At 41.1% G+C, this 72,089-nt stretch overlaps 2 protein-coding genes and 1 long non-coding RNA gene across 3 annotated transcripts in view; 1 reads left to right on the forward strand and 2 right to left on the reverse strand.

Moving 5' to 3' along the window:
- Window positions 1-14,885: 14,885 nt before the first annotated feature.
- On the reverse strand, window positions 14,886-39,858 carry LOC135771329 (TRPM8 channel-associated factor homolog). Its single transcript, XM_065281529.1, has 7 exons — window positions 39,241-39,858; window positions 38,169-39,145; window positions 20,050-20,144; window positions 19,724-19,928; window positions 18,102-18,350; window positions 17,132-17,469; window positions 14,886-15,227 (listed from the first exon to the last, which is right to left on the reverse strand). The coding sequence occupies exons 1-7, from the start codon at window positions 39,852-39,854 to the stop codon at window positions 14,988-14,990; spliced, it is 2,718 nt and encodes a 905-aa protein (XP_065137601.1). The 5' UTR covers window positions 39,855-39,858; the 3' UTR covers window positions 14,886-14,987.
- LOC135771330 (uncharacterized) lies at window positions 20,629-29,393 on the forward strand. Its single transcript, XR_010542887.2, has 3 exons — window positions 20,629-20,832; window positions 27,897-28,012; window positions 29,359-29,393. It is a non-coding gene; the product is annotated as an uncharacterized lncRNA (long non-coding RNA).
- Window positions 39,859-71,631: 31,773 nt separating the features above from the next.
- Window positions 71,632-72,089, reverse strand: part of LOC135770483 (TRPM8 channel-associated factor homolog) — a 6,178-nt gene continuing 5,720 nt past the window's right edge. The window contains exon 7 of the mRNA XM_065280168.2: window positions 71,632-72,089. This exon is cut by the window's right edge and continues 317 nt beyond it. The gene's annotated coding sequence lies outside the window, so the exon portion shown is untranslated.

Consider the following 72,089-nt stretch of genomic DNA (forward strand, 5'->3'; position numbering starts at 1 on the left):
CTTCGAAGATCAAATCTCTTGATGTATAAACTCTAGATAAAGTTGCGCAATGTTGTCTGATAGTGTGGCTAATTAAAATACACTTGGTGATAAAATACAGCGTCTTTTTCTGTTTATTTGGATTTTACATCCCCTTCGCGAAGTGCCCTTCAAGGGCGCACACACGGCATTTGGAATTTACCCACACACACGCAACAGCTAAACAGAGATTCGCGGCAGCAGAAGAGATGGCGAGTCAGGAGGAGCAATGCGATGAAAAGTTGGCATTTTCAAGGTGGAGATATAAGCACTACTTCAAATTCATTGTGGTCAAAGCAAGAACGTGCATGTAATGTGTACATTATGTCCGGGAGCGAAGACTTTGTCGACATCCGTTGTAAGCAACTCTAATTTAATGAATCATATTGTTAAACTGTTTACTTTTTTAATGAAGAAAACGAAATACAGCAGCCTATGTCTTCCAGACTATTTATCTCAGTTTGATTTATTTAATTTGCTACAGTTATTGCAAACACACTTTATATTATTTAACTGTTTACTTTTGAAGAAAATACCTGAAGTACAGAATGTCTACCAGACCAGTTGTCTGACATTGGGAGTTTGATTTATTTTAATTAAGAATACGACTACAGAGCAAACACACTTTTTGTTGTTTAAAAGTTAACTTTTTGTGAACAAAACACTTGGAAGTACAGGTTGTTTACTTGACCAGTTGTCTCAGGTTGAGAGAGTTTTATTTAATTTAGTTTGCTGAAGTTAAATGCACTTTATATGGTGTAACTTGTTTACTTTTCTTACAAAGATAATACTTGAAGTGTAGGATAAAACTCTTGCTGTCTGTTGACGTGCAATAAATATGGAAAGTTATGTATGAACACCTGTCTGTTCTACTCATTTCAACTGACATGTGAAAACTGCTAAAAAAATACAAATTCTTTGACATATGTGACCAGTCACGGAAAGTAGGGACACAAGTCGGATCTGGGCATTTTGAGTTATTCACAGATTCTGAAAGTGCAGTTTCTAAGCTTTCCAACGATGTGTAACACATGGAAATCTGATAAGATTTGGAGAAGTTGTGGCCATTTGAATATAGGAACTCAGAAATACTCAAACCGAGAAAATCGAGACGAAAGGGACTCTTCTTTTCAGCTGGGGGAGACAATAGGGCTCATTTACATCTCATTTAGCTAAGCCATGCCCCCTGTAAAACCCTTTTTGAGATGTTCTAGCATCATATGTAGTATTTTATGACCAAATGACAACCCGCAAAAAAAAACATGACTCTTTTACCTTTGTGGGGATCACAAGTCGAATCCAGTCTGTTTCAGATTATCCAATGACCATTATTTGTCCACAAATGCGTATAATCCGTGAAATATAGATTGTTTACATCAGATTTCGCATGAATGTCTGGTAATACAATATAATATATAATCTGAAGACTATTTAAATCGTAACATGTAAGGGTATATGAGCTTACACCCCGTTAAACACATGAACCCGCCTTCAAAGTTTGTATTTAAAATAGGGAAGTAGTATAATAGATCATCCAAACAGCGCCGTCGAAAACGTGACATCCTTTAGAGAGGTTACCAATGGCTCGCTCGTTCCTCCATCAGCCAATGACTTCATGGAAAATATTGATAGACAAAACATGTAGCCAATTATATGAAGAATACAACGATATCTGTGTAACTTCTGTGTGTTTGGACTCATGCTGCGCTGCAAGAACTGACATACAAATGACGTCAAAGTACCGCGAGAGCGAGTCGAAATTAAACTACTCCGTAAGATTTCTTGAAGAGCTCTCGCGGTACTTTGACGTCATCCGACTGCGGCGCCGCATAAAGTCAGTGACGCGGCTGACGTACGATGCGGCTGACTGTTATTTGTTCCGCCCCAGCTTCTTTTATTTTTCTTTTGTTTTGTGCGCCCGAGCTTTACAGTCTAAGGAGACGCAGGCTATAAGTTTGAAAAAAAAAAAAAACTTAGCAAACATGTCTGATGAACAGGGCAGCGCGTCACTACAGTCACGTGACTTCACGCTCGAGCCGGAAGAGAAGACAATGCTGAATAAAGTCGTAATTCTGCTATTTTTGGACCAAACTGTATTTTCGATGCATCAACACAATCTTACTGACCCACTGTTGTCACATGGACTACTTTGATGATGTTTTTTCTGGACATGGAAACCATACATAGATTTTCAATGAAGGGGAAAGCTCTCGGACTAAATCTAACGATAAAACATCTTAAACTGTGTTCCGAAGATGAACGGAGGTCTTCCGAGTTTAGAACGACATAAGGGTGAGTCATTAATTACATTATTTTCATTTTTGGGCGAACTATCCTTATTAAGTAGTCACGCTGTTCCCTTTGAGGGCGGAGGCGAAAACACAAGCTTATACAGTATGTAAATATACACACAGACAATGACGCCCCCCGCTGCACGCTAGAATCTCCGGAAAAACAAGCCTATTTTAACCGCAAAATGTACGCTTTTAAATATACAAAAACTGCTATCTCAAACATGGAGAGGCTTCTTCGTGATCTTAACTAACAGATTCTGCAATAAAACGAAAATCACAAATTTCGAAAAAAAAACTTTGTTTCTCATTTTCTCGAAACTTGTGCTGCCGACTTGAGTCCCTGGTTTCCGTGACGGGTCACATATAGCAACTTTTTTTTAACCGTAACGCAAATAGTTACTTTCCCTGGTAACGAGTTACTTTTATTATAGAGTAATTCAGTTACTAACTCAGTTACTTTTTGGAACAAATAGTGAGTAACTATAACTAATTACTTTTTTTAAGTAACGTTCCCAACACTGAAGACGACAATAAACATCCAACTGTAAACGTAATCCAACAGAACACGGAACAACCAAACAACACAGTGTCGAACACAAAGTGAGAATCTGGCAGGGAACAGAAAGTCAGGTGAGTATTTATGGTGGTGATGTAATGATGAACAGCTGGAGCGAGACAATCAACACACAGGTGAAGGGAATCGCTCTAACGAGCACATGGCTGGGGTGAGTGAACAAACAAACACACACACACATGACACGGTGGAAACAGTGGATTTTCTACCGTGACATGCTTGAGTCGTGAGATGGTGCTTTTGTTAAAGTATTGCGAGATTGTTGCTCTTCTGATGCATGATGCGATTGCTGTCGCACATCTGACCAACCAGCAAGCACCTTAGACAGTAACTGTTACTTGACGACGAATAGTGCTGTTGGTTTAATTTTGTCGGTACTTTTGCAGTAGCTTAGTTTCAGCTCTGAAACTTTTGTAGTCGAACGCGGATCTGGAGCTGTCTCCGGCATTGTTTAAAATCGACAGACACAACTTTGCCAAGAGACCCGCCATCCAGGGCCAGATTAACACTTTGTTATACCCTGGGCAACAATATTCAAGGGCCCCATCATCATGACTCCAGGATCACCATAATATGGTCATATACAGAATATATTACTGTATTATACAGTACATATACTCAATACTTCAAATTCTAACTGTCATCGGGTGTATTTTGATTTACAAATATTTAAATGCTCATACAAATGCACTACTATGTCCCCTATCAAAGACATTCACTTACATTTACATTTAGTCATTTAGCAGACGCTTTTGTCCAAAGCGACTTACAAGTGAGGTAAACAATAGAAGCAATTATGGCAACATAAGAACAGCAATACATAAGTGCACTGGAAATAGTCTCATCAAGTCCAACACAATATACATAGCCAAGGGTATGTAAGTAATTTTTATTTTATTTTTTTTTAGATAAAGAGGAAGAAAGATAGAGAAAGAGATAAAGAGAAGGGTAACTAAATAAAGATAGTAAATCTGTAATTAGAAAGTTAGGTAATGGTGGAAGAGATGGGTTTTTAGCCGAGTCTTAAAGACAGCTACAGTGTCAGCTGATCGTGTCACGACCGGCAGATCATTCCACAGTTGTCGGACAGTTCCTGAGAAGGTACGCGTTAGTGTTTTCTTCCCTTTTTGAGATGGTACCACAAGTCGTCGCTCGGTGGCAGAGCGCAGTGATCGAGAGGGTACATAAGGCTCTATAAGCAAGCGAAGGTAAGGGGGTGCTGACCCAGTGGTGGTTTTAAAGGCCAGGAGCAGAGCCTTACATATGATGCTATGAAAACAAAACACATCAGCATCTGTATAATCTCCGAAGTGTACTCATAAACACATAAACTGAATGTGTTATCAACATGTCAGTTTATTATAAGAAAAAAAAGACTTTAACAGCCAACAGGTTTACAGCTGGGGAAACTGCTGGACTGATTTTTAGACTGGTTTAGTGTTAATCAACATCTAACTCAAGGCCAAAAGTTACTCAATTGTTAATTAAAATTAAATAAACTGTTTACAAGTATTATTACAAGACCATCATGTAGCCTAACATTAGACACCCAAACCAAAGTGACGGAAATGATAATTTGCCAGACTGAACTGAACATCAGCACAGAGGCAAGGCAAGGCAAGGCAAGTTTATTTGTATAGCACATTTCATACACAGAGGTCATTCAAAGTGCTTTACATACAAATGAGAAAACAAAAATCAAAGATACATGAATTTAAAATATCAATTAAAAGAAAATAAATGTGATTTTAATAAAAACTGTTTAAATGAGTGAAAAAGAATAAAACAGGAATAAAAGTATAAAACAGTTAAAAATAAGAATAAAAACAATAAAAATAAAAATAATTAAAATAGCGCATATATAATATAGTGCAATCAGTTCGGACGCAGCATAGTGCTCATTCAGTAAATGCATAGCTAAACAGATGTGTTTTGAGTCTGGATTTGAATGTGATTACTGTTGGAGCACATCTGATCTCCTCTGGAAGCTGGTTCCAGCTGCGACTGGCATAATAGCTAAAAGCTGACTCTCCTTGCTTTGAGTGAACCCTTGGTATTTCTAGCTGATGTGATCCTAATGATCTGAGTGATCTGTTGGGTTTATGTTCAATGAGCATAACAGCAATGTATTGAGGTCCTAGTCCACTGAGTGATTTATATACCATTAATAATACTTTAAAATCAATCCTAAATGTAACTGGTAGCCAGTGTAGAGACCTGAGGACTGGTGTGATATGTTCATATTTTCTGGTTCTGCTCAGAATCCTGGCAGCAGCGTTCTGAATGAGCTGGAGCTGTCTAATGTTCTTTTTGGGAAGGCCAGTGAGGAGGCCATTACAATAATCCACTCTGCTGGTGATGAAAGCATGCACAAGTTTCTCTAAGTCTTGTCTGGAAACAAAGCATCTAATTCTTGCTTTATTTTTGAGATGATAGTATGCTGATTTAGTTATTACTTTGACATGACTACTGAAACTAAGGTCAGACTCCAGAATCACACCAAGATTCCCGACTTGATTTTTAGTTGTTTGACCCCCTAGCGTCAAGGTATGCATTCACTTTGAGAACTTCATCTTTGTTTCCAAACGCAATGACTTCAGTTTTCTCTTTGTTTAACTGAAGAAAGTTTTGACACATCCAACTGTTAACTTCATCAATGCATTTGCACAGGGAGTCAATGGGGCTGTAGTTGTTAGGGGATAGAGCTAAGTAGATCTGAGTGTCGTCTGCATAACTGTGGTAGGCAATTTTGTTCTCTCTCATTATTTGGCTTAGTGGGAGCATATACAGGTTGAACAGGAGTGGGGCAAGAATTGAGCCTTGCGGGACTCCGCATGTCATGGATGTCCACTCAGATTTATGGCCACCTATACTTACATAATAACCTTTCCCTTCTAAGTATGACTTGAACCATTTCAGGACCACCCCAGAAAGCCTGACCCAGTTTTCCAGCCGGTCAAGAAGTATGTTGTGATTGACAGTGTCAAAAGCAGCACTGAGGTCGAGTAGCACCAGCACTGATAGTTTGCCTGTGTCTGTATTGAGGCAAATATCATTTATTATATTTTTATGAGTGCTGTCTCTGTACTGTGGTGTGGTCTGAAACCAGATTGAAAAATGTCAAAGTAACCATTAGAAATTAAGAATTTGTTCAGCTGATTGAAAACAACTTTTTCAATGATCTTGCCTATGAAAGGAAGATTTGAGATTGGTCTGTAGTTGCTCAATACAGTGTTATCTAGGTTGCTCTTTTTCAGGAGGGGCTTAACAACTGCAGTTTTAAGGGACTTTGGAAAAGTCCCGGAGATAAGTGATGAATTTACCACTTTTAGGAGATCTGCTTCTAAACAGTTAAAGACAATTTTGAAAAAAGATGTTGGGAGTGTGTCAAGGGCACAGGTTGATGTCTTAAGATGCTCTACTGTTTTTTCCAAAATTTTACCATCAACTGCTTCAAAATCAGACATAGTAACTACTTTCTGATGTTGTGGTCTGATTTGTCTGACCCCTGCGCAGCTCAAGGATGTGCTGATCACCTTTCTGATATTATTGATTTTCTCAGAGAAGAAGTAAGCAAACTCACTGCATTTGCTGTCTGAGAGCATTTCACTTGGAATGTGGCTTGGGGGGTTGTTAGTCTCTCTATAGTAGCAAAAAGAGTGCGTGTGTTATTTATGTTGTCGTTTATAATATTTGAAAAGAAAGTCTGTCTAGCTTTGCCTAGTTCTACACTGAAAGCACGAAGGCTGTCTTTATAGATATTATAATGGACTACAAGATTTGTCTTCCGCCACATGCGCTCAGCTTTTCTGCATTGTTTCTTCATATTCTGGACCGCTGTTGAGTTTCTCCAAGGTGATTTTTGCCTGCCATTCTTCTTCCTAACTTTTACAGGAGCAATATCATCGATTGCACTCTTAACTTTCGAATTAAAGGAATCAAGGACAGTGTTAATTTCGTTGACAAAGACGATGACGAAAAATATTCGTCAACGAACCTTTTTTCACGGACGAAGACTAAATAAAAACTAAATAAAAGTCAGATATGATGACGAAGACTGTAACGAAATATAACTGACACTTAAGTCAACGAATAAAAATAAGACGAAAATGTTAGGGAGGGACGAATGGAGAAGAGATCCAATCAGAGCTACTCATTTTGTGGGGAAAGTTTTGTGGGATCCAATCAGAGCGAATCTTTGAGGGTAGGTTGATCTACGCAGGCAGCAGGCAGTAGAGGCATTTTAAAAACCCGCGGCAAAGTTCGTTTTCACAACAGGTTGTTTACATTATATTTAGTTGTACAGTCTTCGTTACCCAGCTTTGGCTGATTTCAGTTGACTTCGCTCGTTAGCAACACGCTAACGCGTTGCGGTGCACCCGGACTGAAGACATGTCTCATTAACAACAACAATGTCAGAGCTAGTGTCTAATCTGGTCACACTTCAAATATGACAAGACGACAGCCTGTAAAGACGACTCATCCAGAAATACATGCGAAGGTAAACATGCACGCTAAGGTTATTTTATAAGATAAACCACCGTGTTTTCGCTAATCTTGGAATAACATAGAAACAAATGGAATACACATCTGAACTGTATTGATTGTATTGGATTGTCTGAATTAATACTGAGTATAAATATTCAGTGTCCTCAAATTGAATGAAATGTGTAACGTTACTATTATAGTATATGTTGTGGTTTTACATGACTGGACAAAGTGTGTGTGTAAGTGCTTGTGTGTGTCTCTGTCTGTGTGTCTGTGCGCATGTGTATCTGTGTGTGCATGTCATTTAGGGAGAAGGCATATCTTTTTCAGGGACCATGTATATTTTTTAGGTAGAGCGGGCCTTATGCTTATTTTATGTGATATTATCTTTTGTGAAAAAGCCACGGTCAGTTTTTTTGACATTAAGAATAAAATAAAATACGTTTTTTTCTTTAACAACCATTAAATCTGTCTCTGTATTGCATATTCAAACCTTAATACCATTCCATAACAGACTAAAAAACTTAAGACTAGACTAAGACTAAAACTCTTATGATATTTCATCGACTAAAACTAGACTAAGACTAAAATATTTCAGATGACTAAAATAAGACTAAAACTAAATGGTGTGTTATTCAAAAGACTAAGACTAAGACTACATCAGAATTTGCTGCCAAAATTAACACTGATCAAGGAGAAAATCAACAGAGTCTGCAGATATGCTTGTTGTTGAAGATATAGCCTTCATAAACAGCACACTGGTGTTCTCATTTAAGGATCTCTTTTTGACAGAAACAGATCTAGTTTCAATAGTAGGAGTGATTAATATATCAAAGAAAATACATAAATGATCAGACAGTGCTACATCCTTAATAACAATTGATGAAATGTTTACACCCTTACTGATAATTAAATCTAGCGTGTGTCCACAATTGTGTGTGGGTCCATGTACATGTTGAGTCAGATCAAAAGTATTTAAAACAGCTGTGACATCTTTTCCCATACTGCTTTCTGGCTTATTTATGTGAATGTTAAAATCTCCAGCAATAGCAAAACAGTCAAACTCTGAGGAAATCGTTGATAACAGTTCTGTAAAGTCCTCAACAAATGCTGGAGAGTATAAATAATGATCAGTAGAATGCGTGGGGTACCTTTCAACACAATACCTAGATATTCAAAAGACGGGTAATTCCCAAATGACACTTGCTTACATTGATAGACATCTTTAAAAAGAGCAGCTAGACCTCCACCTCTCCTAGCAGTTCTACAGACATCCATAAAAGTAAAGTTAGGAGGGGCTGTTTCATTAAGTACTGTTGCACTGTAGCTTTCTTCTAGCCATGTTTCATTTAGAAACATAAAATCCAGGTTGTTTGTGGTTATTAAGTTGCTGACTAGAAGTGATTTGTTTTTAAGTGAACAGATATTTAATAGTGCTAACTTAACACTACAATTTTTTTCCCTAACAGAGATCTTTGTTTGATAAGTCACAGGCAGCAGATTAGATTGATTTGCCACACGATATGATCTAGCCTTACGCTTTCTATCATGTACTAAAACAGAAATAGAGAAAGATATAGCCACACTGAGTTCCTGCTTTTGTAAACATTTGATAAAAGTATTAGTATTTTCATAGCAGGAACCCGACACACATCACTGAGAGCCGTTATCAGTTGTTTTTGGTTAACCTACAGTAGATGGAGGAGGGTGTGTGCCTTGGCGTTGTGTTTGAGACCGAAGAGCTCTCACAGGACGAGGAGGGGGAACTGGGCCCACTGGCTTTGGTGGTTTTGGGGCTTGCCGTTTTCTGGTTGAAATCTGGGGGCTTGCAGCAATAGAGTGGGATAGTTTAGTTCCAGCATAAACCAGTTCCTCCATTTTTCCAGAGAAGGACAAAAGCGGGGATGCTGGAGAGAGGAATGAGATATCTAATGAGGAGTCCTGTTTTTCTGATGTGACCGGAGGCTGTGATATGTTGTCCTGGTTTCCCTGGCTGTTTTCCAGAAAGTCGTCCTTGGGTGCTGAATCTTGGAGCCGTTCTAATCTGACACAGTCTGAATGTGGTGAGCTCTGTGGGCATGACTCAGCTGAGATTGTGTCCATGAGCAGTGGTTGTTGTGGCTGCGTTGTGTTATCTCTGTCCTTGTGGGATATGTCAACGTCATGTCCATTCAGGTGCTGAAAAGAAGTCCTGTGGTCATTCATACTCTGTCCAGTTGTGTGTGTCTAATTCACAATTTTAAGTTATAATAAATGTAATAAGTAATTACGAAATATTATAACAATTCGTTCCCCTTACGAGAAAAAGATTAACTATAATATTATATAAATATATTATTTGAAAAAAACTAAAATAAATTGAAGAACAATTTCTTAACAAGAAGGTTTTTAAGTGCGAATTTACATTGCATCGGTAAAAACAGAACACAGTGTCTTAAAGAAATTAAAATTAGACAGTATTTATGAACCTGTAAATGTACAAAACGAATGCAATACAGAATATTATTTATGGCATTTTCAATAGTATATTAGTAGATAAATTAACATGTATCTATGAAAACGAATAAATCATTATTTTGGCTAAATTAATCTGGATAGATCATTTTAGTCAGACTAAACATTTCATCATTTCAGTACAAGAACAAGCTTAAATACTATCTATAACAACTTACATTTTATCCCAAATGTTACATGGTTGAAAATATGTAGAAATATAGCCTATACGAGAACAAATTACAGAACAAAAATGTTTAGGTCACGCGGACCGAACGAAAAGCCGTTAATTAAGCGGACTCTCTGTAAAATAGAGGACGTGCTGAATCAGTCGAGTCGGCAGATTATCATCAATGTTTATAATGTTCCACGCAGATACTGTTGATGAAAAAATGTAATATCTAAATGTCCAGGTAAGTCAAGTGTTCAGTCAGTTAATACTAAAGGCACCGGCGTTTTTGGCTACAGCTTCCTCATCCACGGAGTGGCTGCTGTACATACACAAAGAACTATAAATGTTTTTATTTTAAGTGGTTTTAATGCTGGTAAGCAATCAGTTATATTATGTACAAATATATTTGTATTTGTGTTGATCAGTTAGATTAAAGTTATTTTAATCTTTAAAACTGCATCTAGATGCAGACGACGCTACAATTATTCTGTCATCTTAGTTTCATTTCTTTCATTTATATATAAGGCTGACAACTTCATTAAAACAATATTTGAACTCCATAACTTATTGCTAGCCATTTTTACAGATTCTCGAACTAGCAAATTACCAAAGGGCATTCTGGGATGAGCGAGCGGTGCTGAGCGTATTGAGCGAGTGGAGCGCAATTTTCGGAAATGCGCTCTGCGCTCTGATGGAAATATTACCGCACCGCTCAACGCTCCGCTCCGCACCGCTCACATGCTCTGGTTTCTGATAACTGAGTCACCCAATATCAGAGTTCTGGGCTCAGATGCGCTCTGCGCTGAGTGCCGCTGTCTGCTCGATCTTGAGCGGCAGTTAGCATCAGTGTTAGCTGCTGGCTGATTTGATCGGTGTTCAGTCACATTTATCACATTTGGGGATTCCTCACTCATATTCATTAATACTTCAAATCTGTTCTCAAGATTTATAGGTGGTGGTAGAAAGTCAATGTTTGCAATCCTTGTCCTAGCTGTATCTGGGGTAGAGGAAGCTATTGCGGCAAAATGTGATGCTCGTGACAGCCTGGTTTCTCGATTGATTTTGGGTCTTGCTCCCTGTTTGTACCATTGATAAGTATGTTGATCATTAGATTCATGGGACTCACCGGCTGTATGCTGAGGGCGTCCATGATGACGAAGCTCTGTTGTGTGTTCCGTCTGGTTTGGTAGTCCTGTAAGTAACTTTGTTTCAAGAACAGCAATCCTTTGTAAAAGTCTGTCGCAGTTTGTGCAGCAAGTAGATTGTTGATGAGGCATTTCTTTTTCTTATCCTTTTGAATAAAGGCAGCTGTGTTTTTTCCTTCTGGAATGTAAGCTGATGGCGGTGGGAGGCTAGACGGATGAAAAATTCCACTTTTTTGTAATCCTCCAGTCCCGAAAGTTTGTATATTAACGTTGATGCCAAGCTTTGTTGTTTGAGCACTATGCTGATTTGCCGAAGTTAAAATTATAAGATAAAATATAAAAAAGCGATAGAGCAAAGCGCAGAGCAGTAAGCAAAAGCGTCCGAACAGTAGCAGAGCAAGAAGTACGTACCTTCATGCAAAAAAGACATGAATATCCTCACTGAAGATTATCATACATCTTGAACGTAGATATATAAATGAACACAGAGAAGGGAAGTTTAACACTATAGCACAAGCAAACATGTTGAAGAGGAACTGAAGGCAGCTAAAAACCATCAGGGCATAAACACTGGCTTATTTTATTGCATTTTGGATCCTTACCTCCAGATAAAGTATTAAACTGGACTGATGATTTAAATGTTGTTTACTCACATGTGCGTTGTTAACTCTCCGGTTACAGCACTCATCCACTCGTTCAATTCTCCACATGACTTCATTTGGGGCTAAGCAGACCTCTTGGTGATGTCAAAGTACCGCGAGAGCGATTCAAAGCAGATTTCTCCTTGTGATAACTGGAATCGCTCTCAGGGTACTTTGCTGTCACTCGCCAGTGGGTTCTTGTGGCGCTAAAGTAATTTGATTTGATACGCCGTAATTTGATTTGATAGGATCGCGCAGATACCTGCGTATAACGTAGACTACACCACTGTTTATACTTTACATTTTCTGCGTTTCTGATGTCCTTTTCCTGTTTTTATTTCGGCTTCGCGCTCCCACTTAGCTTCTCCATGTCTAATTTTTTTTCTGTTGTAGCACCGCCTTGCGTCACGTAACGCTCTGCAAACCTTTGACCCACTCTCTTCATTGGTCAGTCCACATGAGACTGACAATCAACCGCTCTCAACTCACGTTCAAAGTAGGCAGCGGAGCGTTTCTCTGTGCAGCGCAAAAGCCCGTGTTGACAGTTTTAATATGATGCAGCCAGCGGGAGATTACCAGATAGAGTATTTTGCTCGTGCCCTTGCTGCCGTGGACCCTCTAGAGGTCTTGGGCCTCTGGGCAATTGCCCAGTTGCCCGTATAGTTAATCCGGCCCTGCCGCCATCCCTTTGACTCTGATTGGCCCTGACCTGATCCTGACTGTGTAGCTTCGCTAATTGTAGCAAAGCTACTGCCCAACACTAGAGGTCAGGCCACAGGGAGAGCATCCAGGGTTACGTCACACAATTCCCAATGTGGTAAATCACCTAGGTTCATGTATTTACATGTACCTGTATGCATTTGATGCTTTTATCCAAAGTGAGTGTGAGTATATGTGTAAAGTTCCTCATTTATTTTATGTTTTCTTAGTAGATTATGTTGATTTTTTTATTTATTTTGTACTGGGGAATAAGAAAATAGCATTTCAGTATATTACATTGTGCGTATGTCATTTGTACATATCAAATATAGCATCTAGGCTGTGTTAGCCCTTTATTGTTGCAGTGTTGACTTTGTTGTAACAAACAAGACAAAAATCTCAAACAAAAAGATTACTTTCTGTCAAGCTTTTATTTTTACATGCTCTTCAGATTGCATGGTTAAACACATTTCTGTTTGCTTCTTATACATCTGGATAAAAACAATACATACAGTATATGATGTTGCTAATTTCATCAACGTTTAAACAATGTAAATATAAATGAAACTATAAATGTTGCCACATAACAAATCTGTACCACAGTGGAAATAAAGTAAAGGAATTGTGATTTATTTTGACATCAGTTATATCAGTGCAGTAATTTAAATGTGACCCGGCATGTAAAACACAGCTTATTATTTTCTGCATAAAATTATCAATTAGACATCAAAGGAAATCTTGTTAAGAAAGATTTTAGATATGTCAAAGATTAAAATCAATGTGAAATCAATAAGTGAAATCAAACTTTGTTGCTCATAATCTCATAATTAGATTATGAGACTTTATCCTGAATTTCACAGGCATGGTCACATATTTTAAAACTTTTATATATGAATGTATATGCATGAGGATATAATTTAATAGAGAGTTAAGAAGGAATCATGTGGCTGCATTTTGTTTTAAAGAATATAAAGTCTTATTTTTTGCTATTAGGGCTAAACTGTAAACCTTCTTACTTTCTTTGACTTCTGTTATTTAGGTAAGAAAACATCCACACAACCCATAAGATGATGCTCATCACACAAAACGAGGGTGTAGTGATGATAAGAAAGAGAGCAAGATCACACTAAACTCACCATCAAACTAAACCTATAAGAAATGTAAAAGGTGTCAATAGGTCTTTGTTGTCTCTCATGTGATTTTTTTTTACTGTTTTTCTTTGTCTAGGATTCTTTTCTTAGCGATACAACCAATACTGTCTAAATTAATAAACTAACCTTAAATTTAATGACCAAGAAAACAACCAATCTCACCATAAAAAAATACAGTATTTACAAAATCAACATAAAGGGATAGTTTCCTGAATAATGACAATTACCCCATGATATACTCACCTTCAAGCCATCTGAGATACATTATGACCAGTGGCGGCGCTTGACTTCTTTTTAACTCTTTCGCCGCCAGCGTTTTAAAAAAAGTTGCCAGCCAGCCCCAGCGTTTTTCATGATTTTCACAAAAGTTTAATGTTTTCCAGAAATTTTTCTTCTTTAAATATATAAACATACAATATGCCAAATGAAAGAACATATACCCTCTGCTTTCAAACAAAACACCTTTCATCCTACCTTCAGTAGTTCTTTTGTAATCAGCTTTTATAGGTTTCTGCAAAAACACCACATTTTGAGCAAAAAGCAGAGATAATTCCATTTTTGTGATGGACTTTTCATAGAGAAACCATTCAGAGTGATCTTTAAAACAGACACAGACATGCAGCCACTTCCGGGTTTAAAACGTTGCGGAAGGGCACCACCTGGTGGATAATAGCGGTATTGCGTAAAGCCGGAAATACTCGTCATTGGCAGGGAATGGAAGTAAACAAGGCATGAGATTTTGGGGCTCAAAAAGTGGCATCCATCGTTAAAAGAAGTAATCCACACGGCTCCAATGGTTTAATCACCACCTACTTTGTTGACGTGGCTCCTATACTCTTTGAAAAGAGTACCACTCCAACAGTGGATGGTGATGCTTGCCACCATTAAACAAAGAAAAATATTATTGAAGTTCTGTAAGTGCACCTTGGCTGTAGCAGAAGCTAGGTATTATAGTTTTTAAAGTTTTAAACCTTGATTTTTTTCTTACAAAATCATTACCTCTGTAAAAGAAGCAATTGTATCCTGAATTTCTTGAGGGTGAATAAATTATGTGGTAATTTTTTATATTCTGTGAACTATTCCTATAAAGAGAGCTGCAGGGATAACATATTTTTATAGGAGATTAGCTTTACATGGGTTCTCTCCACATAGGCTTTGGATTGCAACAAAAACGAATGCATGTGATTAACGAAGGGTTATGATATTAAAATGTTTTGTCTATCAAGATAATCTTACTAAATGAACAAACTTTTGACTTTTGAAGTTCATCAGATTTCACTCTGTAATTATAAAAGCTCTCTCATGTGTCTTATTAATACTGCTTCATAGGATGATCGCTCCACTCGGGGAGATGAGAGATCTTCTGTTCAGTGTTGGGCTCAATCGGCCAACCCCAGGCTTTGAAGAAGGATGAAAGATTCATTTTCACAATCTTAGAGAAGGTCTCAGCATACAGATTCATCTTGCCTGGGTTGTTATTGGGCACCCCAGTCATGTCATGATAGGCAGCAAAAACCTTCTTGAAAGCATCCCAGCCAAATTTACCTTGAAGCTTAAAGAATATATACAATTATGAATTAAGTGATGATAAAATTCATTTATCATTTGTTTTATTTTCTTATTTTCATTTATTTTCTAAATAATAAAAGTTTATTAATGCGGCAATACATACATTTCATTGTTAAAAATAAAAATCTGTTATTGAACAATTACACAAAAAGTGTTCAAAACTTCTTGTATATAACCCCCGTTACCTAAAGTAAAGAACAGAGATGTCATGTCAATGGCCAACAAATTAGAAACTAATATGAGAGACCAATCTGCTTCAACTAGAAAGAGCCAATGAATATTGGCATGCAGTTTTTGCATCTGCTGGCCATGCCCTGCCGGGGAGTATAAATAGGCAGTAGGTGCATTGCATATTCAGGTTTTTGCTGAGGAGTCGAGCCAAAGAAGACCTGCCACCCAGCAGTACAATAATTGTGGCAAGGGGTTTTGACGTCTCCGTTCCCTGCCTTCAGGGAACGATGGTTACATCAGTAAGCAAAACGATCTCTTTCAGTAGGTCACGTCCATGTCATGTTGATGACAGACAAATTGGGAATTTCTTATAGCTCCCTGTGTAAGCCACCTGGCCTCTTGCTTTTAGAGTAGCCAAGACAGGGCCTAATGCAGAGAAGGTCGTTTACTAAGATAACACTGGTAAGCGCATCCATTCTGGAAGTAAATGTAATGCTGCAGAAGTCATTTAAGGAGGTTTTTCAGTGGGATGATTCATATGAAAATGTCTGAGTTTTACTGCATATCAAAGTCTTTGGGGTGGCTTCAATGAGGCTGCACCACAGAGGGATGGCAAGGGGAGGCTCAGGCTCAGGGCTGTGCAGTGGAAAAATACACATATGGGTATCCCAATATGTAACTTCTGACATTGATCTAGCTCAGACTCAAGCCAGGGCTCTCTGTGCTTCTACCTGTTTAAGATGAGAACAGGGGAGGATACCGGCTCAACACGGAGGCTACAGAACCTAGCAAAACTAGTGTTAGGTGTCGCCCAGTCTGCTGCTCTACAAATGTCTCTTAGCAAGGCGTCGCGCCCAGTGCTCGGGAGGAAGCAACACTTCTGGTAGAGTGTGCACGCAAACTGAGCAGACATGGTATGCCCTGTGCTTGTTAAACCAGGGCAATAGGTCCCTATCCAGTGAGACATCCGCTGACATACTGTATGACTTTTGAAGTCTAAATACATCTACCAAAAATAAAAAGCTAGCCTTAGGCTATAAACAAACTACACCATGTTCACTAGACTCAATGTCATCACCACCAAACTTCACACAATCTTTTAAAACATGTTCCTTGATAAGGAAATACTCTGTGGATAAATTTATTTGGGGAATTGTGCTTTTTTGTGATGCCATTTAAACACTCTGGCAACGTCTAGTCTAACTCAGCTAAATTCTAACTCAGCTCCGGGTTTTGGCTTATAAAAAATGTCATACATGCAGCTCTCTATTAACCCGTATCAATCTACTACTACACCTCAATTTCATCAGATTTTACACTGTAATTTCTAAAGCTCTCTCAGGTGTCTTATTCATACTGCTTCATAGGATGATCGCTCTAGCGTAGACAGTGCTCGCACTAAAGTGACATTGTGCACTTCCTGCCTGGGTAGGCCACTTAGAACCTTTGTGTCCCGTCCCGTCCAGGGACTACAGGGAGTGACCATGGGAGTTGTAGTTTCATATTGGTGTATTACGAATTGTTTAATATTTCACATGACTTTAAGGAAACTACAATAAAAAAATTATACTCAACCCATCAAAGAGGCTAGTGGGACTGGCTGTTTCCCCCGCCACAGCTGAGATCTACCCGCATTTGGTGGGTGTTAATGTCCAGCCCTGATTACCAGAATGCAAAAAAAAAAACATGTTTTACCATTATGCAGTCTGTTCCTACCTGCAAATATGTCTCCAATGATGTCCAAATGGTCAATATTTCAAATCCCTGCCACCTTTGGCATAATCTCTGGTGCGATCCTGGCGTTTTTTTTAGGATCATGGCTGTGTGAGCAGTAGCCCTATTGACACCAAGCACCTCCTCATTCACATACACTGACCACAGGTTGCAGGTGCCCTCAGTTGTGTGTGGAGGAAACTCCCAAACTTCACGCTGCTGGTTATGACCAAGCTCATGTATAACTCCCCACAAACCACTTTTATGGGCTTCCTTTGGATTCATCAGTTCTGGGGCAGAGACAGAGTGCATCATGATGGGATATCCAGAATGCATAAAGCCTGAGCGAGAAAAGGGTGGATGTTGTAATGTGTTTAATAAAATACTATGAATGGAATTTACCCAAAACTTCCCACAATGTCTTTGTTAGAACACAGAAGAAGATTACATGTTTTATGGTTAGACAGATTCAATACAATGACAGTAAATTAATGAGTCAGAAAAGAATGTAAGCAAAAAGTGGGTGTGGCTTGCTTTTCATTTTCCAAATACCATGATAGTATTCGATAAAAACCTTAATATTGCTGCATGTTTACAATTTAATTATGGTGGTTGTAATGATACTTTATTATTTCATCTTGCATTGACATCTTATGTCAATTATACAAGCAGAAGTTTGTAAATAGTCATGCGCTTCTGGATGTAGCCCAAGTAAGCAAGAAAGGTGTCCTGATTTCATGTGTAAATTAATTGAGTTTAAGGTTCTTTTCCTGAATACGCACACAGGACAAGTTCTGAATTATATTTTTTTGCTACCAATATTAAGCTTTAAATGGAGTCATGGAGCCACCTCACTGGATATTCAATAAATTGTTTTCTGTAGAAAGAAGTCAAATTGGAATCATGTCATGTGAGAGTACCTAAATGATGTCAGCATGCTCTTTTTGGGTGAGTATTTAATAGCATCTCATACCGCAAGAGATCTGAACATCTGCAACGAATCGCTCCTTGCGGCGGAACTTATGAGGTATTGCTGCCAGGTCAGCTATGCCTCTCATTATTGAATCCCAAAGTTTCGCCACCTCATCAGGACGATCCAGATTCCGTATCACACTTGACTCTAATGTGATGACGATGTTCTCAAACTCAAGCTCCGCCCAGGGGGCCGGGGCCTGACGGATCCCACGGACCCAGTCGGCTACACTGGTCTTTCCTGAAGGGACAAAGCCAGTTAGTTTTCCAAACTTTACTACACTATTTTACTTGGTTTTGAAACATATTTTACTGATATACATCATATGAATATAAAACATAAGTTTCAAAATCTCACTGTGATGTTCATTTTGATTATTGATTTAATATTCTTACCAGACTTGAAGGGCCCTATTTTAACGATCTGAAACGCAAGTGCGAAGCGCAACACGCAAGTGAGTTTGTGGGCGGATCTTGGGCGCTGTTGCTATTTTCCCGGCGTGAGAAATAACTCTTGCGTCGGGCGCAAATCAATAAGAGGTTGGTCTGAAGTAGGTTCATTATTTATAGGTGTGGTTTGGGCGTAACGTCAAATAAACCAATCAGAACACTATCCAACATTCCCTTTAAGTGCAAGGGCGCAAGTTCCATGGCGGGTTGCTATTATTATGACGGATTTACCAGGCGCACGCCAGGAGCGGTTTACAGCCGAGGAGACCGACATTCTTGTAAGAGCAGTCAAAGACATTGAAGTTGTTTTGTATGGGGATAGGAGAAACCCGCCCAAATCAGCGTATGTTAAACAGGCGTGAGAGGAAATAGCCACAGTCTCATCAGCTGGCATTCCCATCGTTGCGCAAAGCGCTACAATGATGTCAGGAGACGGGGAATCCCAAGCTTGCCAGCATAAATCGGGCACGCCGTGTAACGGGACGTGGATCTGCCTCCACCCTCAGCGCTGAAAGGGTTTGGGGGCTTTGAAATCGGACTCAAGAAACGCAGGCAAGGTCCAACCCCAAAGTACTCTTACAAATCAAGTTCATATACATTAAGGTTTCTTATGAAAACATTTTAATTATTATTTACATAAAATAAACGTAATACAGCCACACAACAAACTTATGAAAATATTTTAATCGTTATTTGCATGAGAATTTTTTAACGCAGCCACACAAACTATCACCACAATGCTCACCACTATGATTCCCCTTATCTCGTGTATTAATATTTTTAAGTGTAACAATTTATGATTTGCAAAAATAACTGTTGCATCTGTGTAGATTAGATGCAAAGTGTATGCGCGTTGTGCACGCTATACATTATGGTCAAGCATGCGCCCTTAAAATAGCATAATGAACAACGCGCAACGCGCCACTGACTTTAAACTTTTTTTTCTGGTCAGTGGCGCAATTGTTTTTTGAAACTGCAAAATAGCATCAGGGATGGTTTGCGCCGGAACACGCCTCTTTTTTGCGCTGAACCGCCCAGGGAGCGCAAGTTCATTCCCTAGTTTGCTGACGTGCGTCTGTGACGGGAAAAACCCGCTGTGCGCCGGTGCAAAATACAAAATGATACATGCGTCACTGACAAAGTCAATTGCGCTGGGTGCAAGATAGAGCCCGAAATATGGAGCCTGAACTGCAGTCTGCACCACAATTTCCACCCCATCTACTTTGGTTTTGGGAGGTGCAACTAGGTAGATGAGCCCTCCCCATAGATTACAGATCTGGACCGTTTTTTTGTTCAAGGGGAATCGCTCATGGACCACAGGAGCACGTTTCAAAACATCTGCAGCCGAAATGTTATCTGTCTGGCAACCGATCTGGACCTACAGACAGGAAACATGCATTCATCATCCTATTAATGTGTGATTAAGTGTCTAATACAAGTTAGTAAAATTGGCAATATATGGCGTAGGACTGGACACTTGAGGGTATAAATTTTATCACCTTCCAGTTTTTCCCAGTGAGCTCTGGGGGTATTACAACCTGTGTCCTCATACCAGGAGAAAGATACAAGCCTGTGCTTATCCATTCTTCAGAGCCTAAAACAACAAGTGATGTGTTGTTTAATATACTCTTGTGTGTAACAGGTTAATTCCTACGGAAGCGTATTGCATTCACTTGAGTAAAAAAAATCGACTCTGTTTTTCTGAATTAACCTGTTAATTATCTCAGAATTACGAGATAATTTTTCATGAAAAAAAAGTTTTTGCTCTGTTTTTCTGAATTAACGTGTTAATTATCTCAGAATTACGAGATAATTTTTCATGAAAAAAAAAGTTTTTGCTCTGTTTTTCTGAATTAACGTGTTAATTATCTCAGAATTCCGAGATAATTTTTCATGAAAAAAAAGTTTTTGTTCTGTTTTTCTGAATTAACGTGTTAATTATCTCAGAATTACGAGATAATTTTTCATGAAAAAAAAAAGTTTTTGCTCTGTTTTTCTGAATTAACGTGTTAATTATCTCAGAATTACGAGATAATTTTTCATGAAAAAAAAGTTTTTGCTCTGTTTTTCTGAATTAACGTGTTAATTATCTCAGAATTCCGAGATAATTTTTCATGAAAAAAAAGTTTTTGCTCTGTTTTTCTGAATTAACGAGATCCCTCAAAATCCTGCCAGAAGCTCTCACCTGTAACGTCAGGCCACAGTTGCTGATGCTGCCTGACTACGACCACCACCACCAACAACAACAACAACAGTGCCAGGCATACATGGTTGCAGTGCAGGTAAGATAGCTAAGTTATTAGTTACATGTTTATGCCAAATTATGTCTGCTAACTGTTCGCTTGCCTACTTGTAAAACGAGGTTAGAATAGCTGTTTATAAACATGTAGCGCTAATGTTACGGGCATATTTTTACTATGTTATTTTAAGTTACACCAACCGCAGTTGGTAAACAAACTTATGTAATGTTATGCTAATATCTGTACCGTTAGTCAGCAAAAGGATCCTTAACTTTTAAGGTCGAAGGGATAATTACGTGTGATTTTTTTTGGAGGAATACTGTATTACGTTAACCACCTTCCTTTCAGTTTGTCGGCTAGGATAAGTAAACCACGCTATTTGCCGTAACTGTAGTGCTTAATTTGTAAATAAAGAGGTCCTCGAACACAGAGAGGCTTCTGTCAGTGGTAGGAAAAAAGTCACGTAGAAATCACCAGTGCATGCATGCAGCACATTGGACATCGCGATATTACATAACAGTAAACGAAACTTTCTGACCTTTGCCAGTTTAAGAGCCCAGCAGGGATACTATTTCGATTACGTTTTGCACGGATGTTTAGGTTGAATATATTCTTACATTGCTTCGGTTTCTTTAGTTCTGCCCACTCTTTTGTTTTGTGACTATGCATATGTGTCCTGTAATTGTTTTATTTGTTGAAATTTTTCTAAACTGTGTACTTGATGCATTTAATAATTTGAAAACAAAGCTAGCTTTTTGAAGCTTTCCAAAGCAAGTTATATATTTTTCAGAAACTAGATTCCGGTTGTGCAGTGAATCACAGATACATGAGTACATATACACTGTCAGAAAAAAGGTACAAAACTGTACATTTTTTGTCACTGGGGTGGTACCCCAAGGTACCGTTTTGTACCTTTACAGGTACATAAACATAATACAATGTTGTACCTATTGGGGTACATTACTGTTTCTTAAGGATCCATTGTGTACCTTTAAATGTACAGTTAACTGTTTTGTACCCCTAAAATTTAACTGGTACAAAATTGTTCCTTAAGGTACAGAATAGGTCCTTGGAGTATATTATTGTATCCCATAAAGGTACAAAAAGTTACCTTTTAGGGTACCACCCCAGCAGAGGCGTCATGCCCATTCAAACTGAGGGGGCAGCTGCCCCCTTGGTTTTTTTGAGCCAATGGATTTTGCATCCAACCTCAAAATCAAATAAGCGTCCATTAATCTGTTATTTGACTTTTAATCTGTTTAATATGCACAATATTATACATTCTGTGCTGCATCCTTGTCACTTTTCGGAGATTTTCGCCGTTTTGATAGTGTTTTCATCATGTTACATTACTTTTATTCTGGCGGCAGCTGGCGCTGCAGTCAGAGCGCAGTCGCAGACGTCATCAGCGTCTGGCCGCGCTCACGAGCTCTCTGCTGTTGCTGGCTTGCTGCTGCATTTGGCTATCTGAGGAATTAAAACGTGTTAGAAACGCTCACAACATTTCCAAACCCCAGTACGGTAATGTGCAGTTAACCTTCTCTGTGTAGAACATGTCTGGTTTTAAATGACCTTCTCAACGTTATTTTAGTAGAGATTCATCTTCTTGGCACAACGCCAAAGTTCACCAGAGTTCACGCGGGCGCGGAATCTCACATGCTTACATGAGGTAAAATTTAATGCAAAAATTTAATCCGTTCCTCTAATAATTTTATCTAAACATATTTTTTAAAATCATTATTGAACATTAAACTCAATCACGTGGCTATAGCTTATGTCATTTTCGTTGTTTATATACTTCATGGATTTAAAATTGCATTAATTTTATATGATAATGTAGTTGTTGTGCAAAATGCATTAATGACACAATTAAACAAGCCATTAAGACTTAAATAAAAGAAACATGCCGTTTCAGATGTAAATATGATGCAAATGTGTCATTATTCCGATTGAATATTTGATATTAAAGTTAGTCATCAATCTTATTTTGGACGTTTTTACATGAAAGCGGGGGTTTTCAGATTGTTAGAAATGTAAGTGCCATGGAAAAGACTGAAAGCTCTATAATATTTCGTTTGATGTCTGTGTATGCACAAATTTCTGTGAGCTGTTGACACTGTGCCCCCTTAAAAAAAATTGGTGCATGACGCCCCTGCACCCCAGCGACAGAAAAAGGAACAACATTGTACCTTTTTTCTGACAGTGTAGCCTGTGTTCAACACTATGAACAATACTGTTCTTGAGTCTAGCCTTCTCTACGATTTGAGTAATGTTACTGTGAAATGTGAGCACTTTCAAATGCTTAAGACAATTTAACTTCCAAGTGACAAGAAAGGTCTATAGTTGCCTACCTATACAGTTGATACATGAAACATCCATTTTTAGCAACGTTATCACACTCTGGCCTTTATCAATGTTCTCGTAAAAAATGCTGAAATACATTTTTGAGATATTTAAAGCAATTACACTTTTGAGGGTACAGTCCTAAATCTGTTTTTATTTGTGGTGCAACACATATTTGTCATGATAAGTGAGTATTTCATGATATGTGTATATACCTAGTCTAACCACTAGATGTCAGTAGTAACGCACTTACCGGTATATGTTAATACTGCATGAGGGAGACGAGTTGTCGTGTTGTTGTGGTCTAGAGTTGCACCATGTGCGCATCGTTCTGAAATAAAGATATGTTTGTCATACAACGTTTATTTGATTAAAGAACAAACATTACATGGTACCAGGAGTGGTAAGAAGTTCAGTTAGTCGTCATCTATAAAAATGGAAAGTGTAAAACCGCCTGACGCTGTGAACTGGACTGGAAATATCGATTGTGAATGGCGTACGTTTAAGCAACGATTTACACTGTATTTGCAAGCAGTGGGTCTGGATGATAAGTCGGATGCAAGAAAGATTGCTTTATTGCTTACCGTCGCGGGACCGCAATCGATCGAGGTATTCAACACGCTCGTGTTTGATCGAGCAGAAGATAAAGGAAACTTCGAGAAAGTGATTGAGAAGTTTGATTCACACTGCTCACCGAAAAAGAACGAGACATTTGAGAGGTATGTTTTTCGTTCACGTCTGCAACTTCAAGGAGAGACTTTTGACAACTTCTTAATCGATCTCAAATTGAAAGCAAAGACATGTAACTTTGGATTGCTGCATGATTCAATGGTCCGGGACCAAATAGTGTTCGGCATAAATGATCAGAAAATGAGGGAGAGACTGTTGAGAGAAACTGAGCTTACATTAACTGACGCAGTGCGGATATGCCATGCCAGTGAAGTGGCGCAGCATCATGCTAAAACGTTTAGTGAGAATGCTAAGACAAGCGGACATGAAAGTTCGTCAGTAGCTGCGGTGACAGAGAAAGTTAAAAAACAAAGCTCATCAAAATGGAGACAGCAAAATGAAAAAGAAATGTATAATTGCAAGAGATGTGGCAAAAGACACAGACCAAAGCAGTGCCCTGCTTATGGCAAAGCCTGTGCTAAATGTGGAGGACAGAATCACTTTGCGAAGCAGTGCATTACAAAAAGTAGGCAAAGTCGAAGTGAACGAGTCCATACAGTGGAAGAAACTGCTCTTAGTGATACATTCTTTGTGGGCATGGTAGAACAGGCTGAAGTTAACAGTCTTGAGAAGGATAAGTGGACTGTGGCTGTGGAAATAAATGGAGCAACAGTAACACTGAAACTAGACACAGGAGCCAAAGCCAATTTGATCTCTGAAAGGGATATAAGAAAAATGAAAAGCAAGCCACATATTAAACCAAACGCTGTGCAACTCAAAGCTTACAATGGACAGAGCATTGAAACAAGAGGAACATGCAAATTCAAGGTAAAAGTGAAAGATAAAGAACAACACCTCGTGTTCGTAGTCGTTCCAGATGGACATGACTCAGTGCTGGGAGACAAGGCATGTGAAGACTTAGGCCTAGTTAAAAGAGTATACAACATAAAACATGCCAACACACAGAACAGTGTAGAAAGTATAGTAAAACAGTTTCCTGACATCTTTGAGGGGTTCGGAGCGCTTCCATTCACCTATAAGATACAACTTAAAGAGGATGCAAAGCCAGTGGTCCATGCTCCGAGACGGGTACCAGCCCCGCTACGTGATAAGTTGAAACAGGAACTGGAAAGGATGACAGCCATGGGAGTTATAAAGAAAGTGGAACAGCCGACGGAATGGGTGAACTCCATGGTTTGTGTGAGAAAAGCAAACGGAGAACTACGAGTGTGTATGGACCCAAAAGACCTGAACGCCAACATACAGAGAGAACACTATCAGATCCCGACTCGGGAAGAAATTATCAGTGAGATGGGAGGTGCAAAGTTTTTTACAAAGCTGGATGCATCTCAGGGCTTTTGGCAGGTAAAATTACATGAAGATAGCACACACTACTGCACATTCAACACGCCCTTTGGCAGATACTCCTTCTTGAGGATGCCCTTTGGGATTTCTTCAGCACCTGAAGTGTTTCACAAAGCCATGGAGCACATAATTGAAGGCATACAAGGAGTTCGTGTTTATGTGGATGATGTCATATTGTGGGGATCCACAATTGAACAGCACAATGAGAGGCTCACAGAAGTTTTGCAGCGAGTACAGAAATATGGTCTGAGACTGAATAAACAAAAATGTCAGTTTGGAGTAAATGAAGTCACATTTCTAGGAGACAAGCTGTCAGCAGGTGGTGTACAACCTGACAAAAGTAAAATAGAAGCAATACTCAATATGCCCAGACCTACAGACAAAAAGGCAGTGTTAAGAGTGATGGGAATGATTAACTTTATCGGGAAGTTTATACCAAACCTGTCTTCGAAAACGGTGTACATGAGAGAACTGCTACATGACAAGTGTGAGTTCAAGTGGACGAACAACCATGAACAAGAGTGGGGACGTCTGAAGACACTCTTGACGACAAAGCCGGTGCTTACATTCTTTGAGCCATCTAAGAGGACAAAGATTTCAACAGACGCATCTAAGGATGGCCTGGGAGCCGTGCTGCTCCAGGAAGAAGGAAAACACTGGAGACCAGTTGCATATGCATCGAGAACTATGACTCAAGCTGAGTGTCGTTACGCTCAGATCGAAAAGGAGTGCCTTGGACTGGTGTATGGCGTGGAGAAATTTCACAGTTATGTTTACGGACTTCCAAAGTTTGTGGCGGAGACAGATCACAAGCCACTAATAGCCATCATCAAGAAGAATTTGAGTGAAATGTCACCGAGAATCCAACGGCTAATGATGAAGCTCCAGCGATATGATTTTGAGTTAATATACACGCCTGGAAAGTACATAGTGCTGGCGGATGCCCTCTCCAGAGCTACCTCAGACAATGAGACACATCGCAAGAGCTCTACAGAAGCTGAAGTGACTCTTCATGTGAATATGATTTACAGTGCTCTTCCAGTGACCGATGCAAAGTCACAACAGATTGCAGCTGAAACAGCAAAAGACAGAGAGCTGCAGATGGTCATCAAACTACTGAATGAAGGATGGAAAAAGGAAGCATGTTCGCTGTACTACAATATAAGGACAGAGTTGAGTATGGTAAAAGGTCTCCTGCTGAGAAAGAATAGAATAGTGATACCTCATTCACTGAGAACAGAAATGCTGAAAAGATTGCATGAGGGACATCTGGGAGCAGAAAAATGCAAAAGGAGAGCCAGGACAGCCTTATATTGGCCAGGAATAAATGCTGACATTGACAGAATGGTTTCAAACTGTGATACCTGCTTAAGTCATCGAGCAAAACAGCAAAAAGAACCAATGATCATCACTGACATGCCAAGTGAGCCGTGGCAGAAAATTGGAACAGATTTGTTTTTCCTAGATGGAAAGAACTATCTACTAGTTGTGGACTACCTGTCTAACTATCCGGAGATGGCTCTGCTTCCAAACACATCTACTGCCAGTGTAATCACACACATGAAATCGATCTTTGCAAGGCACGGGATCCCTCAGGTTGTCTGTAGTGACAATGGTCCGTGTTATAGTAGCAAAGCATTCCAGGAATTTGCAGTGGAGTATGATTTCGAACATGTGACATCGAGCCCGCTATATCCACAATCTAACGGGAAAGCGGAGAAGGGAGTGCATATAGTTAAAATGCTACTGAAAAAAGCAGCGAGCAGCAAGTCTGACCTGTATCTAGCATTGTTAAATTACCGTGCTTCACCACTGGAACATGGTTTATCTCCAGCTGAGATGCTAATGGGAAGGAAATTACGTACTACCCTGCCTTACCTGACACAGCCACAGAGAAACAAAGGTTTGCAAAAGAAACAAATGCAACTGAAAAAGAGACAGAAAATAAACTATGACAGGACCTCCAGGAGTCTTGAACCTCTTGCTAACAATGACACTGTAAGACTTGAGGATTGCAATACCTGGCATAGAAAAGCCACAGTCCTTGAGGAGATTTATCCAAGATCTTACACTGTAAAAACAGAGGATGGTCAAATCCTGAGGAGAAATAGGAGAAGTTTGCTGAAAACACAAGAAACAGTGCCAAGGGATACATCACCTGTAGAATCTGAAACAGAATCAGTTATAGACAATACAGAACAGAAAAAGGAAACACACATACCTGAATTGAGAAGATCCAAACGCACAGTTAAACCACCTGAGAGACTTGATCTGTAAAAGATGCATTAGTAAAGTGATCAGACATTTAAGTATTTACAATGCCAAAGAGAGTATTAACAATTGAATGTTAATTGTGAGATGTTTTACATAAAGTATATAATGTTTATGTTGTCACATAATATGTTCTGTTCAGTAAGTGTGTAAGAATTGAAATGCAGTAATGTTGAAACCTTAAATCTAAAAAAAAAAAAGGAGATGTCATGATAAGTGAGTATTTCATGATATGTGTATATACCTAGTCTAACCACTAGATGTCAGTAGTAACGCACTTACCGGTATATGTTAATACTGCATGAGGGAGACGAGTTGTCGTGTTGTTGTGGTCTAGAGTTGCACCATGTGCGCATCGTTCTGAAATAAAGATATGTTTGTCATACAACGTTTATTTGATTAAAGAACAAACATTACAATATTTACATAAATGCTGCCTTTTTTCAACATTTGTTCAGGGCCAGCTATGGCTACGTCTTCAAATAACCCCCTCCCACAAGATGATGGTCTGTGGATGTTTCTTCAGAGCCGAGGGATTTCTGAGGAAAATATTCAGAAATTGCAGCAAGACCATGTAGGTGACAGCACATTCATTCCTGCAATATATTATTTTTAAAGGGATAGTTCACTTTAAAATGAAAATTCTGTCATCATTTACTCATCCTCATGTTGTTAAAGCTGTATGAATTTCTTTTTTCTGATGAACACAAAAGAAGATATTTTAAGGAATGGTGGTAAACACACAGCAGATTGACTTCCAATGACTTCCATAGTAGGAAAAATATTTTGGAAGTATTGTGATAAATGATGAAGAAAAGGTTTTGATAAATGATGGTAAGGACACATATGATGGTCCCCATTAAATTTCATCATATTTTTTATTCCTACAATGGAAGTCAATGGTCACTATCTGCTGTGTGTTTACCATCATTTCTTAAAATATCTTCTTTTGTGTTCATCAGAAAAAAGAAATTCATACAGGTTAAGAACAACATAAGGATGAGTAAATGATGACTATTTATTTTAAAGTGAACTATCCCTTTAATTGTTTTACATTTTACTGAATCTCAGCAGATTATACAAGTAATCATCATAAATTGTAATCCCTATCACAGTTAGTGCCAATGCTTCTGATTTCTTTTTTATGCCAAGCGCACCTGCCTCTCCCAACAATGCATTCATGTCTTCCCTATTCTAGCCCTGTAAAATAAGGTTTATAGGTATCTTTAGGAGTCAATTCACCTCTATATTTTGGTCTCTACCCTGCATAAACAAGTAACAGTATAGTTGTGCAGTAGCATCACCATTATACATCCTGGCAATGTGCTGACTTTTATGTTTATATAAATTAAATAAATAAATACACAAAATAAAATATTATGCCCTTACAATTACTGCTTTCCATTTTGTTGTGATTTGATATTGTTTTAAACGTATGGAGTAATGTTTAGATGCCAGCACAGGCCTTGATTGGGAGCTGAAGTAGGGAATCAATATGGAATAGCAATATTATGGAGTACATAATAGCAGTAATATATGGGAGAAGTGTTTTTCTTGTAATTGATGTAAATGGTTATATGAGTAAAGAGGAATACATGAAAGTAATCAGTCCCTGTCTAAGTTTGATGTCAAGGATTTTCACTGTTAATACACTGTATTTTCGGCATCATGTCACTCAAACTTTATTGTTATGGTTACAACCATTTTTAGACAGCAGTTTTTGTTTTAAATTACTTCACATTTTAGCTCCTTTTTATTCCCATGCAGAAAAAAAAACAAGCAAGTGAAGAAAAATAGAAATAACTTGCTGATTTGTAGCTACTGCTAAGAAATTAATTACCACTCATATGGAAATATAGCTATCTCCTAGATTTAAGATAACCAATACGTCTTACTGTATTGCTTTGTTTTTTATTACAGATTGACAGCTCGGTAGTTGGAGAAATGGATGATGCCACTTTGAGTGTGTCACAAGCCAGGGGCTGGCTGCTAGTGTTTAAGCCACGCCCCTTCTAAACTTCCACCTCGACGAGGTCCCCAAAACCAACCCAATGACCAGACAACAACGAGTACAGGTAAGTATAAAAATATTCTTTATTTAGTTAAATAGTTAAAATATACGGGGACTTGGGGAAAGGGGAATTAAAACTAAAATCAGGATCTGCCCTCCAGGGGGCCACGGCCAAATGAATGACAGAGGGTAGGGGGGGGGTTTGCGTCGGAGAACTGGCTCCCGCCTCTGGTTCCCTCTGCCCGTGGCGCGCTCCTCTACCTTCCTGGAGGCAGAATAAATCACAATGAGTGTTGGTATGGACTTTTCCTGTCAGTGTACCTTCATACAGCGCACGGCGGTTCGCCGCCTATTTCCCACAGCTCCTTGCTCGTTGACTCACTCTCCTTCCCTTTTCTCTCTCTCTCCACAGACTCCAGCTGGGACACGAGGACACAGTGAATCGATTTCGAGGGTTTCTCTCACCTCCGCGCTGGTTACAGCTCCCGGGTAGGTATGGCTCTCTTCACAGCTCAGTATCTCGGCACTCACGCTGACTCTCTTTCTCTCCACGGACGACTGCTGGGATACAGGGACACAGTGAATCGATTTCCAGGTTTTCTCTCACCTCTGCGCTGCTTACAGCTTCTGGGTAGGTATGGCTCTCTTCACAGCTCAATATTTCGGCACTCACGCTGGCTCTCTTTTTCTCCACAGACGACTGCTGGGATACAGGGACACAGTGAATCGATTTCAAGGTTTTCTCTCACCTCTGCGCTGCTTACAGCTTCTGGGTAGGTATGGCTCTCGTCACAGCTCAATATTTCGGCACTCACGCTGGCTCTCTTTTTCTCCACAGACGACTGCTGGGATACAGGGACACAGTGAATCGATTTCAAGGTTTTCTCTCACCTCTGCGCTGCTTACAGCTTCTGGGTAGGTATGGCTCTCTTCACAGCTCAATATTTCGGCACTCACGCTGGCTCTCTTTCTCTCCACAGACGACTGCTGGGATACAGGGACACAGTGAATCGATTTCAAGGTTTTCTCTCACCTCTGCGCTGCTTACAGCTTCTGAGTAGGTATGGCTCTCTTCACAGCTCAGTATCTCAACGTTCACGCTGGCTCTCTTTCTCTCCACAGACGACTGCTGGGATACAGGGACACAGTGACACAGTGAATCGGCTTCAAGGTTTTCTCTCACCTCTAAACTGGTTGCAGCTTCTGGGTAGTAGGGCTCGCTGCCCAGCTCTCACGACTCACTCACTTTCCTGTCAAATCAGCAGACATAACAGGTTATATGGTAACTTACAGGGTGGCGGGCTTACGCTGGCTGGCTATGCAATGCGTCGATTGGACAGTGGTTTGCAATGGGACGCCGGGGACCAAGACCCTCTCGGCGAACTCGTTTGTTGACAGAGGGGCGAGAACGTCACGCCGGCACACCGGGTCGAGCGCTGCCCTTTCCTCGAGACCCGTTGGTCGATCGAAACTGGACCGGGGCGCCCTTTCGTCGAGACCTCGGGCCGGCGGATCTCGTTCGCCTCTACTCTGTGGTGATGAAAAAGACACAGGTAAGGTAACAACAGTAGATGTAATACTCACGCACACCGCCAATCGCACAGTTCTTCACCGCCACTCTGTGATACTGTTGGACTGAAACACACTACAGCATTATCGTACAGATGTTCTCTAGCGCCGTTTTTCCTCTTCGTCGTCCCGGGACGAGTGACTGGAGGCGGGGTTACGTCAGACAAGACACAGCACTCTCACTGCAATACACAGCATTACACAACACCACTTCAAGTGAAAATTTCTACATCCGAAAACTCACCCATCACGCTCAGTGCACACAATAGACACCCGCCTTCTTCCACTTCGCTCTGGGCGAGAATAGGGAGATAGTAGACGGCCTAGTATTTATTTGTTGTCGTCACTGTAGCTGCTTCCACACAAGAACCCTTCGGCTCACCCACCACGCTGGTACAGGGGTAGGGCCACTCACTCTCTCTTGAGAACACTCAAAACGATGTATAGGTCAAATACATACAAAACACCTACTTCAAGGGATTTGATTACTCACAATTACTGTCTTCCTTCGTCCTAGGTTGACTTCACGCTGTAATAACTCCCAATGCATAAACAGGGCATTTTCCAGCCACCAACACCACTTTTCCACAGGTGTATACTCACAACAGTAAGTTTTCTGCTCCCTTCGTTTCTCTCATCCAACGTCAGTATCCGTCTAGTATTCCACCTATAAGGTCGTCGATATCCTCATTAGTGTAGATCTATGATCCAAACGAGAGAGAGAGAGAGCAATACAGCGATCCAAATAGCGTATCCGGCGAGCCCAACTCGGCGCTACGATACACATCAACACACAGCGGATAACATTCTCCTCAAACTGTGGTTTAAATTGTTCTTAAATACTCTCCTGGTGTTGCTCTCGTCCAATCACCCGGCGCTCCTCCTAATAACTCCCAGCTGTGTGTAATTTGGTTGATTTCAGCGTTCGCGACGCTACCGGATGTCAGGTGTTTTCTCTTACCGGTCCGGGCGGAAACATCCGGGCGGAACCAAACTTTCCCAACTTTTGGTTCCGCCTAAAAGATCGTCACTCCTGTGACATCTGCTTACATTCCAGCATATGGTGATAGGATTGCTACAAGGCGTTTCTGTATGGAAAAACAGAGAAAAGGTGGTAATGATCTAAAAAGACAGTCCTTATTTGAAAAACTTAGAAGAAAGATGGGCACATTGACAAGCAATAAAGACACAGATCAAGATTCTGAGGAGGAGCATTCTATGCAGCCAAAAAAGATACATCTGAGAAATAACAAAAGGGCCGTGAAGATGACAAGGAAAATAGAACTAGGATGGATACATGACAAGAAACAAGTGAGAAAACGCAATGGTGGAGGAACCAGAGTTCTTGATATTTCCAAGACAGCCACAAAAACAGAAATTCTATCACAAGCTAAAAAGCTATTTTTCCCCAATGAGAAATCGAGAAAGGGAAAGTGGGAAGAGTTCAGTCACAACATTGCTGACTTTCAGGAAGCATACCTTGATGAGGGTGTTAGTGTGGGAGAGCTCTATGAGACACATAAATTAGGGATTTTAAGATTTTACTTATTCACAAAGCACCTGACAAATGGAGATGAAGTGTTCACAGAGATGAAAGCAGGAACTGATGATGAACAGACAGATGCAGCGAGGCTAAATGAGCGACAGAAAAACACAACAGAAGATAATGAGCAGCCGACACAAAAAACACATGACAGTGAACAGCAGACACACACTGTGGAAGTTCTTGTCTCTACTGATGAGATTGTTGATCTTTCATCTTTGTGTGATACATCAGAGGTCATTTTTGGCCCTTTGCAAGGTGGACCATTTTTAGAAGATCTTGATGACACAATCTTACATGAGCCTATAGAAGAGGCACAGATAAACATCAACGCCTACAGCTCAACTCCTGTCCATTCTGACACAGTGCCTGCTGGCCCATTAAGTCCTACTAATGAACTTTTGCATGTGACAGTGGAACTCCACAGAGTCAATCTATTGGAGGAACTGATTGCCCAATTCAAGGATGAGGCGATGATGTCCTCCTCTGTGAAATACAGCTTCATTCATGAAATGGGTGCAGATGCTGATGGTGTGTCCAGGGATGTATATGCTGCCTTCTGGACAGAGTTTTTAGACTGTGCAGCAGAGGGTGCAGATGTGAGGGTGCCATCATTATCACCAAAATGGCAAGAGGAAGAATGGAAATCTGTTGGTAGGATAATGGTCAAGGGATTAAAGGACCATGGATATTTTCCTTCTCGTCTGGCTCAAGCCTTTACAGCAACAATCACATTTGGTGAACACACTGTCTCACCTGATTTATTGTTTGACTCACTAATGTTGTATCTTAGTCAGTCTGAGCGTGATCTCTTGTCCACTGCTTTGCAAGACGCTCTTGTTGGTGATGATGAAGATGAGCTTCTTGATCTTATGGATCGCATGGGAGTAAGAACAGTACCAACACAAGAGAACTCGAAAGCTGTGCTTCTCCAAGTGGCCCACAAGCAAATTATCCAGCAACCAAAATATGCACTGGATAACATTGCAGCAGTCGCAGGACCAACTCTCAGGGAGTTCTTCCCCAGTGTGCTGGATATACAGAAGATGTATGAGGATCTTAAACCATCAACCCGAAAGGTATTAAAGTTGATCACAGCCTCTCCAGCTACTTCAGCAGAGAACCAAAGTTTGCAATATTTACATCAGTACATTAGGGGATTGGATGAGATAGGCCTCCGGAAGATGTTGAGATTCGTGACCGGGTCTGATGTCATCTGCGTTAAAAACATTCAAGTCATATTTACCCCTTTGGAAGGGTTATCAAGGCGGCCTATTGCACATACTTGTGGCCCAACTTTAGAGCTGCCATCAACTTACAACAGCTATCCTGACCTCCGAGCTGAAATGGAGGCTATACTGTCCAGCAACGTCTATACAATGGAAATTGCATAGAAGTGTCTCAGTCACTCACATGTACACACTCTTCTCTCTTCCCCAGTTATAGCCTTATCAGTGCCATCTGTTTACTTTTAGATAGTGTGTGAATGTGAGACAGAGCACATAGGGGAAGTAATTAACTCAGGTGCATTTATTTTTTATTTTATGTTTTTCAGTTTCAGTTTTATCCAGAATGTCATTACCAAAGTTACTGTAGAAACATGTTTACTGGCTAATGAACATTTTGTTAATGGACTCCAAATGAAACATTTACACACTGTAACAAACTTACAATAATCAAATTGATTTATTGATAATGATACAGGACCATTCAACTGCCAATTACGTTGCCCTGTTTGCATGTTAAATCTTAATATTGGCACTTGGCAGTGTTTGCAAATCTGTTCTAACATACAGCACTGTTCTGCTTTTTACAAATAAAAGCACAGGTTTCTCTCTTGTTTTCTACAGATGTTTTCAAACAAATCGGCTCTTCACTGCAGATAACACACATGGATCTTGTCTCACACAGTACAATTTTTGACAACTCCACTGCAGTTCCTGCATTCACCAGCACTCTTTAGATAACATATTTAAACTGTCATCTCTACATTACCAAATAGGCCTATTTCCTACATACACAGTAAATTACACTGGGGAGAAAAAATGGTGCACTGCACTGGTTTAGCATGTATTTATATGATGCCAAATAATTGTGTAAAAAAGTGCTTTATGTGCAGCCCAGAGACACATGATAACAAGATACAATAATATGTTTGATTTAAAGGTGCAGTGTGCAAATTTTAGCGGCATCTAGTGGTGAGGTTGAGAATTGCAACCAACGGCTCAGTCCACTGCTCACTTCTTGCTTTTGAAACACATAGAGAAGCTATGGTAGCCCCCATCGGACAAATATGTCATCGTTGGAGACAACTTAGTAAAAAAAATTGTCCGTTAAGGGCTTCTGTAGAAACATGGCTGAACAAAATGGCGGCTTCCATGTAAGGAGACCCTCTGTGTATGTATATAAAAACATCTCATTCTAAGGCAATAAACAAATAACGGTTCATTATGAAAGGTCTTTATACACCCCATGATCATTTAGTTTTGTATATTATTTTGCATTTCTGTCAAGAGATCCTTCTAAAAATTACACACTGCACCTTTAAAGGCCATTCAAACATCATGTAGGTTGCCCTGTTACAATGAGCCCAATGTGTGTCAGACCACATCTGGTGATAAAAAATAGTTCCACCATAAGGACAAATGTGCCACTTTTGATCATGGCAACATGTGATACCTTTCATTTGCAGGTACAGGATTGTTACAGTTCTGTGGTTGAGAAGTACTTTTAACATAATGATTAAAAAAAAGAGATGATAGGGAGCTCAGTTGGGAGAAGTCAATTATGAAAGAATTGTCTATTATTGATTGCTTAAACACAGATCTTCTGTCAAACATTTACAGTGAATATCATGGTATATAACCTTTTCTGTTCAAACTGCAATTCTGTTGTTTTTTTTGGCTATGAGTGGGTTGCTCACATTCAGTCATTTGATCCAGTAGCACAACTTGTGATTATTAAATTTGGGTGCGTATGTAAGCACGTAAGAACATGTAAAGATCAATGGCTTACTCTGCAGAGGTTGGTGGATGAAGACTGTTTTCTGCCATGGCAAGGCAACAAATGTCAAACACTGTATTATCACAGGGATATGGTCCTCTCTCACGACATTCCTCCCTACAAGCCTGTATCTTCTGTTGGGATACCTCTTTAAGGTACTCCCTAGCACCAAAAAGTTGGGGTAGAGTGTACATCATCACTGGACGTCCACTTGGAGACACAGCATTTCTGGATGGGCGAATTCTGTGAGTGTTCCAGAGGTGAACAACATCTTGCAGTTCTCTCTAAATATAAAGAAAAAGAGTGGGAAAGAAAGAAAATATGGTCCAGTATGTTACAGTAGAGCCATTTCTCAAACAGTTTCATGCATGTTAAATTCTATATTTGAAAACAATAAATCTCTGTATGTTAAGATTTGTGTTATATGACCAGGGTCAGATAAGTCCTCCCTCTCTCACATACTGTGTCCCACTAATGCAGAGAAATAAATTTCTTTCATCAAAATGTACATAAAAGTACCAGAATGAAATGAATAATAGGCTACTCATAGTGCTGTAAATTTTCCTTATCAGTGTTTTACTATTATGATGTTTTTGGTTTAATATTAGATAGCAGTTTGTGCAACATCCATAACAGGATTAAAGGGATAGTTCACTTTAAAATGAAAATTATGTCATCATTTACTCATCTTCATGCTGTTCTAAACCTGTATGAATTTCTTTTTTCTGATGAACACAAAAGAAGATATTTTAAGGAATGATGGTAAACACACAGCAGTAAGTGACTTCCATGGTAGGAAAAAATATTTTGGAAGTATTGTGATAAATGATGAAGAAAATGTTTTGATAAATGATGATAAGCACAGAGTTGACAGTACTCATTAAATTCCATCATATTTTTTTATTCCTACTATGGAAGTCAATGGTCACTTACTGCTGTGTGTTTACCATCATTTCTCAAAATATCTTCTTATTTGTTCATCAGAAAAAAGAAATTCATACAGGTGTACAACAAAATGAAGATGAGTAAATGATGACATAATTTTCATTTTAAAGTGAACTATCCCTTTAATATGACAGCTGCATAATGTTTGTGTTGAATTTGATTGTAGATGTAGGCTGCTGCAAATTCTAACAACTTATACTGAGATCCACATATCTATTAAAAAGTCAATTATATGTAGGAAAAATTGTGATCTACAAATTAATTTAATAATCTAATAAAATAACTAATGGTTATCGCCAATTTGCTTCTGTTATGGAACAGAAACAGTTAGACCTACGAATTGACATACAGTAATTATGCTGCATGTCACAACATGGCATATTGACAAAATCTATAGCTGGATAATGTTAATAAGCACATTTCTTACCTCTATTATTTCAAGACATGTGAACTGTATTAGACTTTTGTCTAGGAAGTCACCGGAGAAGTCGTCAGAATCTTTAAGATCTTGAAATAGGTTGATCCAGAACTGTGCATGCTGCTTCCTCAAAAATGCTCTATCCGTTGGTTATGATTGCTTGAGCCATACAAATAGCAATTTCTCGAAAAGTTGTCCGTATGATCATGTCTCATGAACATCTGCATCTGTTCCATGTAACAGTTCTCTGTACCTAAGTCTGAGCGAATTCGGGTGGCTGTCCCATTCCTGGATAACACCGCATCAATAAAGTATCCAGCGATGACCTTGGGATCACTACTTGTAGAGTATGCATGTAGCCATATCATCATTCGTGAAAACCCGTCGATTGCGCCATTGATGCAGATCCCATATGGTTTGAGTTTATCATAAGAATCAACATGCCATAAAAAGTTCGGGCCTGGATTATGATACAAACGTCGCCGAAGACGATTCCGGCGCCACGGATGCACTCCATGGGGATCCAGTATTTTCAACAATTGCCTGATTGTCTCTTGTGTCACCACGTAGCCAGCCTGAATGCATTTCAGATGCATCATTTTATATCCGTGAAGCATACCATATTGGTTTAACTGATCCTGGAGAAACATAGCAATGTCAAGCAGATCAGAATGTTCTTTTTGTCTGAACAGGCGCAAAGTCTTGAGGTGTCTGCGCAAAGTTGACACACTAATAACAATACCATTTATATTACTTAAAGACAGCAGTATCTCCCAATGTCTCAAACCCAAAGTAAAATAAAACCGGATTAAATTTGAAAGGCGGGACATGTTTACTTCCATGCAATCCAGCTAAAATAGAGCTCCTTGCAGGATTTTGAGTGATCTCGTTATTTCAGAAAAACAGAGCAAAATATATTTTTCCATGAAAAATTATCTCGTAATTTTGAGATAATTAACTCGTTAATTCAGAAAAACAGAGCAAAAACTTTTTTTTTTTCATGAAAAATTATCTCGTAATTCTGAGATAATTAACACGTTAATTCAGAAAAACAGAGCAAAAACTTTTTTCCCTGAAAAATTATCTCGTAATTCTGAGATAATTAACACGTTAATTCAGAAAAACAGAGTCGATTTTTTTTACTCAAGTGAATGCAATACGCTTCCGTAAATTCCTGCTACTTGGTAACTTCAACAAAGGAATAACATTTTACCCTACATTTAAAAGAAAAACTTTCATACCACCAGTGTTGGCGCTGATACAAACTCTTGCATTAGTCACAGTGGGCAGGGCAGGTCTTTCCTTAATGATGTATGGCAGGAGGGCATCAGGGTTAGCCATGGTTTTGTACAACTCAGTCCCGATCTGGAGCATCAGGTAATCTTTGGGAGTTTCAATAGGGCACGTACTACACACCTGTGGAACACCAATCTTCTTCACCATTTCAGTAAGAAGACTTACCATTGATTTATTAGAAGCACAGTCATGTGTACGCATACAAAGGTAGCTTGCACAATCATTGCCAAGTTGTTTCAAGCAGCCCTCTTCATTAGGAGTAAGTTTTTGCCCCTTGGTTAAGTGCTTCCCAAAGTATCTCAGTCCATTACGAAAGTGGTTCACCTGATTGATTTCTGGGGCTTTGCATAATTCTCCGTTCACAGTGCTGTCCAAAATACTCAGTCCAATTGTGTTAAGAATGCGATTTCCTGGGTATTCAGTCACTACATTGCAGTCAGGGTTTATCTTGGCCCAATTCCAGGCATGACCTCCGATCAGAAGGCCACTACCTTCAGCAACAAAATTTTGGATATTTTCACATTGGGCATCACTGTAGGAAGTGCAGACGTGGACGCTGAGATCTTCTCTGAAATTAGTTAACTGGCAGTTCAGACCAGATTTGGTCAGTATCTTTTGGGCTCCAGTGAGACTTGGTATGATGCCAATTACGCCTTTACGCCCCTCGTCTAGCCAGTTAATAGCATTAATCAGGAAGGTGGACAGAGATTCTCGGCCCAGGAAGCCTTCATGGGTTACCACAATTACCCGTCCTTGTCCATAGTACGCGCCCGCAATGAATGTTTGTCCAGCTGGAGTGACTGCAATAGTAAAAGCGAATGGTCCATGCACCATCAGCTCAGATGCCAACGAACCTTGGATGTCAAACTGAGGCACACCTTTAAGCAGGAATTCTAGGTCCTTTTTAAAATCCTTGACGATTCTAAAAAAATCAAATAAAATTGTTACGAGAAATAGTTTGAAAAATTGTGTTTTTGAAAATAGGTATGTCAAAGCTAAAATTTCTGCTGAACTTACGATACAGCAAGCCAACTAGAAGGGATATTTGAAGAAACGGGTAATACGCCACGTTCTCCTGGGTATTCCGTAAAGTAAATTCCTGCGACGCTGCACACCTTGTTTCCAGGGAAGTTCAGAAAAACATTCTCTTGCGGATGAGCCTTAGCCCAGCTCCATGCTTGGCCAGCAATAATCAATCCACCACCAGCTTTGACAAAAGCAATCAAATTCTTTGCACAATCATCAACGCTGTAAGCATCTGTGATATATACAGCCAATCCCTCACAGAAATCTCCAAGTTTGGTGCTGATAGACAAATTGCGCAAGTTATCAGCTACTAAACCTAAATTCTTCTTAATCCCTACAATTTTAGCATCACTGGTACATTGCATGAGCCACATTAGGGCATTCTTTATTAGACCGGGAAAACGGCTTAGGTAGCCTTCATGTCCCAACACCACTACACGTCCCTGACCGTAACGAGATGCAGCAATCAGAACTTGACCTCTTGGATTCATGGCAAGTGGAAAGGCAGAACCGATCAGCACAAGATCACTAGGCACCGCATTTCCTTGGAGGTCAAGCTCCTTCAGACCAGACATGATGGTGCAGTAGCCATTTTCACACGCCATGATGCTTCAGTTATCTTTAGTTGGTCAAAAATACTTTTTCACTCTTAGTTTTCCAGATCCTGAGTTCTTGCAATGGCCCAGGCTGAATTTTCTATATAAAGACAGAAAATATTTTATATACAGAATTAATATAATTTTTATTAAATATGCAGTATAAAAACTGAATCCAGGCTCAGTAATGTGTCTAAATGAAGTTTGGTTCCAAAACGCTATAAATACATTTGGACTGATTCGGGTAAAATTTATTTTTATACCAAGAAAGTGACAAGATGAAAACCACTATTTTTTTTTACAAACTTTCACATAGCATCTTTATAATAACATTAAAAATTCTAATCCATAAATTGATTTTTAAAGATTTATTATAAAAACTGATTATTTTTTCTGCAAAAAAGTTATTTTTTCAAAATGCTATAAATCTATTTAATCAATATATAAATGTGCATTCATCTTTGCCATGTTATATTCATTTAGGTAACTAGTGGTATACATTGATTAAAAAACTAAACATTAATGGCATTAATCAAAACACTTGTCATAATAAGAACACTGCCATTGCTTCAGTCATCATTGGGACGTCGTCTCTAAACTTTTTTGACAGGGATTAAAATAATGAAAAGTGTTAGCATGACAGAAGCTTGATGCTGTCGGTAGAACAAGCAACAGCCAACATTTTTCTTTCGCCCGAGTGCCTCTCACGTAAATTATCTGATTTTGATGGCTTACATTTCTTCCCTGCCACAGAAAGCCACCACAGTTTTATCAATGCCATCAAAATTACTATTTTGTTTTTGTTTGTTTGTTGATCACGAAGTACAAAGTAGATGAGGAAAACTAGGATTCTGTTTCTATATAAAGCGTTGCCATCAGGGCCAGATTAACACTTTGTTATACCCTGGGCAACAATATTCAAGGGCCCCATCATCATGACTCCAGGATCACCATAATATGGTCATATACAGAATATATTACTGTAATATACAGTAAATATACTCAATACTTCCAATTCTAACTGTCATCGGGTGTATTTTGATTTACAAATATTTAAATGCTCATACAAATGCACTATTATGTCCCCTATCAAAGACATTCACTTACATATGATGAAAACAAAACACAGCAGCATCAATATAATTTCCGAAGTGTACTCATAAACACATAAACTGAATGTGTTATCAACATGTCAGTTTATTATAAGAAAAAAAAGACTTTAACAGCCAACAGGTTTACACGCTGGGGAAACTGGACTGATTTTTAGACTGGTTTAGTGTTAATCAACATCTAACTCAAGGCCAAAAGTTACTCAACTGTTAATTTAAATTAAATAAACTGTTTACAAGTATTATTACAAGACCATCATGTAGCCTAACATTAGAAACCCAAACCAAAGTGAAGGAAATGATAATTTGCAAGACTGAACTGAACTGAACAACGAAGACATGAATTTCCTCACAGAAGTTTAAGATCATATACATCTTGAAGTTAGATTTATAAATGAACACAGAGAAGGGAAGTTTAACACTATAGCACAAGCAAACATGCTGAAGAGGAACTGAAGGCAGCTAAAAACCATCAGGATATAATCACGGGCTTATTTTATTGCATTTTGGATCCTTACCTCCAGATAAAGTATTAAACTGGACTGATGATTTAAATGTTGTTTACTCACATGTGCGTTGTTAACTCTCCGGATTTTATGATACAGCACTCATCCACTCGTTCAATTCTCCACATGGACTGTTTTTGTTTACAGTGTCGCGTGAGCAGCTACACTGCAGGTTTGACTTCATTTGGCGCTAAGCAGACCTCTTGGTGATGTCAAAGTACCGCGAGAGCGATTCAAAGCAGATTTCTTCTTGTGATAACTGGAATCGCTCTCGCGGTACTTTGCTGTCACTCGCCAGTGGGCTCTTGTTGCGCCACAGCAGTCTGCTCCCCAGTCACTTTCGCGCCGCTAAAGTAATTTGATTTGATACGCCGATAGGATCGCGGAGATACCTGCGTATAACGTAGACTACACCACTGTTTACATTTTCTGCGTTTCTGATGTCCTTTTCCTTTTTTAATTTCGGCTTCGCGCTCCTACTTGGCTTCTCCATGTCTCTTTTTTTCTGTTGTAGCATCGCCTTGCGTCACGTACGCTCTGCGAACCTTTGACCCACCTCATGCAGGCTGACCAATGAGGAGAGGGTCTTAACTTGAGGTCCTCTCTTCATTGGTCAGTCCACATGAGACTGACAATCAACCGCTCTCAACTCACGTTCAAAGTCATAGGCAGCGCAGTGTTTCTCTGTAGAGCGCAAAAACCCGTGTTGACAGTTTTAATATGAAGCGGCCAGCGGGAGATTACCAGATAGAGTATTTTGCTCGTGCCCTTGCTGCCCTGGACCCTCTAGAGGTCTTGGGCCCCTGGGCAATTGCCCAGTTGCCCGTATGGTTAATCCGGCCCTGGTTGCCATTATTGTGTACAATGCTTGGAATGGTGCGCTGTGATTTGCTGAGTGGTTGTAGCATTCTGCAGAGAAGGAGGACTGGCATTTGTCGCGGTTTGGAAAAGAAGGGAGAAACGATGACAGAATAACATGGCAGATATCGGATTTTGCTTAAAATTAATAAGTTAATTTTTTATTATTGACTTAGAGATATAATACTGATTTTGCTAGTAACACATAAAAAAAAAAAATGGAACCAAACTCTTTTAAATATTCATCAACAAATAAGATTTCAAGTAAAAAAAAAATTTATGGAACCCAACTCTTCAAATATTCATCCACAAATAAGATTTCTGATTTAAATTTGAAAGATTACTCCACTAGCCATGTAACGCGCCAGTGTGACCTTACACAATGTGCAAGCACGTCGAAAGGTTACTCATGACGTTTGCGAAACTACCACCCCAGTGTTTACAAGTGTGGATAAAGAGGATTGTCCCGACGTTTTTCTATGTGGAATAATACTAATTATTGTTTTTGTGTCAGTTTATGAAAAAGCAAATGTGCTTTTCACATATGTGACGGATGACCTTTACGTGCTTATGCAATTATGTAAGGTCGCCTTGCCTTTTTCAGGAATTTCAAGGGGTTAAAAAGTGCATATTTTGTATTTACTAGATAAGACCCTTATGCCTCGTTTGGGATCGTTTAGAGCCCTTTAAGCTGAGTTGAAACTGCAATTTAAACTGCATTGAAACTGTAAACTGTTGGGGTCCAATAAAGTCTTTTAAAATAAGACAAATCCTGGAATGTCCCCCCCCCCAAAAAAACTTAATTTCTTCTTGACTAAACAAATAAAGACATAAACATCTTGGATGACATGGGGGTGAGTAAATTTATTGGGATTTTATTTTTATGATGGAGTAATCCTTTAATCAAATAAGATATAAATGTATTGTTTTTTGTGTATATAAACAAATATAACTTTATAATTTTATATAATTTTCCTTTAAATGTAAAGATAAGATTATTAGCTTGTGCACAAAGTTAATCTCAGGGTCAAACCATAAGCCTTACTGAAAGATAGACTGACAAAGAATTAAGCATGTGAACTACAAACACTAAATGTTTTATACATTATTTTAATGAATTTACAAATAAACATAACATTTTTTGTAGAGCAGATTATTTTTTATAAATTAACTCTTTTTGAAGATTTGCTTAAATGGTACAGTGCCACAAAACAATAAAAACCATAGCTAACACAACCAAACATTGAAAAAATGTCTTAATGTGGGAACAATACAAATCTAGCTGCAAGCAGTGATGACGACCCCTTGCATGACATTGCCATCGCTACATGGTGGCTCCCAGAAAACGATGCACGATGGGCATGTGCAATTAAGTGGGTAAATATTAGACTATTTTAATGTTGTACTGAGCAGTTTGGAGACTGTGGATAAAACTAACCCCACCACTTTAATTAAAAGGGTGCACTACATCCTTTTGCCACACCTACCAGTTTTGACAGTTTTTCCCATGCCTATGGCCAACAACTTTAATGTCTGTGCCAATTTTCATGACATTTTCAGGATGCTGATAGCCTTAAATACGACTGAATATAATATTCAGTAATATAATATTAGAATATATTCTAATATATTCAGATTATAATATTGCATGGCAACACTACTTAAGATATCCACAAAGCGTTTCACAATTGTACATCAGCCATTTTTCTGACCATGTCTGGAATAACTTGGGTAAGTGGACTATTTTAAAGTCTGTTTTAGTGACGTTCTGTTGCCAGTTGGTGGCGCTATACCTGTGACTTACAATAACTATATCAATATGATCAAACCCCATAACTGAATCTCAATGTATGCAGTAGATATGAGACACTTCCTGTTTCCTTGATTTCGTCATAAATGTATTGCCTCGCCATGGCGACATCGTTCGCAATTTATCATCTTTAATGTCTTGACATCATGTTGACCAAGCTGGTGGCTGATGTTTTAATTCCCTAAGGGAAGTATTTAAAAGTTCAGAGCCTGCAAATGACTGAAAATCAGCATTAAATCCAAAATGGACGACTTCATGTTGGGTGGAGCTAATACTGTAATTTTGAAAGTTGACTGTGCCACCATTACAAAAATTAACCATGGTTTTACTACAGTAAAAACAAAAAAAATATGATTGCTGTGGTAAAATCATGGAAAAAACAAATTATCCATGGTTTTGACAACCATTGTTTTCAAAACCCATAGTTATACCATGGTTAGTGTAGTAAAACGCTTAGGTTACTCATGTAACCCCGGTTCCCTGAAATAACGGGAACGAAGCATTGCGTCAGTTTGCTGACGCTATGGGGGGAAACTCCTGTTTACTCCGTGATTGAAGCCTATTGGTTAACGTCTGTAGAAAATACAGACCAATGACGTTTGAGCCCGCGCGGGGGCGTGGCACACGTCCCTATATAAGCCGGTGAAATACGTCAAGAGCTCATTATTATTCGACTGAAGCGCGCAGCCGAATAACACTCGCTGCGTAGACGTTTGTAGCACGGCCAGCGACGCAATGCTTCGTTCCCGTTATTTCAGGGAACCGGGGTTACATGAGTAACCTAAGCGTTCCCTTTCAATACGGTTCACTTCGCATTGCGTCAGTTTGCTGACGCTATGGGGGAACGTAATCCCATCCCGCCGTGCATACACAACGGACTGAGGTGCCCTTACCGGAGAGACACTGCATGTGGCCCTAACCCAGCATATACATAGCTCTAGCGAGCGCAAGTGTAAGCACCATATATGAGACAGTAATACGCATACAGTGAAGTTTCTAAACGCACCATGATGCATATACAATAGAGCACGAGACGGCGGGTTCCCTGAGCGCGCCGCGAGCTGTGCATGATTTATTAATAGGTAGCCATGACGGTGAGCTAGCAACGCACCGTGAAGGCATACAGAAACGCAATCGCGTGAATCATTAAGCCGATAAGACCTGTGCTTGTAAGGCAGGGACATCCAGGCTATAAAATCTGACAAACGTAGACGGCGAGGACCAGCCGGCCGCGTTACAAATGTCAACGATAGAAATCCCCGTAGACCAAGCCCAAGATGAAGCCATACCCCTCGTGGAGTGAGCTTTTAAACCAACTGGACAATGTTCATTCAGGGAGGCGTAAGCCAAAGCAATGGCTTCGACGATCCATTTAGATAGCCTCTGTTTAGTGAGCGGCATACCTAAGGAATGTTGTGCGAAGCTTACGAACAGCTGATCTGACTTGCGGTATGAGGCAGAACGGTCCGTGTATATTCTTAACGCTCTGACGGGGCAGAGCGTGTTCGGGGTTTGTTCGCCGTCCGCCGTTGGAAGGGCGAGAAGTGAAACCACCTGAACTCTAAATGGCGTGGTCAAAACTTTAGGAATGTATCCCGCTCTCGGTCTAAGGATCACTTTGCTATCGTTAGGACCGAATTCCAGACACGACGGGTCAATTGAAAACGCGTGTAAATCGCCCACTCGTTTAACCGATGCCAACGCCAGGAGGAGAGCGGTTTTAAACGAGAGAGCGCGCAGGTCAGCCTGCTCGAGGGGCTCGAAAGGGGGACCGCGCAGCGCTTTCAGGACCGTGGACAGATCCCAAGACGGGACCGTGTTAGGTCGCGGTGGGTGTAGTCTGCGAGCGCCTCTGAGGAATTTAATGATTAGATCATGTTTTCCCACGGTGCGACCGGCGATAAGGGCGTGATTCGCCGTTATCGCCGCCACATACACTTTAAGCGTCGAGGGCGCGCGACCGCTGTCCAGCATTTCCTGCAGAAAGGAGAGAATATGCTCCACTTCACAGGTGTTTGGGTTTAAGTCTTTCGTCGTGCACCAATCAGAAAAAATAGACCACTTTTGAGCGTAAAGGCGCCAGGTAGATGGGGCCCTAGCTTCAGTTAGAGTATTTAACACTCGTCCTGAAAGGCGTGAAGGTTGCCGTTCAGAGACCAAACGTGTAGATTCCATAGCTCCGGCTGTGGATGCCATATCGTCCCTCTCGCCTGAGATAGGAGGTCTTTCCTCAGCGGTACTGGCCATGGTGCTGATGTTTTCAGCTGCCATAGGTCGGGGAGCCACGGTTGATTGTGCCAAAACGGAGCGACCAGAATTATCGCGCATTTCGTCTCTCTTATCCTCTGAAGGACCTGTGGTAACAGGGCCACCGGAGGAAAAGCATACAGAAGACACGCCGGCCATGCTTGCGACAGGGCATCGTGATGTCTCGAGAAGAAGATCGGGCAATGCGCGTTCTCGTCTGATGCAAACAGATCGATCTCCGCCCGGCCGAAGACGGTCCATATTCTCTCGACCGTCTGAGGATGCAGTCTCCATTCTCCCGGCGGCGGACCGTTGCGCGAGAGAATGTCTGCACCCGTATTGGCTACACCCGGTACGTGAGTCGCTTTTAACGAACGTACGTTCGCGTGAGCCCATAATAAAAGCCGTTTCGCCAGCCTGGATAGGGAGCGAGATCTCAGCCCTCCTTGGTGGTTTATGAACGAAACCACCGTCATACTGTCCGACCGCACTAGAACGTGTTGATGTTGGAGTTTCGGTCGAAAGTGTCGCAGCGCTAAGATAACCGCCCACATCTCGAGGTGGTTGATATGTAGCTGAGACAACTGGTTGTTCCACGCACCGAAGGCGAGCTCGCCGTCGCAGTGAGCGCCCCAACCCGTCGCAGACGCATCCGTAGTCACCACTTTCCTCCTGCTCACGGAGCCGAGCTCCGTGCCCGAGAGGAAAAGGTGAGGGGATGTCCATATCGAAAGCGCTTTCACGCAGCTGTACGTGATTTTGATTAATAAGCGGCCCGACAACCAAGCACGGGGCGGAACTTTCGCTTTCAACCAAAACTGAAGCGGCCTCATGAACAGCATTCCCAACGGTATTAGTGGGGATGCTGCTGCCATCAGACCCAGCATTTTCTGGAATCGTTTGAGAGGGAGATGTGAACCCGCTTTGAACGATGCCGCCTCGCGTCTGACCGTGAGCGCGCGTTCCTGTGTAAGCCATGCCCGCATCTTTAATGAGTCGAGCGTTGTGCCTAAGAACGTGATTCGCTGCGTGGGGGTGAGCAAACTCTTCTGGAGGTTGATTTTGAACCCCAAATTCTCCAAATGCTGGAGTACAACGGTCTTGTGCGCAGTAATTTCCCTCTCTGACTGTGCCAGAATAAGCCAATCGTCGAGGTAATTCAATATGCGGATGCCGCTCTGTCTGAGAGGGGCGAGAGCCGCATCCGCACATTTGGTAAATGTGCGTGGTGCCAGAGATAATCCGAAGGGCAGAACTTTGTACTGGTATGCTGTCCCGTCGAACGCGAATCTTAGGAACGGCCTGTGACGTGGCGCTATCGGAATGTGAAAGTAAGCGTCTTTCAGATCCACTGATATGAACCAATCGCCCGGTCGAATTAACGCCATGATTCGTCTGGCTGTAAGCATTTTGAACGGCCGTTTGGCAAGAGCGCGATTCAAAACGCGTAGATCCAATATCGGTCTGAGGCCGCCGTCTTTCTTTGGAACGAGAAAATAACGACTGTAAAAGCCTGATTCGCTTTGATCCGCCGGGACCGTCTCTATCGCGTCTTTTAGTAATAAAGAACGCACCTCTTCCCTGAGGATCTGTATACGATCGTCTGGGACAGTGGTGTAGAGAACGCCGCGAAACCGGGGTGGTCTCCGGGCGAATTGAAGTGAATAACCGTGTTGGATTACGTTTAGAATCCAGCCCGGCATACCGGGGGTGGATTGCCAAACGTGAAATTTGACGGCGAGCGTCGATATGCTTATGGACGTTAAGCCGTGTGTGTGTGTTTGTGTGTACAGAGGAGGAAATTTGCTCTTTTTGTGAAAAGGTAAAAATTTGTGTTTCGCTGTTACAGCGAGGGTGTGTCCAGCGCCCGAGGGGACTGAAACACGCAGAACTTTCGAGGGCGGGCCGGCCGAAGCGGGACCAGAGCCTCTTTTCCTCCTCAGACTCTCTTCAGGGAGGCGGTGCCGGCGTCGGGTCCAGCGTAATCCTAGGACGGGGACCGCGGCGTCGAGGCGGGCCAGCCGGTCGTGCAGGACGCTGGCGCTTGACCTCCGGTTCAGCTCTCGGCTGGGGCTGAGCTGGTGCTGGCTTAGGGCGTTGAGTTGGCGGCGGTTTTGGGCGGCCGGTCTCAGACGCTGAGGCAGATCGTTTCGGTAGAAAATGCCGCATAGCCTGCGACGATTTCTGTGCCTCAGTGAAGCGCTGGGTGAACCCCTCCACAGCGGAGCCGAAGAGCCCCGACGGTGACACGGGCGAGTCAAGAAGGGCAACCCGGTCCGTGTCCTTGATTTCCGTCAAGTTCAGCCACAGATGTCTCTCCAGAACAACCAGGCTGGCCATGGCTCTTCCTACAGCCTGAGTGGCGACTTTAGTGGCGCGAAGGGCCAGATCAGTCGCGCTGCGCAGGTTTTGAAAGGTCGACGGGTCCGGACCTGACTCGTCCATGTCACGGAGGAGTTTTGCCTGGTATACCTGCAGTACCGCCATCGTATGGAGAGCGGATGCAGCGTGTCCGTCGGCGGCGTAGGATTTCGACGCCAGGGTCGATGTCAGGCGACAGGGCTTCGACGGATGGTTCAACTTAGCCCTCCATCCGCCGGCTGAAGACGGGCAGAGATGGGCGGCGACAGTTTCCTCGAGCGGCGGCATCTTAGAGTAGCCGTGTTCGTCGGCGCCGTCCACTACGGAGAGGACGTGGGAGACGGCGCTCTGAGCTCGGGTGGAGTGGGGAGCACGCCAGGATTTGGTGAGCTCCTGGTGAACCTCAGGGAAAAACGGCGCCTGCCGTTGGCGGGATGATTGACGGCGCCCGGGCTGCAGAAACCACTCGTCCAACCGGCTGAGTTGAGGCTCTGACGGCGGCGACCACTTGATATTGAGCTCCGCCGTAGCTTGCGTCAAGATGCGGATGAGCTCAGAGTCGTGAGGACGCGACTCGGTAGGTTCATCGGCGGCGGCTGCGTGGGCGTCGTCATCCGAAGCCGCCCAATCCTCCAACTCCTCAGAGGATGACATCATCTCCAAGTTGTCACCGGACCCAAAGGAAACCATGCCGCTAGCACTCGGCAGGGGGCGTAAGTCCTCACGGGCGAAGGTGACAGGATGACGGCGGGGAGACAGAGCACGCGGGGGATGAGCCGGCGTGGACTCGGTCTCAGGGTGTCTTCCAGCTTCACGGCTCCGCTGCTGTTTAGGCGGGAGAGCACGGGAAGCCTTCCGTTTAAAGATATCGAGGCGGGAGCGCAGCACCGCGATAGGAAGGAGCTCGCAGTGGGCGCAGCCCGCCTCAGTGAGTACGGCCTCGGCGTGGGCAGGACCCAGACAGATGACGCACTCTTTGTGGAAATCCTCCACGGGCAAAGGGGCTCGGCAGGAGCCGCAATGCCGAAGCGACATTATCTCAACGCGCTTCTGCTCTTTTAGATACTCTTGTAGGCTCACCGGAAAGCGGCAGGGGAACACGCTGGTGTGTTGTAGTCCGCTGCAGTGCTTGGATCGACGGCGAGTAAGGGCTTCTTCTTCGGAGCAGCGAGAAGGTTCGCGCTGAAGGAGAAAAGTAATGAGCTCTTGACGTATTTCACCGGCTTATATAGGGACGTGTGCCACGCCCCCGCGTGGGCTCAAACGTCATTGGTCTGTATTTTCTACAGACGTTAACCAATAGGCTTCAATCACGGAGTAAACAGGAGTTTCCCCCCATAGCGTCAGCAAACTGACGCAATGCGAAGTGAACCGTATTGAAAGGGAACCATGGTTTTGCTAATAGTAATCAATACACAAAAAACATGGTTACTAGACTTTTACCACAAAAAAAAAAACGGTTAAATTTCGTAAAGAGCATTATATGTACCAAGTTTCAGGACTGTAGGTTAAACTAATTTAACAATTTAGATAAAAAGTGGCTCTAAAGAGCTCTCTGAAATGCTCATGTCTGTGCTGGCTTTTACCCACACTTAGTGGCTGACAACTATTTTTTGTGTGAATGGAGCAAGTTTTATAAATGTCCGTACATGTATGTGTGATCAGTGCATCAGGTGCCAGTCTTTGCCTGAGGCCTAATAGCTGACGACTCTGAATTGTGTGCCAATTTTCAGGACTTCTTGAGCATGTTTTTGAGCATGTTTTCTGAGAGTGTAGCATCATGTAATACTGTAGCTGTCTGCTAATGTGTATCATTTGTTCAAAAGAGAAAAATTACAGCACCTGTCTGTACATGCTGCCTTTATCAAAAGGGCACAGTAGCCTACAAATTTGTCTAGCAAAACCCTCCGGAGAGATGGCAAGAATGCCAAGAGTTGATTCTTATCAGAGATGGGAGACCTGATAAGTGTTATCTGTACAGGTCATGAGTGCCAGCAAACATTAGTAAAGTAATTTTTTATCTTTCCCTGTCACTGAATATGGATGTTTTACTTCTTTTAAAACTAATATTTTGTATATTTTTTAAATCATGACGTGGGCTTATTTGGAACACACGTGGGCTTAAATCGTGACAACGTACCACTTGAGCCCATGTCAGACTTTTGACTTTACTCATAAAATATCTTTTTAGCAACAACATAAACAAATAAATTTTGTGTACAATTCAACTTTCGGTTAGCTACAGGTTCTTGTGTAAGCTACAGGTCCTCGACAAGGTATTTGTTTCAGAGATCAGTTTAGGCATTAGCCAGACTGATAAATAAACCAAAGGTTCACTTCGGTTCAGCCGCGTAAATGCAACAACACGTGTGCGTCTATTTTATAAATAATACATCAACTCATGTACACATTTTCAAATGAGAAATAAATTGTGCATTAACCATGTAAATATGATAAACCCTAACCCTAACCCTAACCCTAACCCTTTAAGTTAACTTTAGTGGACTTAATGGGTACACATTAGGGTAGTTTCCTGGACAGTGCTTATCCTAATCCCAGACTAAAATGCCAGTTTGAGCTGCTTTAATTTAAAAACACCATGTGCTGTCTAATTTTAACATATATCGGATACATTGTTTTGTCTCAAGATGCACACCTGTAGTGTTTTTTTATTGTAAGGTAAGTTTGTAAAAACTTCTTAATATGACCGAATATAAATAAGGACTCCTGGATTAGCCTAAACCCTGTCCGGGAAACCGCCCTTTAGGGGTGTATGTACCATCCTTTCTCAAAAAGACTCACCTTTGTTATGGATGTAAAGAAAAGGCAGCACTTGTTCTAACAAGTGTGGGAATGTTTTTCTTATACTATATGCCACACTAGCCCCGGAACCAGAACGTTTGGGGGAGGACTTAAAATGTGATTAAAAAAAAACAAATAATACTTTTGTATCTTGACTGTCTTTATTCTTTGCATGACTTCATTTTCATCTAATGGCAGATCCACAGTATGTTTTCAATAAAAAATATATATTTTTTGAAATTAACATAATATGACAAAAAATATGAATTTGAATTGAGTGAGTCTGTAAGTCTGGTCTGTTTTTTCAGTTGTTTTTTCATATTATTTTTCGATTCCAGTGGCAGCTTGTGACTGCTACTCCGAGGATGCGCTAATTCAAAATAAGTGTTCGCAGGCGCGGAGCTATGGGCGGGCCTGGACGGGCCTGGGCCCGCCCAGATTGACAGCTGGCCCGCCCAATCAGAAATGTAAAAAAATACTACTCTGTATAGTTAGACATGGATACTACTTCATATGGTGTATTTTATCTATTGCATGTTATGTTAAAAACAGTAAAATTATAAGTAAGCCTGATAACTATTTAAAAACTATTATAAAGAAGTTGAATGTTGCGTTATATGGTTCTAATGAGAAAAATATTCCCGAGCAGCTTTCAGCAATGATCACTTTGAGAACTTTTTTTGCAAGCAAGTGGAAAACCTTTTTTTGAATAACAACACGTTATATATGTGCCAGGGGCGTAGCCAGTAATGGGCCAGGGCGGCACTGGCCCGCCCACATAACTCCCTGGCCCGCCCAGGCAAGTTTAACCAAAATACATTTTTAGTTTATTTTTATTATTCAAATGTATTTAATAAAATATATTAACATAAACCGGATTTATTATTGACTGGTGTGTGTTTAATTTGCTTTCTAAATAAAATGGAATTGTTGAAGCAAGTTGTAGGAAGCTTCCGAAACGTAATTGGTTGCTTGGTTGCTAGGAGTTCTGATAGATAGACTCTGTGGGGGGCGGCGGCCGGCGGGCTCTGGCAGTCTGCCAGCTAACTTTGCTAACTGCTTTTTTAGCTAATATTAACATTGCCACAATAATGGCTAAAGTTTCTTTAATATGTTATTTAAAAAAGCAAGATTTGACGAAGAAGATACGCCACTGCCTCCATCTACCGAGTCTTACCAGCCCAGTTCTTCAGACGCTGGTGGCGCCGGCTGCCGCTTGCTCCCTGGCGGCAGTTCCAGTGCTCTCTCCCGGTCAGTCTGACACAGGTTACCCGCCGATCTAACTGCAATTGATGAACCACCTTCACAACCCAATTTGCATCCATGAGTTACTACCCGCCTCAACAACCTTTTGTTTTTTGAAAAAGAACTCTGTGACTCTTCGGACTATAATGAGATCATTTCTGTTTTCAACATCAAACCCAGGCGTTTGCGTCTTGTTTTGTAGAATTAAAACAACAAAGGTAGGCATGCTGTTTAACTAATTTCCTTATTTTTGCTCGTGAAGTGATTTAACTAAGTGGTGTGTTGTGTATAGATGTATGCCAGCCTTATAGGTTAAACTTACATTGTTTAATTTAAATGAGTTGCTATTTTTGGCACAAAAGCTTAATTTCCAACAGGCTGATTGCACTGTATATGGTTGATTTAACATAACTTAGGCAGTGTGTTGTTATTTATTTCAAACCGTGCTCTGCTGAGAGTTTTCGTCATTTCAATTTATTTTTAGCCTACTTTATTTCAACTGTTTTTGCACTGCTGACTAGCCTGAATAAGCCTGGTTTGCCCAGCCTTTATTGAGCTCTGTTGGTTTAACATGTTTAGACAGTGTTTTATTATTGACTTCGCCAAAAATTGAAAAGTAAAGATGTCACTGTTTTTGCAGTTTGTCTATTGTTTTTTTCCACTCTAAGGTTTATTTATTATTTAAGTATTTTATTATGATAAAGTATAGGCCCACTCACTTTTGCTCCGGCCCGCCCAAAATACAATTTCTGCCTACGCCCCTGATATGTGCTGCGCGCTTTCCTCTCAATAACATAAACGCACAACAAATATGACAGGGGGGTAAAAAAATAGAAAGAAATGATCTGATCACAGTGATGATGTTTGATATAGCCTACCAGCTCTCTAACTCAGCACTATAAGTCACGCCACGTTTATTGCTACACTTTATACAATATAGCCTATTGCTTTTAAGCAACAAATAGCCTATCATAACAACCTATAAGCCTACTGTGTAATTGAGAAATTCATTTAAGAAATGCATTAAAAGCAGAAAGAATAGGCTGCGGAAATATAGTGGGTTCACTTCAATCCACACCACAGACGTTCTTGGTTTGCTTCTTTTTTATTAAATCAAGGCAATTGTTTGATTAAACATTGATTAATATTAAGATACAATTTATACAAAACGAAATTCACTTTAAAGAAAGTTTTTTTACAAAACAAACCTATGCAGGTCTCGCAAAATCGCTACCCCGACGTCCCGGGGCTATGGCGAATTCTTGTCGGGCTACAAAAATGTATCTGCGCCCTGCCCGTCGGGCGGAGGAAAAAATATTGTAATGTGTTTGCATTCTCTCAGATTTAGTTATTGATTATAGGTTGATTATAGGTTATTATATTGTATGTAATTCGGTGTCATCTTGTTAGTCATTACTATCCCAACTAACAAGTAAAACTGTCAGGAAATGATGTGAAAGCATAATTAAACCCATTATTCCTTTCGTGTTCACGTCTGATATTTCACATTATTCTAGCAATTCCCTTTTTCTTTCTTTATTTAGTAAGTTAACTTAAATATGTGAGAACGAAAATATATTTTTAGTGATTTGCATGAAGAGAATATGATGTTAGAAGCTTCATTTTAACCATTTAGTAGCTTAATTTATTAAAACAGTTTTAATAGGCTATTTTAAAAAGTATTAGTTTTTTTGTGTTCATTTATATGTCTTGTCACTGTGTGCAGGTTCGCTTTTGTAGGCTATGACACCCCAATAATTTGTTTTTACCCAAAAGGCTTAATTAATGTCATGTTGCATTACAATTTAAAGTATATCAATAATGTCAAAAATGTGACGTGCAGTTCGGGTGTGTGTGTATGCTGTTTAAATTAGTGTTCTCACCAATACGCTTGTGATTCCTGAAGTTTTGACGAATTTTTATAGTTTCTTATTCAAAAGTGACACCCATAGATTCAGGCCCACCCGGACTTAATCCATGCCCACCCATATGTCACGTTCTGCATCCGCCACTGGGTAAGGGTGGGGTAAAAGTATCTTTTAAATCATAAATCAATTTACATCTTGTTCCTCTGTGAGGGAAAAAGTTAAAATAATGTAAGTTGCAGACAATCGTTAACTGATTTTGTTGTTTTTGTCTGTTGAATTTAATTAAAACAATCTTGTCTCTGCACAAACACATTTAACTATAATACACACAGAGTGCACAAACTACACATTTTAGCCTAAATGTAAAATAATAAATAAAATAGTAACATATGTCCAGCATAACTGATTTATACATAAATTAAAAACAATACAATGAAGGTAGATGCTTAACATTGTTATGATATCTTGTGTTTCAGCTGTACTCACCTGAGATGTAGTGTACTCTAGTGAATGACGTCTCTGGAGATTGGTTGGAGTTGGCTGATGGTCGAGGTCCTGATTTCAAAATTATAGACAAGAAGTCCTCAAGGCATCAAGGTGGGTTGTACAGTAAGATCACATTACATCCATTCCAGTCAATCAGACAAGTGCATACATGTCATGCTTGTGCATTTTTATAAAAACTCACTGTAGCATTTTCAGTCAATCTTGTGGACAACTATGCAAAACAAGAAGTCAAAGTTACACAAGTAAATAATCTGTATCTTACATCTGACAATGACAAATAGCTGCAAGCAGCAATTATGAGATCAAGCCTGCAGAAGGCTCAAAAGGAATAAAGTTGAGTTTAGGTGAGCAGTTTAACCCTTGTGTGGTGTTCGGGTCTGTGGGACCCGTTTTTAATGTTTACTGAAAGAAAAATTATGCAATTAATTGTTGTTTCAACCTCAGATTCATTGGCCTTGGCTCATTTTCTATGAAGAACATAAAAAGTAACAAATTTATAATTACTGTACACTGTGTACCCCCCCTACACATTTATATTACATATGTGGTGTTCGGGTCCACTGGACCCGGGGTTAATAAAAGTTTAAAAAATGAATGTTCTATGTAACTTCACTTTGTTTTTCTCCTATCTGGGACTCATGTGAGTGCATGAGTGTGTGTGTATATATGTCTGTACATATGTGATGGATGCATGTCAGAGTTTTGTCATTTTGCTCTTGCTGTAATGCCGCAAGGATACAACATGTTATATATCGTGCATGAACATTTGTCTGTGCCCACTGTCCAAAACACTTTACCTTTTGTCTAACAGGAACCATTCTACATTTTACTATTATCTCCATTACTAAAAATGCATAGTTTTACTGTAGTAAAAGAGTAGTAATCATGGTTATTTGGTATATTGATTGCCATTTGTAAAACCATGGGTTTACCACAAAACCTATGGTGTGTGTGCGTGTGTGTGTGTGTGTGTGTGTGTGTGTGCGTGCGTAACTGGTATTTATTACGTTGTGGGGACCAAATGTCCCACAAAGATGTGTGTGAGCATGAGTGTGTGAGAGAGTGAAAAATAGAGAAAGTAAAATATTATCCATGTATTTTCATCATTCTAAGATGTGGCCAATAGCAACACATTGTACTGCAATGTGTGTGGACATAAAATGTACACAATATGTGGGTATAAAATGCAAGAAATGCATAAGCAACACAACTACACAGTAAAAAATTGCTTCTTATGTCTCGTGTTGGCTGGCATGAACAGGTTATGTGATCAGTGTGGATAATATCTTATGATACGGCATCTGTTCAGTTGGGGCCTGTGCTGTGTAGACTGACACAAATCTGTACAATTTCAAAAAGTTCAAAGAATTACACATCAACTGTGATGAAAAACTTTGTTTCATTTATACTTATTTAAGATAAACATGTTTTCCCCCCAATATCTGGATCAGAATAGAATTTTCTTCTTTTATTTCATATTACCACAAAAACGAATGGCACCTTAGTTCATTAATAGTCCTCAACCAGTGGTAAATGACAAATATTAACCATAAATTCTGTCTATGTTACTTGCAATAAGGCTAAAGTAAACATCTGTAAACAATATTACATGAATTTGTATGACTGCATTGGTTTAAGATACTAATAATGCTCTGGGTCCACTAGACCCACAAACATCGTCTAAGTAACAAAAATATGAACACCACACAAGGGTTAAAGAACTTAGGAAAACCTCACAATTTCAGACAAAATAATACCAAGGTTATGAGCAAAAAAAATCAGTTTCATATCTTTGCATCAGTAGGTGTCACAAGCCATGTTTCCATCCACATGTTTTTATCTGAATTAAGTGATATCGAATGAAAAATACCTGATGGAAACAGTAAAATTCGATTGAATTTCATGAAGAAATACGTTCGATCTCATCTGATTTTATATTGATCAATATATGGCTTATGTGATAAGCGCTGACGGAAACGTTATTTGCCGAATAAATAATGATTTGCGATTAAGTTTTAGTTCATTTTATGGTTGCAACCCGCCACAAACCGAAGAAGAAAAAGTTTTAGCTCATTTTTGCTCTGGTGGCACACATGGCGGGCGTCAACAAAGTCAGATGTAAGTGGACAAACGAGGAGACGAGATACTTTTAAAATTTAATTTACCAGAGAGATATAATGGCTATTTTAGATAGCAGACATTTAAGAAATGCCATAATTTATCAGGAACTCGTGAAGAAAATGTTCAACAATGGTTATGACAAAACGTGGTACGTCCTCCTGAGTAAATGGAAGGCGCTCAAACGTCAAAACATGTTTCAAAAAAGAGAGTTATCTCGCAGCGGTGCCGGAGGGAAAATAAAAGCAAATTCGACCTGGATCAGATCCTCGGCCAAAGACCCATCGTAGCTTCCTTGGCTTCGGATATTAACAGCTCAGGTAAGATATCAGGTTATCATTCTCATTTACTTTGAGGAACGTGTTAAGCATTGATCCGGACTATGATTTCACGTTAATGCCTCCGTTCTCGTCAGGCATTAACGTGCATCTGCATCATCATAGCAATTTGTTGATAGCGTTGTTTTCTTATCATTATAGCTTGATATGTCACTATCAGCTGGCACATAAGCACTATTATAACTTGTGAAATGGCCAATCCATTTTGTCTAGTAAAACTTTGTTCGCAAACCATACTTTGTCATTGGCAGCCATGTTTATCAAGATACACCAAATGCCATAATGGACTATGATAGCAACTTAGACCAAGACACGTCATGCCAAATTATTGCAGGTACACCCATTTTAAATTAAAATTTTGTCATAATGGTTTAGTAAGGAAGCTTTAATTCCATGTTTCCTATGGTGGTTTCGAATCAATAAAAATTTCATGATGGAAAATGATGTTTTATTGACAAGGTTTGGGAGAAGCACGATCAAATAATTAACTAATGTGGCACAGGTGTATTAGAGGTTTACACAGGTCAAGAAATTCCTACCCAAACCTGAAGAGACCTGTAAATGTGCTACACTGAACCGTCCCAGACGCGTCTGTTATTTTGAAAGCTGGACCCGGAACCGACCCGGACCATCTATTATTTAAAAGCTGGACCCGGAACGTACACGGACCCGTCTATTATTTAAAGGGGACAGAGAATGAAAAATCATTTTTATCTTGTCTTTGTTGAATAATGGTAATCTACCCACATTCACAAACATACAAAAAGTGCTACACATGCTAAACATCTCAGTAGATATTAGAAATAGAAATTCCTCTGTTAGAAATGTCAGCCCGAAAACGGCCCAGTCTGAAAAACTGATGCTTAAGACATCACAGGCATCTAACTGCCCCTCCACTTTAAAATAATTGGCTACATTTTTTGAGTGGCAGCAAAGTCAGCCAATCAGTAATGAGATTGCAAGTTAAGCCAGTAGGGGGAGCCAAATAGGTGCAAAACCACTTGTTTAAAATCCCCCACCCTAATAGAGCTATCTGAGAGAGGTTTATAGGAAGCTTCTAAGGCATTACAGACCCAAACAAAAATGTTTTTGTCTACATGTCACATCACAGAACAAGGATAAATACTCCGTTTAATCATTCTATGTCACCTTTAAAAGCTGCACCCAAACCCGTCCGGGAAGACACAGACCTGACCAGCAAATATTCTTTTTTTTTTGTCTTACATAGAAGTTAGCCTTCTCCTTCCTTGTTCCTGACTGTGATGCACAATCCTCATTGCCAAGAAAGTTCCATCCATGTTATTCCTCTCTTGACGATAGAAATGCTTATTCCAGCTTTAAAAGTCCACTTTACAGTCACGGTGATGAATAACGCAGTTTTACATTTGTTGTTTATCGGGTCAACTTGCATAATAATTTATACTGTTTGCCCATTTGGATTATAATAATGATTGCTCGTTCATTGCCATGGCTGCTTTCGTTAGCTTTACTTCTTTGCTATCATCTCTGTGCTCTTTAAGCAGAGTCTGCGCAAAAACTTTAGATATAACAGCAAGATGGTCAATTTATAATAAACTAATAAAAATGTGAGATCTCAGTAAAAAACGCCATGTACGGCAGAATAAGTCCCGCCTTCTAAATAAAAGAGCCAATTGTCAAAGGTAAAGTCATTGGGTATTACTGCAGAAGCTCCTGACTGTTAGCCAGAGAAACATTACAAAAGCACATGCGCATTAGCTGCCTGGTTGGAGCAACCAAATATAAACTTTTTAACACAATTTGAGCGTCATAGAATTTTTTTTTGCGAAAGTTCATCAAATTTTTTGTTGCTGTTTTTGAAATATTTTAGTTAAATCCATCGACTCGGGTATTACCCACAATGCTAAACAGACCCGGGACCCAAAGTAATAGACTGAGACCTGACCCGGCTGATCATTTAAAATATAGACCTGAACCTGTATGGGTCCCTGGTCAGGTCCTCACTTCTCGGTTCTTCCGTGTAGACCTCTAAGGTGTTTCTCATTAGGTAATCAGCCAAACACTACATATACACCCTACCTACCTCAGTCTTGAGATCATTTTCCGACATCCCTTCACCCATAGCCCAGAAATAAAGCAAGATCACACTGAACTCGCCATCAACAAAACCCAATGTTCAATCTTCTACATGCTCTCAGAGTCACTGGCAACAGACGTACCATGCTTCAAGTTTCAAGTAAGTCAAAGTTTATGTTTAATCAGTGGTGGTGTAGTTTAGATTTTTGTAGTAAGTATACTGTGATTTTCCCCTCTCCCTAATGCTCACTCGTCCCAGTGCGACACCCCATAAGCACCACCACACTTACAGATGCATACAGTATGGATCTTCATGTAACTGAGAGCATTCTGAAAGTGTACTCATAAACACATAAACTTATGTGTTATCATCATGTGAATGTGTTATCATCATGTCAGTTGTTTATTATAAGCAAGAAAAGACTTAAATACTCAATGGCATTTACAGCTGAGGAAACTGGACTGATCTTTTAGACTGGTTTAGTTCATTAAAGGAGAAAAAAATTCCTCACAGAAGATTAAGATCCTATAAATCTTGAACGTAGATATATAAATTAACACAGAGAAGTTTAACACTGTGAAGCAAGCAAACATGCTGAAAGAGAAACTGAAGGCAGCTAAAAACCATCAGGGCATCAACATGGTTTTATCCTTACCTCCAGATAAAGTAATAAACTGGGCTGATGATTTAAATGTTGTTTAGTCACATGCGTTGTTTAATCTCCGGATTTTATGTTGCAGCACTGCTCTACTCATTCACTTCTCCACATGGACTGTTTGTTTACAGTGTCGCGTGAGCAGCTGCTAAGCAGACCTCTTGGTGATGTCAAAGTACCGCGAGAGCGATTCAAAGCAGAATTCTCCGTGTGATAACTTGAATCGCTCTCGCGGTACTTTGCTGTCACTCGCCTGTGGGTTCTTGAGGCGCCACACCAGTTTATTCCCCAGTCACTTTCAAGCCACTATGTAGTAATTTGATTTCATACGCCAATCGGATCGCGCAGTTTGGCTGGAATTCAAACACACCAAATTATATATAGCCTAATGTGTGGCCAGTTTAGCATGCTAATGGTCAGTGCTTCACATCTAAATTAGTGAAAATTTGAAATGTGTCATGAAACCATGCTGTTCCCTTTCAGTCGGTCACTACGACGTCACGTCGTGACCGACGAATTGGGAACTCGCTTAGAGAGACCAATCTGCTTCGTACTCTACTAAAACGCCAATGAACTTGGCATTGAGATATTTGCATAATGCTGGCGCCGCCCCGCCAGGTGCGTATATAAGCCACAGGTGCAAATATGGAAATTAGCTTTTTCGCTTCGAAAGCCGGCATTATCTGCTACTGAGAAGCTACTCTCTGCTCTTCTGGGAACGGTTGCTGAAGTTGATTGACAAGCAGTACTGACACAGCGGACGCTCGCAGTATTCCACTGCTCTGCATCTTTTTTGTTTTGAGTTAAGTGTGTGCGTTGCCTCTCCCTGTGCGCATCATCAGCTGAGCACCTAAGAGTGATTTCCCTAAAGAGTGATACGTGAGAGCTCTGTGTCTTTTTAAAGACAGCCACTCTCTCGTATATTCGGAGATCAGCGTCCTTTTCAGGATAGCTTTTCCTCCGTGCGATCTTGGATGCGAGAAGTACAGGGATTCCAGTGACGGTCACGAGCGCTGTCTTCGTGCTATGGCATCGAGCACTCCGAGGCTGCGTTCGTGGAGAGCTTTTGCTCTCTCTGTGAGAGCATAACCCTCTTGGATTGCGGAGACGACTGTCGTTTCTACGGGAACGGCGTCCGCGCCTTTGCAGTGCTGAACCCCGCCATGGTGCGGCTGTCAAGCGCTCGCAGGGCGCCCTTCGCGTCACTACGCTGAGTAGGACGGAGGATGCGTCCTTCACCTACCGGCCTTCTCATCCTCAGCCGGTTGAGGCTCCGGTGGAGACTGCAGAGTCGTGTTCTGCGATTTCTGCCGAATCCATTGGACCTCCTTCTGGTCCCGTCACTTCTACAGCATCAGAGGGGTGCCCATTTTTTCCCTCCAAGGCGGAGTCGTCCTGGAGATGGCGGCCGTGCCCGCTCGAGCGGCGGAAACGGTAGAGTTGGAGGGGTTAATCCCTCTCCGCCCGAACCGTCCCGCCCACATGATTGGTACTTCGGTGCTGCCCGGGCCTCTACGGTCCTCACCTCCTGTGCCTGCCTTTCCCGACGGCACGAAGAGCTGACGTGATTTGCGGCCGTCTCGGCCGTTCAGCTTCACCCCTCATCTCCCTCACTAACGGAGCCGCTAAGGGGGGATCCCTTCAGTTGAGCGGGGGGTTGCGATGCAGCTGCGTTCCTGGAGGGACCACCCAACCCTTCCCTCCCGTGTTTGTATAGACAGTCGTCCGGTTACGGGCGCTGCCCATCAGGCATGCGGAGACGCGGCTTCAGCCCTGCACGCATTAACGTACTGCAGGTTCACCAAACGAAGGCTTTAGAGATATACGAGGGAAGCCGCGACCTTCAGTCGTGCGATGTCCACCACAGTGTTCAAGATCGCCACCTTTGGCTATGTCTGGCTTATATGACGGAACAACTTCATGAATGCTCCTGTCTCACAGACCGGCCTCTTCGGCGAGCCCTGGGAGTCGTACAGCTCCGCTGCGCAGACTGAGGCGATCTCCTAGGTCGTGCCCCGGCGGATGAGAGCTGCCCTTGGTCCACCAACGCCGGCTCCTCAGTCTGCCTCTCGCCGTCGGCGTCCTGCGGTGGCCACCTCTGTTCTCCTCCTCGGACCCCATCTCGGCAGCGCAGAGGAACCGGTCGTCAGCAGCTCGCCCCGCCCGCTTAGCCGCTTCCCATGAAAATCGGGAGTTTGTGGCCAGAGACGGGCGACCCGGAGTGGCAGAGGATCACTCTTCAGGAGACGGTGATTCGCTCCTTCCCCCGGTAGAGGGTCGGGTGGAAATCATTGGTTTGCATCTGTTCCACCGGCTGTCCAGCCGGTACCCACTTAACCACACATAAGAGTGCATTCCTCTTCCCTCTCCAGGTCTCCAGAGGATCGAGAGAGCCGTGAGCGGGCACAACAGCTCACCCTACCTCTCCTCTATCGCCAGCGGGTGTTTTCCGGAGTCTGCGCTCTCCGCGCAGGAGACCAGACGACCGTCATCCTCAGCGGGCTCAGGTCAGTGTCACACACACACACATTCTGTAGATGTTTATGCTGTCACAGCAGACGCACCGGCAGTCTCACCTGTCTCGCTTCGCTGCCCCACCGCGGGTACTTCGGTAGTGTCGTTAATTCTCCTCGTACGGTCCCGGGATGCTTCGCTTCAGTTCCCAGCCCGTCTCGTTGGGTTTTACGCACTATCCGCCTCGGTTACGTAATACAATTACCGGCACTCCCCCAAATTCTCGGGCATTCGTTTCACTATAGTGAAAGCGTCCGATGCACATGTACTGCGTGCAAAAGTCGATGTCCTGCTGGCGAAGGACATTTCGAGCCGGTCCCTATTACCGAGAATGATGATAAGGTTTTTCCAGCCTTTATCTCATATTACCCAAAATACGCGGTGGGTTACGACCGATTTATTTACGCTCCGGTTCTACAAATGTGAACCTTTAGGATGATAAGCCGAGGCTCGTATTTCAATATTCAAATCGGTTTGCAGCCTTAGACCTGTAGACGTGTACTTTGTGTCCATCTCCCCTCGCCTTAGACCGTTTTTCGCTCTGCGTTCGTGGGGTGGGCATATTAATACTAAGTACACCATTCGAGCTGTCTCTCTCTCCCCGTGTCTCCATGAAAGTGCTAGTCATGGCATTAAAATCTCAGAGAGAGAGCGCGTTGTTCGCATTCTGCTTATATTTACGTCAACTATAATGGCTCGTTCTTGGCAGACGTGCGCGAACACAGAGATTTAATGCTTCAGCATCTCGCTCGTTTAAGTCATCAGGTCAGCTGGGAAAAGAGCAACTTTTCCCCGTGCAGAGGATCCTTTTCTCAGTATGGAAATAGACTCGATCGATTTATTGGCGTGTTTTACAAGAGCGCGCAACCAGTCAGTTCTGACTTGCCTCGGTTTAATTCGAGGGAAGTACGCGGTCCCTCTGAAACAATTTCAGAAGCTCCTGGACATATGACAGCATGCTGCGGCTGTGACACTGCTCGAGCTGCTTCATATGAGACCGCTTCAGCATTGGTTTTACGATCGAGTCTCGAGGAGAGCGTGGCGCAACGGCATACACTGTGTAACCATTACACCTGCGTGTCATTTCAATTTTACCCCGTGGCAGACCCAGCATTTCTGATAGCAAGATATGCCCCTGAGTCGGGTCTCCTGGCATTCTGTAGCAATGCACCCAGAACGGGATGAGCAGCCACGTATGACGGGCTTGCAGTCTCAGGGGTGTGCATAGCACCCCAACTGCCGCGAGCGGTGCGCTGTATATCTGGGACTTGTACGCTCCGCTATGGAGATGCGAGGGAAGGATGTATTAGCCGACACCGACAACATTGCGACTGTTGCGTTATTTACCGTTAAGGCGGTTTTTGAGCTCTCGTCACCTGTCGCATCTCGCTCGTCATCTCCTCCTTTGGAGTCAGAAGCATCTGAGGTCCCTTCGTGCCATTTACATCCCGGGTTCGCTCAATACAGCGGCAGACGCGATTTCCCGAGCTGCGCGCCCTGGTGAATGGCGACTCCACCCCCAGACGGTCCAGCTAACTTGGAAGAAGTTCGGTCGTGCGCAGATATATCTGTTTGCGTCGCCGCACGATACCCACTGTCGCCGGTTTTTATTCACTAACCGAGGGCAGCCTCGGCGTGGATGCGTTGGCACACAGCTGGCCGCGGGGGACGCGAAAATACGCATTCACTCCAGTGAGCTTAATCGCACAGACACTGTGCAAAGTCAGGCAGGACGAGGAGAGCCTTTCGTTAGTCGCCCTGTACTGGACGACCAGGAATTGGTTTTCAGAGTTAATGCTCCTCGCGACAGCCCCTCCCTGGCGAATTCCCCTAAGAAGGACTTTCTTTCTTTAGGAAGGGGCACATTATGGCACCCGCGCCCCGACCTGTGGGATCTCCATGTATGGTCGTTGAGTGCGCGCAAGGTTTAGGTGATTTATCGCAAGCGGTATCCAACACCATCGACGCGGTACGAGCACCGTCCACAAGACGGGCTTACGCGCTTAAATGAAACCCTTTTCGTCACCTGGTGCTCTTCGCAATGCGAGGACCCCAGAGAATGCTTAACATTGTGCTTTTATATATCTTCAACATAGGTTAGATGGTAGGCTGTCACCCTCCACCATTAAAGTTGATATCGCCGCTATTTCTGCTCATCACTCGCTTATTAACGACAGATCAGTTGGCAGCATGATTTGGTCATTAGATTTTAAGAGGCGCTCGCAGGCTAAACCCCTCGCGCCCTCCGTCTATTCCTCCTGAGACCTGTCCATGGTGCTGAAGCCCTACTACAGGTTCCGTGTTCGAGCCTTTGCAGTCTGCGAGTCTGAAGTTTTTGTCAATGAAAACTCAGACCCTGCTAGCATTGGTCTCCGTGAAGAGAGTAAGGAATTTACATGCATTCTCTGTTGACGATTCGTGCCTTCAGTTTGGTCCTGCTGTCTCACTGAGACCCAGACCAGGCTACGTGCCCAAAGTTCCCACCACTCCCTTCAGAGATAAGGTGGTGAGCTTGCAAGTGCTGCCCCCCAGAGGAGGGCAGACCCAACCATGGCTTTATTATGCCCCGTACGAGCGTTACGCATCTACGTGGATCGCACACAAAGCCTTAGGACCTCAGATCAGCTCTTTGTTTGTTATGGTGGTCAGCAGAGAGGGAAAGCTGTCACTAAGCAGAGGATGTCTCATTGGATAGTTGATACCATCGCCCTTGCTTATAATCTGCAGGGCATTCCGTGTCTATTTAATTTGAGAGCTCACTCTACTAGAAGTGTTGCCTCATTTTGGGCACTCGCTCGTGGTTCCTCGCTAACAGACATCTGCAGAGCTGCTGGTTGGGCGACACCTAATACGTTCATTAGATTTTAATGTTCGTGTCGAGCCTGTCTCCTCTCGTGCCCTTTCCTCGTTAGGGGAAGCACAGAGAATAGGCTCGCAGGTCGGCTTGCAGCCTCCGACTGCTGCTCCAAACTGAGCTCAGTATGGAAGGCCATCAAGGAAAAAACGCGTAATAATTTGTTTTGCCTTCCTCCGCTGCCTTGGCAGCCTGATGTTGCGGAGCATCCGGTGCCAGCCTCTCACTAGCTGCATCCTCGCGAACCTGTGTTTGGCTCGGGCATCCACATTGCGTCCCACCGGGTTCCTTTGTGAGTATTTTTCCGTGGGGTTAATCCTACTAGCCCACGTTTCCCTCAGCAGAGCACTGCTTTGCTTACACAGCCACGGCTGTCATTTATACCTCAACAACGGTTGACTTTCGCCCACCAATAGCCCTTAACGGGGCGGTGGCTTCCGCAGCGTCCCTATACCGCTCAGATAGGGCGCTTCCCAGTCACTGGCACTACTGTGGGGTTAAAGGAACATCTAGTGCCCGGCCTTCTGCCTTAAAACCTAATTCTCCTTATCCTTAAGTGGAACCGGAGGGCTTTACGCAGACACTGGAAGAGGTCAGCCCTCAGTGGCGTTTTGGTAGGGATTCCCAATTCGTCGGTCACGACGTGACGTCGTAGTGACCGACTGAAAGGGAACGTCTCGGTTACGTATGTAACCCTCGTTCCCTGAAGGAAGGGAACGGAGACGTCACGTCCCGTCGCCACAGGGCTGCTCCCTGCTGTTTATCGGCCGGTCACACTTTCCGGCTTTCTCAGCGAAATGAAGCTAATTTCCATATTTGCACCTGTGGCTTATATACGCACCTGGCGGGGCGGCGCCAGCATTATGCAAATATCTCAATGCCAAGTTCATTGGCGTTTTAGTAGAGTACGAAGCAGATTGGTCTCTCTAAGCGAGTTCCCAATTCGTCGGTCACGACGTGACGTCTCCGTTCCCTTCCTTCAGGGAACGAGGGTTACATACGTAACCGAGACGTTTCGCATCATCAGCCTTCTTTTAGTGGGTATACGGAAATCCTTGAAAATTCCTAGTTGGTATACGGCGTATCACGTAGACTACACCACACTTTAAAAACAAACAGTGCTAAATAGCACCAAAAGTGGTTCTTTGCCCGAAATCATAGAAGAACCATTTTTAGTGCCATATAGCACCAGTGAAGCACCTGTGTAGAACCAAATAGGGGCCATATAGCACCACATATGGTTCTACATAGCACTATTTGGTTCTAAACAGGTGTTTCACCGGTGCTATATGGCACTAAAAATGGTTCTTCTATGATTACGAGAAAAGAGTGCACTGTGTTTAATGAAGCATATAAGTTGTTGTTGCATTATATGTGATGTGGCTAAAGCCTAATAGCTCTTTATCTTGCATGTGATATTTCTACTCTTTATTTCTTGACTAGGATTTTCTTTCCAACCATAACAGGCTGGCCAGTCTGTTAAGGATTTAAGGTGCTTTTAAATCAAATCTAAACTTTATTGTCCCTGGATTTCACAATTCATTCTGTTATGTTCTGTACACAGGTCTCACAATGAATAGTAAATGCTAAACTGCAGATGTTCCCAGTTATTATCCCAAATTCAGTAGGTCGTCCTGCAAACTGGGTCCAGGGAATAAGAAAAAAGACTTTTCCTGCAGTGACAGACTGGTAATCACTCCCTTAGGTTTTTATTAGACATTGCAGATTGAATAAATGTCATTTTTTTATTAAATTGACTAACTTCAACAATACTGTACATAATATATTTGCTATTTTAATATCAGTACTTGGCCACAAGGGGGTACTATAGTTTCATTTTATGTGTGTTCCCTGGATGTTACACAAAAAACAAATGGTTATTAGTGCAATTCCCCACTAAGCAGGGACTTACGGTTAAATAACCAAAGTTTATATTTTTATATTAAAATATAAAAATACTCTTTTAACAAATGGCAAAACTGTATGTTTCAAATTTAAACATATTAACTTTTCTTGGGTTTGAAACCTGCTTTATTCAACATGCCAACCTTTAACCCTGTAAACTAACCTTTATACCACCGGGCTGTTGAATGCTTTATTCTGAATGGTTAAGTAATGCTCCAAAAGGTATGCATTGTTTTTTGACAAACGCACACCTATCCTGTCAAACGTCTTAAAAAAACAAGTGCTTTGCGTCGTGCCGCATTACTACATTGGGTGTGCATTATTTTTCAATAATTCAACAGCCCATCGTCGATTATTTCTTACTTACGATCCACCTGAAGCCTCTCTTGCATCCACCATACAGGAAGTCAATGCTGCAGTAGGATTCTCTGGATGTGAATTTTTATGTGATGTGTCTCAAAGTCTGTGTTTAAATACCCCCATAGGTTCACATGACTTAAAACTATCAATACAGTAGGTCTTTGTTGTCTCTCATGTGATACTTTTACTTTGTTTTTCTTGGTCTATGATTCTTTTCCTATAGATACAACCAAGACTGTCTAAATAAATAAACTAAACTAACCTAAAGTTTAATGACCAAGAAAACCACCAAGCTCTTCAAGAAAAAGTATTCAGTATTGAAAACAACTTAAATAGAGCTGCAGGGATGACAGATTTTTGTAGGCCAACCCAAGAAGTTAGCTTCACCTGTGATCCTTCAGTGGGATTTTTATTATAGGCCTTGGATTATAACAAAAATAAGCTCTGCATGTGATCAACAAAAGGTTATGCTATTTACACGTTTTGTCCATTAAGATAATCTTAACAATGAATACAACTTTTTTGAATTCTAAATTCATCTACCAGAAATAAAAAGCTAATCTTAGGCTGTAAACAAACTACCATGTTTACTCGACTTGATGTCATCACCACCGAACTTCACACAACTCTTTATTAAAAAAAAACTTTATTTATACATTTAAAAACAAATACTCTGGATAAATCTACTTTGGGAATTGTGCTATTTTGAGACTTTCATGCGGGATGCCATTTAAACTCCACAACAACATCCAGTCAAACTCAAAAAAAATTTTATACCTGCAGCTCTCTATCAACCAGTGGCAGCTGGTGACTTCTCTTCCGAGGGGCACAATTTCAAAATATGTGTTCAGAGTGTCATGTGTGTTGCTCGTTATTTCAAAATATGTGTTTTTTGCGTCATGTGAACCATGTGCATCATGTGTCTTGTCAAAATAAATGCGTGCTGCCCATGCTTAACAATAACTCTGATTATACATGAGATTAAGTGAGTATCTGGCAAACGCGAGTGTCTCTTTTATCATTAACCCTTTGGACTAGTCTGCAGCAGGCATTTATTTTTGACAAGACGCATGATTCACATGGTTCACATGACGCGCCGAACACATGACGGGCTCAGTACATGTTTTGACAAGTGTTGCTTTATTAACGAAAAGTACGACTAAATATAGTCGTCAACGAACCTTTCACGTAACGAAAGCGAGACGAGACGCAACGAAAATGCTGGTCATATGACGATGACTATAATAAAATGTATAATGCAATATTGTTGACGAATAAAAACGAGACCGAAAATGGTTTACAAAATAAAAACTAAGCTGAAATGTCTCTTCATTTTCGTTGACCAAAACGAGACGAAATGCTATAATGTTATTTCGTCTTTTTAGCCATCCCAGCATCTTCCCGCCCCCGCCACCTGACTGCCGATGATCAAGTGTGTTGGCACTGCGCAGATCAATCAAAACATAAAATACAGCGAGAGAGAGTAGAAAGCATGGATCAGTCTGCTTTCGCGATGCTGTGATATAAAACGCCTCCGTGTTTGGAGTAATGTTTAGTTCTTTTTCAATAGGAGACGTGCGGAAAGCGGCAAAATGGGGGCGGTTGCAGAAGTGAAGAGGAATTTGTCCGCACCCCTTGCTCATGCACCCAAAATCCTTTTTTTTTTGCGGACACGGCCCTTCATGGCACGCGCCATTGAATATAAACAGATTGGCACTAAATGCTGCACAAAACGCTTCCACTACAAGAGAAAAGCTAGCCACGTGGCGATTTCGCCGCTTGCCGCGTCAAACGGCCATACACAATTGATGGACCGTTATGACCTGGAAGACCCATTCTGTCTCCAAATGGAAAAGAAAAGTTCAAAATAAAGCTTGTGCATCATTTACAGGTCAGTTCACAATTATGTTAAAATGTAGCTTTAATTGCTGACACCACCAAATCATCTGCATGATTTAAATAGTATAACAATGTTCAAATTTATATCACGTAACAGTTGTTTAAATTACATTGTGCTGCGTTGTGTTTTGAAACATGGTAAAGATATCTATGCTTAATACATTCGTTGTTTTGTATATGCTAAAAACTACACTTATATATTATTGAATATTGTTGAATGAACAGAACCTACTTAGCTGAAGCCTTGAGTATTAAATCAATCAAACACCTGCTTTATTGAGAAAATAACCATACATACCAACTTTTGCTTTTATTAATAGACATCTTAAACTTACTTTTAATTTACTTACAAGAAAAAGATTTAGTAATTCTCCAAAATTACTTGGATTTATAATGACATGTAAGATCAGCTTGGTCACATTAGATTAAGCCAATGTCCATCAACTACACAGGTACAGATGCAGAAATATAAACTATAATATATAATTGCATATTTGTATTATTGTAGTTGTGTTGCTTTAAAAATACAATTATAAATGATAACAATAGCATATTTCTATTCTCACACATATTATAGTTGTGTGTGACCCATTTGACCAGCAGCGGCCCTGTGTGTGCGTATGTTTTTGCGTAGACTACTTTTGTTATGATTATGTAGACTTTTCTTACGAACAGTCAAGTCACTCACTCAGAGGATAGTAAAAATAAAAATCTTGTAAATTCAAATCAGAGCATCTTCCATGTCTGAAATGGATGTATTCTTGAGTCTATAAGGTAAACTTTTAGAAACTTTTGTTTAAAATGGGTTTGGCTAATATTTTTTTTTGTCTATACTACTACTAGGTCATTATACTATATGGGTTAAATAGAATTGCATTACTAAAAAGAGACTAAAATACAATTTCACTGACTAAAACTGGACTAAAATGTCATCAGTTTTCGTCGACTAAAACTAGACAAAAATGGATAAGTCTGACTAAAATAAGGGCGGTTTCACATTTGGTGCGATTGCCTGGTCCGAACCCGGGTTCGATTGCTCCCCCCTCCCCATGCCCCCCATGGACTGTGTTCACATATTATTTTTGCATCCAAACCGCGGTACGCATCATCAAGCTGCAGCCGGCGCTTTCTCATGTTGCTTGGCAACCGCTGTAAACCAGAAGACTACAAGCATGATTGACGAACTGCAAGCAGAGAGATGATTTCTGAATGCCTCCGCAAAAATTGACGTCGGCGGACAGCCCGTTGTCATCGAAACGACTTTAGTATGTTTGGGGCAGACAGCACGTGCGTTTCTGTATTATTTCTTTGAAAACAAAACCCAAAGTTTAATTTTGTTTGGCAAATTTTTTATCCATAAGCAAAAATTTATGGGCTCAATTCCTACTTTTTCACATTTCCTAATTGAAGTTGACTCACTGCTCAATTCTTTTTGTTTGACTAAAAATAGAAAATATATTTCTATTGACTCCAACTAAACTTGATAGCTTTCCTTCATTGCTTTTATATATTTATTGTTAATTATATTTTTTCCTTGATTGTACATACCCCTTTTGTGTTTTTATTTTTATTTTTTTATTTTCTCCTTTTCCTTTTATTTTGACTTCTCTGTATCTTCTTTTATTTGACAATGTTCTCCTGAAGGTGATTGTAAATCTCATCTAATTGTTTGAAAAAAAAAAAAAAAAAACCCAAAGTTTAAAAAATAAGAACAAAAGTCAAGCAAGCATTCTATGCATTTTGTTGTTAAGGAAAGTGCACGCACACAAACACACACGTCTGTTCTGGTGGGACATTCCATATTTTACGTAATTAACAGCGGTTCACTTCCGCGATTTGGTACGATTGCGCTCACATCAGCAGCGAACCGATCTGGAGTTCACATGAACCGGACCCCAGACCACCCTTTTTAAGCGGACTGCGCACCCGAGTTCGGAAGACAGCGTTCACATCATCCAAATCTACCGAACTCTGATGTCAATCGAACCCGGGTGCGCACCCAAAAAGGGCTAATGTGAAAACGCCCTAAGACTAAAATGCCCAGACTTTAAGTCGACTAAAACCTGACTAGACTAAAAAATGTATGAACGTGACAAAAACTAATAAAAACTAAAATGACAGCTTGACACAAAGACTCGACTAAAACTAAAATTAAAACAGGCTGCCAAAAACAACACTAGTTGTGACGAGCCTCGCATTGTGCGCCCTCGAAAAAGAAGTCACCGGCTATCA

The sequence above is a fragment of the Paramisgurnus dabryanus genome, chromosome 8, assembly GCF_030506205.2.
Source record: "Paramisgurnus dabryanus chromosome 8, PD_genome_1.1, whole genome shotgun sequence".
NCBI lineage: Eukaryota > Metazoa > Chordata > Actinopteri > Cypriniformes > Cobitidae > Paramisgurnus > Paramisgurnus dabryanus.

Bases quoted from the DNA above. Each gene is read 5' to 3' on its own strand.
- LOC135771329 (XM_065281529.1), bottom strand. From the start codon at position 39,854: ATGGCGTGTGAAAATGGCTACTGCACCATCATGTCTGGTCTGAAGGAG. The intron at 18,351-19,723 runs TCGGGCTCTATC...TAACTGGCTTTG, and splicing joins TGCAGTTCAGGCTCCATATT to TCCCTTCAGGAAAGACCAGT. The intron at 17,470-18,101 runs GTATGAGATGCT...TTTCTCGCTCAG, and splicing joins AGATGTTCAGATCTCTTGCG to GCTTTATGCATTCTGGATAT.